Source organism: Jatropha curcas, chromosome 3 (assembly GCF_041381405.1).
Source record: "Jatropha curcas cultivar XTBG-Jc1 chromosome 3, XTBG_Jcur_1.0, whole genome shotgun sequence".
NCBI lineage: Eukaryota > Viridiplantae > Streptophyta > Magnoliopsida > Malpighiales > Euphorbiaceae > Jatropha > Jatropha curcas.
The window spans coordinates 17,002,180-17,074,268 of NC_143153.1; the positions used below are offsets into that span (position 1 = coordinate 17,002,180).

Here is a 72,089-nt window from a genome sequence, read left to right on the forward strand (position 1 = left end):
CGTCACGTAGCTGACGACTGCGTGACAGACCCGATAGCTGCGTGTCGCAGCTCACTTTCTGGACCGTTGCCACGTACTCAAACAGAATGAAAAATCGTTATGTCGGCATTCACGGTGACGTCATCTAGATTAGAGTTGCGTGACGCAACTCTTATATAATCTAGACACATTTAAATTGGTCTAATTTAAATCCTTGGATCAAAAGACTTCTGGATAGCAATAACCCTTCATTCCGCATCCTCATATCCTCATTGGGTTAGGTGAGGGCATAAAGACACGCGTCAACAGGGACAAACTGTTGATTGTGATTTCAGCATTAGGCTCTAGGAAATTTCATTCCGAATCCAACAGTGTGAGAATCAACTTGATCGTACATGGTTCGAGCCTCGAACGGACTTCTTAAAGTCCAAAAACCCAGAAAATGAGCCAAAAGGGCAAGGCAATAATCGGTACCGAGCTGCACACTGCCTATACCGATCACCCCCTGCTCAATACTGGCAAGACCTTGCCAAGCAGCCCCCATTGATACCAGCACTAACATGGCTGGTACCAGCGCTGAGGACCTCGGTCCGACCAACTCGTGCAATGCCTATAAATAAGGCACTCCCCCATCATTTCAAGAACCTCTTGTTGCTTGATTGAGCACTTCTCAAGCATCAACAAATCTATTTCTACCTTGGTGTACGATTCTAAGCCTATAAAGTCTGACTTTGCTCTTCTTCCTTAATTAAGCCAAAGCCCGACTTGGTTCTCAAAAGCCTATCATTTCGACTTTCACTTAAACTTTGATCTTCCTTACATCAAAGCTACTAGTTAATTACTTCATTATTAATCAATCTAAAGATTAATTAATAATTTGTTAATTAACAATATTACAAAGACTATATTAGGGTCCTCATGCCCATCCTTAGCGTTTTTGGAGCAAGACTCGAACTCTTTAATCATTTTCCACTGTGGAACTTTGAAGCTGTATGCTCACGCCACTCAACCTTCAAACCCCTCGACTTAAGGTATAAATTGCTAAACTCGACCTTTGTCAATTAAGCGCGGTCCATCCAACACCTTATAAAACTTTTAAGTCCCGTCCATCCGACAAATAGCATGCTTTAAGCCCTGTCCATCCAGCATACAAAGCCTGATCCATTCAGTAAAACAGTCAAAACCAATTTTCAACTCAAAGCCCAGTCCGTCTGGCACCCTAAGCCCATCCGTCCAGCACCCTATAAGCCCACTCCACGAGTGGCACCCTTAAAACCTTACCATCATAACCGATTGTAGAATTTCATACATCTTGATCCTCATACAAATGAGGTACGAATGCATACCCATGGATTTCAGCCTAGGTAGAGAGGCCCCAACCAAACTGACCAATCAGGATCTAGGGAAATGTATTGCACGACCTAGAATCCTTAATAAATGATGCTAGAGTCAGGCTCCCCTTCGAATTACACCCTTTTTCAATTATTTATACTTTTAATGTTTGTCTATAATTGTCATGCATTATAAGTATGATCATGCATCCTATAACGATCATCCACTCAAATATTTTGATTTCTCAATTAAATACCCAAATTGTTGTCTTATACAAAAAGAAGCTAAAAACCTAGTCCCCAAACCCAATGATTCGAGGCTAGTGCATTTTATCCTAAAAGGCAAACTAAAATTAGAGTCAATTACAAGGTTTTTTCCTTAATCTTTTCCTTGAAAACAAAAACAAATTAAGGTGGTGACTCTAACACATCACACACTATCAAAGCACTCCAATGAGCCAACTCGACACACTTAAGCGATAAACCAAGCCATAATAATCATAATTAATATAATCCAACCAAAAAGGAAATGTAAGGAGTTCCTACCAGTTTCCGTGATGAACCAACCAATGGGCCTAACTAGATTAAGACTTCATCCTTCGGGTATCTTTCCCTCAGCGCTCAGTTGAGGGCGCACACCTTCCAACCAAAAAGTCTCAACCGAAGGAACCTTTGTTGCAACCATGCCTACTGTGACAAATAAGCCCGAATGCCTAAAGAGCAAAAAGGGACCAAACAGGAAGCTTGAGACTACTTCTAATCCAAATCCCGAATAGGAATGCTCGGACCTCCAGGCATATATAACTGCCAAGTGTGGTGTGAAGGCTTAGAACATAGACCATCCAGGTCAAGAGTTACCAAGCCTTTGTCTCTTGGACTCAGACCAAACATATCTCAAAAATTAAGAGGACGACACTCTTTCTCAAATTACAATCTGCTCGGCTATGTTAGTAAAGTAATCATTCTCCTCCTAAAGTCTTATATATTTTAAAACTGGGGAGGTTAACTTTTAATGTTTTTATTTTTCAGATTCTCAACATCAATCAAGTCTACCAACAACGAATGAAAACTTTTTAGTGGTAGAAGAAGAAAGAAAGAAAAATGAAGTTGAGGTAAAGGTCGATATTGCTCAAAAAGTTGTTATTAAACAATCCGCCTAGTATAAGAGAAGTGTAGAGGACCTAGAATATCATTTTTCTAGAGCTACTAAGTAATTGGACATCAAAGCAACTAAAATGGATAACTTGCACACTAAGCTTACTGCATCTCAAGAGGTTAAAGAGGTTACCAATAATGGTATGGCAGGTACTCTTATTACTTACTAAGATTACATCATAGACCAGTTGAAGGTGAAGTATCCTAAGCTGGATTGTGACTTTATTCATGATATTTATCCTTCTTCATCAAAGACTATTCTTGATCTTTTACCTATCGATGATGACATGTACTTAGGTGAGAATCCTCAATCTGAAGAGAGGTTTGAGGCTTGTCCTTTTGAATAAGAGAATCCCATCAAAAATCAAAATCAAAGTGCAAACTCAGACCTCTTCGAAGGTATTGAAGAGAATGTTGAAGAAGTAGAATAGGGCATGTACACAGTTTAATAGTTTATTAATTTATGTTTTCCGACTATAATGAAGTCTTTATAAATTTAATGAAATTTCAAACCTTTCGAGTTCACACTTTTATCATATGTTCTTATTTTTATCATATGTTCTTACTTTTAACATATGTTTTGATTTAGACCATGGGGAGGTAGGCCTTTAGTTCGAAGAAGATGGTTAACTTTGTAGAGGCACTAAGCCTTTTTAGCTCATTTAAAGCATGGTGAGGCGAGCCCTTAGCTCGAATAAGGTGTTTAAACTTTTGAAGGCACTTAGCCTTTTTTAACTCACTTAGAGCATGATAAGTCTTGCAAAATATATTTAAGGTATTCAATGGAATTATGCAAATATTTTTATTATTTTTCTTCCTGGAAAAACTTAATGAATTAGGTTTGATTCTATGTCTTGATCAATAGGTCAATCCCGATACACCCTTTTTCTAAGACCTAACTTGTTAAGTGAAAAAACCTGGTATTTTATTATAACAAAGCACACTTTTAAGAGAAAGAAAGAACAAAGCATTTTTTTATATACTATATGGATTCCAAGTTTGAGGCAATTTAGTTCCCCAACGTCCCAAGTTTAAAGGCTCCAGGTCCTAGTTGCTTTGTGATATCGTAAGGTCCTTCCCAATTGGGTCATAGCTTCTCGATTCCAGCTGAACCTTTGGTTTATTTCTGTTTTCCTCCCCTGTCTCCAACTTTAAACTTTCTAGATTTTTACTTTTCTATTATGATACCTAGTTATCTGTTGTCGATATGTTGTTGCTCTAATATTAGCTTGTTCTCATTTTTCTTCTACAAGATCTAAGTTAATCCTGAGACATTCGTGGTTGTGTTCTTCTTTAAATTGTCTGGTTCGCATGCTCAGCATTCCTATTTCTACTGGTATCACTGCTTCTGTCCCATACACCAATGAAAATGGAGTTTCTCCAGTCGACTGCCTAGGAGATGTTCTACATGCCCATGTAGAAATGTACAAGATATGGACAAAAAATGGAGAGAAAAGAGAGGTCTTAGGCCCGAAACCACTCCAATGTTTAAGTCAGTAAGAAACAATAAATATTTGTAATTGAATGAGATATTTTATGTTGCTTATTGTATAGATATTATGTACCTGGGTAGGATGTTTGATCCCTTTATATATGAGTAGAAAGACCTTGATTAGAGTTATAGCTGGAATCCTTATTGGGTACTTATTTGTGAAGGAATAGGAATAAGATCTCATAATCCTATTCTGATTCTATCCAAATAATATTATTTGTCCTAAAATATAATTACATCTAATATACAACATATTGTCCCTGATAAATATTTATATTCTATCAGATGTCCCCTTGCAAGTCTAAAACATATGTCCTAGGAGTCTAAATATATATTTGTGATATATTTCATCTTTATTTTATTTAATAATTTGTCTCGTTTACATTTATCATTTATTATTTGTTAGTTTAGACACTTAGCGTTGCTCACTTTGAGCAGTCAGCTCACTTGAAGCGGTAAGGAGAGCATGTAGTTCTAAGGCACTTAGCCTTGATGCTCACTTAGAGCGATAGTATTGGGAAGACACTTAGCAACTTTATAACAAATAATAAATAAAGTAACATAAATTTAATAAATAATGATATAATTTTTTTCCTAACAAGTGAGGTGATGTGAATTAAAATATTAATAAGAGAAAAATTATTTCTTTTTTCCTTCCCTTTTGAGTACAGTCTCCTTTATCTCGAATGGTTGAATTATTTAATTTCTTAATACATCCACTTGACTGTTAAATAATCTAGTTATATAGCTCAAATAAATAAATCAATTATATTAAAAAAATATAATTATCTCAATAAAATAGAATTTATGCAATAATCAAAAGTAAATTATTAATTTATCTTGATAATACCTCATCAATTTTTTACCATGCAAAATTAATTATAAACAACCCATATGCAAGTATAAACAAATTTTGCATAACATATTTTATCAAGTCTGTACACATAATAAATAGCATCTATTCGTTTCAATTGTGGTCAATACATATAATATTAAACTTTTACAGATGACCCAATCTAAAAAGCAAAATAAACTTCTTAACTATTATCATACACTATTTGCGTGTATTAATATTGATATGCACTATGATAGATTATTTAACAAATCTTTGGAAAAATCCAAATTGATTTTAAAAGAGTTCTTTTTTTCATAGCAGATATCATTAGTTTGATATACCGTCATACATAATCAGGTTCTTGTGTCCGCCTAAATTCGAACAAGTAGAAGCCATAGTTGTGGACTTTACATGTGAATCTAATTCTGCATAAAAGACTGAAAGACGGTTCATTATTTTTCATAAAGCGTGATATATCAAATGCTAAACTAATATGGTTCAATACATAGTGTCTATGCAAATTGACACTATCATAACAATAATTTTTTAAAGTAAATTAAAATATATTAAACCATGGTGTGCATGATATGTTAATATAAAATTTTATGCATCTAATTCAAGTATATAAAGTAAGATCAATAAACTTATCTTTTATTATTGTTGTCATGGAAGATGTGTTTATTGTTCTTGTCATGGAATGTGTGTTACACGCTCGCCGCACCAGTTGGTAGACTTCAAGATATCCAAGACTATTTTTTTAGTCAATGATTGAATACCCTATGATAATTAATGATCTCTCTCTCTCTCTCTCTCTCTCTCTCTCTCTCTCTCTCTCTCTCTCTCTATATATATATATATATATATATATATATATATATATATATTTCCTTGAACTCTAAGTCAGTGTCTAAATAAAAAAACTTATGCACTCCTATTTGGAATTTTTATGTCAAATATCTTTTTAGTTACTATAATTATAAGAGTTTTATAAGTAAATTCTATATTAATCCGTAGCGAATATAAATATTCTGTAAACATAGTAAATGCACTTTAAAAATAATATAAATGCGGAGAAAAAAACCTAAGATTTAATTATTAGTATTAATATTAAAAGTAAGTTAGAGTGCATAAGATAGATAATGAATTTTAAAAACTACAAAAATTACTAATAGATAAATTGAAAGGTCACATAATATATTTAAGTATATTAAGAAAATATAAAATTAATAGGGATGTGCATGGTTTTGGGGGGATCCGAATCGAATCGCAGAATCGATCAGAACTAAACCAAAACCAAAAAAGACCATTTTTAAGATCCAAAAATCGGAATAAGAACCAAAAAAATTTATGTCTCGAATCTGGTTCTGGTTCTTACTAAAAACCTAACCAGAACCACAAAGAACCCGAATCGAACCAAAAAATCAATTAATAAATATATAATTTTAATTTTTGGATATATTATTTAATTGAAAAACCTTTAGAAAAATTGTTATTTAATATTAAATTAAAAATTGTATTACTATTTACTAATAAATATTAAGATGGTGTGAGGCTCTAAATGTAATTGATTGAAGTACTCTTTATTAATTATTAATTAGCAATGAATTTGATATTTAGGAAGGAAACTTAAATTTAACTCAATTTTCAATTTAGACATGCATTTTTTCCTATATAACTTTATATATATGTATGTATAATTGTGTAGATTTATTATATATATAAAAAATTATAAGCAATTAATCATATAAATGTTTGAGTAATCTAACAGTATTTTAATTATATTTTTTAGTCATAGTTTTAGTTTATATTATTATCATAATTCTATAATTACAACTATTTCTAAAACTAATAATATTTTAATAGCATTATAATTATAATTTGTAATTACAATATTTCTAAAACATGTGTACTTTGTGTCATATCGAATGTCGTTATAATAATTAATTTAAATAGAATAATAATTATTATCTTATAATAACTAATAATTGATGATAGTATAGTTAATTATATATAATTGTAACTTTATGATATTATTATAATTATTATAGAGAATTTCTTCGATTATCATATACTGCTATTTTAGTTTGATATTATAATCCTTTTAATTTAAAGAAATATGGTATCAATATAATTTTTAATGGGGAATTGAAACTAGAACTGGAACCAGAATCAAGAAACCAGAATTGAAGAACCGAACTAGAACCGGACCGAATTATGTTTTAATTTTGGTTTTGATTCTTAAGTTATTTGGTTTTGTTTCTGGTTCTAAATTTAATAAGAACTGAACTATGGTTCTGGTTCCAATTCTTATCGAGAATCGGAACCACACAACCTTAAAAATTAATTATATTATAAATGCTCTATTTATTTCCATAAAATTATTTGCAGAAAAATATTTTCTACAATTTTCCATTGTTTTTGGTGTTCAGAAAAATATGTCAACGTAAAATATTTTCCTAGTCATAGTGCATATCATTTTCGAAGGAGTAAAACATTTTCAGGATATTGACAAATCTTATAAATTCATGTTTTTTTTTAATTTATTAATTATCATAGTTATTACCACCAGTCACCATTTACTACTAATCACTACCACCGACTTCCGACGGCTTTCATAATTTATATTTTTTTGCATTCTTCTCATATTTAACAATAAAATTTTTATTATTATTAATATTTTTATGGTCTTATGAGATAAAAACTTTAATATTTTTAATTAACTTTCAATATTACAACCAAACAACAGAAAATAAGTCATTTGAAAAATATTTTTCAACAAGTTATTTTACCGAAATAAACTGAGCATAAGTAAAATTAAATTTAAATGAATATAAAATTTATTACACAATAATAATTAAAATTAAAATTAAAAAAATAAAAATAATTAAAAAACAAAATTTGTGCAACGTGCCTCCCCAATAAATTAATAAAAAAAAACCCGGAGAATAGATAACGGAAATAATGAAAAGATAGATCTCAACATGAGATTGGAACCCTCTCCCTTGCACATATATAAATAATGAAACCACACGCGCAATAAACGTTTATCGGTTTCAATTCGCTCCAAAATGAGAGATGGAGGACATTGGAATCTAATATGACGATAAAATTATTCAAATTCAAAATTTTAAACCACCACAAGTATAAAAGATAAATAAATGTTTGATTCCATTTTTCTGTCTGAGCCAGCCAGAGGAACAAAAGGAAGAGAGAGGTGAACTGAGGACTGAACTCTCTCTCCTGCTCTCCCCAAACCCTAAATTTATTTCGACCAAGAATTAAAGCATGAGCAACCAAATGGGTCCTCCTCAAGGTGTGAAGAGGAACAGTTTGAATCAGAAACGAGGTCCATCCAGGAAGTCCTCGTCGTCTGAGAATGGAACAATCTCCAATTCATCCTCTCTTCCTGCCCAATCGTATGCTTCCCAGTTCCACTCTTATTTCACATTTCACTTTCAACTGTTAATAATTGATTAAAATATTGAATACTTTTTGTCGATTGCGCTTATTTTTTCTCTCCTTTTCTTTTTATTGTTTCTGGGAATTCTGTAGGTCTGTTGGCGGAGAGCGGACGGTGAAGAAGTTGAGGTTGTCAAAAGCTCTCACTATTCCCGAGGGCACTACTGTATCTGATGCTTGTCGAAGGATGGCAGCAAGGCGTGTGGATGCCGTTTTGTTGACTGATTCCAATGCTTTACTTTCCGGGATTGTTACTGACAAGGTTCATATTCCTCCGTTTTGTTTTGTTTTGTTTTTTTTTTTTTTTTAATTAAGTTCGATTTCAATCATTCTGTTTTTTTTGTTTTTCCTTTTGGGTTCTTGGCGTTCAGGACATTGCTGCTAGAGTAATAGCGGAGGGATTGAGACCAGAGCAGACTATAGTATCAAAGATTATGACAAGGAATCCTACTTTTGTCACCTCGGATTCACTAGCCATTGAAGCTCTTCAGAAGATGGTCCAAGGTTAGCTGTTCTTCTAATTTATCTTTATTTGTGGGGCATGAATGAGCACTGTCTTACGTTTTAGTTTGAGTTTGGAGATTTTTGTGAATTTTGCACTTGATATCAAATGAAGAAGTACATCAGATATAAATACAGAGGAATAGGAGAGTTCCAAGTTTATGTGCACTCTATCCCAACTCATACATACAACTATTCAAAACATGATATGGTATCTAAACTAATTATAGGTACAACAAACTGCTGAAGAATAGGAAACTACTACGACTGACACTCTCCCTCAAGCTCAGAATCTATAACAGAGTTTGAGCTTGTCCCTTAAAAGCATTGAAACACCGCCTAGGTAGAGCTTTTGTGAAGACATTGTGATATGGAACCCCAAGATCAGCATAGAACTTAGAACTCTCCATCAATTTGAACCAGCAAAATTAACCACCAAGCAATCATGATTTTGATTTGTTTTTATACCTAAGAACTCAACTCAAAAGAACTTAAATAGAAAATCCCAGAATATCCCCTTTAAACGCAATTTGAATTAGATGTTCAAAGACATAAGAAATAGGAATTGAATCTGAATAGCAATTGCACAAATCAATTACAATTCAAACAACGCCTTATGCATAAAGATAAACGAAGGCAAAACCTCACTTTCATTAATCTGAAATTATCCAAAATTCTATCTCTCAAAATAAAGAAAGCTAATCCCTTTATATAGAGAAAGGGTGTACAAAGTAAGTAAATAAAAATTAAAACAATAATTAAAGCCATAAAGTGGATGGCTCTTCAACTTCCATAACTCTCTTGAATCTTCATCTTCTGCCTTCTTGTCTCTTTAAGTTCTAGTGATCCAAAATAAGCCTAAATGAGCTGTCCATCCCAAATATATGGGCCTCAAAATGTGTTTTGAGCTAAAAGCCCAAAAACTTCAAAATTGCGAAAATGGGTCTAATGATGTCATTACTCCATAAAATTTCCCATGTATAAATATAGGTCCAAAATGAACTCTAAACCAGCTCAAATGTATTTTAAATAATTTAGAAAGTATTTTAGCCCATACTTTAATTAAAAGCCAAAACAATCTATAAATTTCCATTGACTCGTTTTGCCTCCATAACCTGTATTGTATCACATTGCCTGTTTGATCTTTATTGGACAGATAATGAACTTCGAGAAATCCTTTCACCACTTGCTCTCGAACAAAATGGAAATCAATTTCAACATGTTTAGTCTGTGCTTTGAACACTAGATTGCTGGTAAGATATGTGGCTCCAATATTGTCACGTCATAGAGTTGTTGGTGATGGTGAAAGGAAAAGATAATCTGGTTGATGGTGAAAGAGCCGGAAAAATGGACTTTCATTATTTAATCCTTTGGCTGGTAACCTATTGAAAGATAAGGGGATGTAGAAAACGCGTAGTTCCAACATTTCTTGGGAACTGAAGAGTGAGCTAATAAGGTGAGACCCATATCCACTATATGGTGAATTTTTCTTTCTGTTACCCCGTTTTGCTTATGTGTGTGTGGACAGGCCAACCTATGTGTGATTCCATGTTGTTTAAGATAGTTATGAACAGACTTACATTCCCCCCACGCGGCCCCCCCCCCCCCCAAAATAAAAAAAAAAAAAAAATCAGATTGCAATTGTTTCACTGGCAATTGGAATTGTCTCTTAGCCATTTTCTGAAAATGAGTGAAAATAGGTAACACATCATTTTTGTTTTTGATAGGATAAAGTCAAGTGAATTTACTATATTCATCAAAAACAGAATAAAAAACTTATCACCATTAATTGACTGCAAAGGAGCAGGACCCCATACATTGGAGTACACCAATTCCAAAGGTTTAGAACAAAAAGAATTAGTGCTTGGTAAAGCGAATTTGCTAAGTTTCCCCATGTAATACGCTTCACACTTATTCAATGGTGTTTCTATTGAAAATGAGCAAGGTAAACTATGATCCTGAACAAGCTTTGAAAAGAGTCATAAGCTGGATGACCCTAATGATTATGCCAATCTTGGAGAGAAAGCAGTCTTGGATTCTGAGTCTGAAATTTCTGAATTCCGGTCCCAGAAATCCTGTACATGCCTCCCTTAGTTGGTCCTCAAAGTAAATTCTGATGTGTTATCTCATCCTTCACAAAAAAATAATCACCATGAAATTCAAAAAAGCAAGAGTTATCTTGAGCAAATTTCTGAACAAAGAGTAATCAATTTTGTAAGTGAGGCACAAGAAGGATTTGAGATGGTAAAAACTATTTAGTCCCAAAAGAAATAAGTGATTTACCAATATGAGTAATGGAATACCATACCATTACCAATATAAGTCTCTTCAGTGAATGAGGATAAAATCCAACTCAATAGAAGCTGATCATGCTGAAACCAAAGAAGCCATTCAGAATTGCATTGTTTGCTTTTGGTGTCTGGATTCAAAACAGGTTTTATTGGTGATTGTTTTGTTCCATCGATGTGATCTTGCAGTTGATAAACAATGGATAATTGGTGTAAACTTTAAACTGTGTTTTCCAAACCAAATTTAATTAGTGGAGGTAAGTTTGATGGAAAATGAGTGTTGAGCTTGGGGCATGACACGTGTGGGTTTAATTATAGAAGAAATTTCTGAAGACTTACATGAACTAGGGGTGCGTGGAGAGCTCATTGTAGGCTCTGATACCAAGTTTGAGTTCGGAGATTTTTGTGAATTTTGCACTTGATATCAAATGAAGAAGTGCAGCAGTATAAATACAGTTAGAACAGTTCAAAAGTTTGTGTGAACTCTGTCCTAACTAATACATAAAACTATCACAAAACATGATATAGTATCTAAACTAATTAGAGCTAAACAAACTGCTGAAGAATAGGAAACTACTATGGCTGACAGTTCTTAATTCTTGCTTGCTGTCGGTAGGTTTTCTGTGTGCTTGAGAGATTTTTACACGATGTTCATAGTTACTGGTGGTTGGATAGGTAGTTGTTTTACTGTTCCTTTTGATAATAGACAATAGAAAAATTGAAAATCTAATTGGATGTTGGGATGTTTGAGGGGTAGGTATGAATAATTCTTGGAATTTCTTGAAATGGATTTATTGTTTAAGATTAGGAAGCATTTTTCAGATATTTCTCCCTTATATCCTAGAATAAGATTTCGATCAAAGTATAAGTTCTAAGGATCAAACCTATGTGACAATTAATTTTGAAACTTTTTAGCAAATGAGTTCTTTTTTTTATTTTTATTTTATGGGATAGTTTAAAGGATTCTATGCTATCACTTATAATCTGCAGCTTTGGCCTTCTTTCCACTTGCAAATGTGCCCATCGCCATAACTGGTCAACTGACGGTTAATCTGGTTGTGGCACTGAAGGAGTTCAGGAGTAGGTATTAATAGTTTGGTAAAAAAGACCAGTGTAATGTGCTAGTTAAGTTATCTTCTCAAAATAACATGCTTAAATATCTAAATGTATATTATACATTTTTATTTTGTGGTGAGTGTTGTTGCAGATATGCGTCTAATTTTCCTTTGCAATCAATTTTAAGCATATTTTTTATGCAGCATCTTAATGGTTTTTTTTTTTTTTTTTTTTTTTTTTTTTTTTTTTTGTCAACAGGAAAATTCAGGCACCTCCCTGTTGTGGAAAATGGCGAAGTTATTGCACTACTGGATATTACAAAATGTCTTTATGATGCTATATCTAAGATGGAGAAGGCTGCTGAGCAGGGGAGTGCAATTGCTGCTGCTGTTGAAGGGGTGGAACGTCAATGGGGAAGCAACTTTTCTGGTTGGTTGAAATTCTCTTTCCTTCTGAAATGACTTACAGAAATGCTAATATTCAGTATTTCCATGCTTGTGAAGTTCAAATTATTTCTATATTGTACATATTGGTTTAATCTTTGTGGCATACAACAAAGAAAAAAAAAAAAAAAAAGGAAAAATCAAAACCAGAATTAGGGTTAAGTATAAAAGAATAGAACAAAAAGAAGAGTATATAAGAATAAAAGGGATGTCCTCTTGTTTGCCTTTGTAGAGAGCTTATCTAGGATGACAATGCTTATTGGACACCATTTTGGATGGATGGGACTTCTTCAGGCTTACATATGATTCCACGTACAAGCAAATTTATTCTATTTTGTACATATTGGTTTAATCTTTGTGGCATGCAACCAAAAGAAAATCAAAACCAGAATTAGGGTTAAATATAAAAGAATAGAACAAAAAGAAGCGTTTATGTGAATAAAAGGGCGTCCTCTTGTTTGCCTTTGGAGAGAGCTTATCTAGGGTGACAATGCTTATTGGACCCATTTTGGATGGATGGGACTTCTTCAGGCTTGATATGATTCGCCTTGGAAAGTTGTCTTTTATCAGGTGGCCTTTGAGCCATGAAGGACCATAAAGGCACGCCTCAGACGTTCCTTACTTAAGGCTAAAGGGCTTGTGCCTCAACAGTACTGAGGCAGGTGACTTCACTCAGGCTATCGCCTTTGGGTAGAGGCATGCGCCTTTTTGCGCCTTTTTAGCTCCTAAGGCTCAAGAAAAGCGCACCTTTCTATTTTTTGTTTTCCAGAACAAGTCACCTAGGGTTTCCCTTTTTTTTTTTTTTTTTTTTTTTTTTTTTTTTTTTTCTTGTCAATATAAAGCTATCTAGCCAACATCGGCTTACACAAAATAAATAAATAAATAAATATAGAAGAAATAAAATGCAACACAAAAACAGGTGATGTGCTTTGTGATCCAACCTCCACTCCGTCTAGCACTCACCTCTTGCAATCTAGTCTTTAGCCCCATTCCATCCAGATATAACTCTTTCAATTTTTCTTCCTATATTTGCTTTCTATTTCTTTTCTTTTTTTTTCATTTTTTCATTTCTTTGATTATAATCTTTTCTGTCTTAACTTTATAACTTGCCATGTTGCCATTTTTTTCTGATTTATATGTGTTTCTTTCCATGTTTTCTACTTTTTTCTTTTTTTTTGATTGATATCTTAAAATATATTTTTCAGATTTATGTATTTCATTCTTATTTTTTTAGCGCCTCACTTCACTCAGGCGCTCGCCTTTGCCTGGAGGCTAGTGCCTAGGCTCCAGCAGCCCTTTGTGGTGCCTTGGGCCTTTAATTACTATGTGAAGGATGAGTTGAGAAATAGATGAAGTGACAAAGTCAAAGACTTAGGCTAGGATATCTATATCAAAGGGATGCTTGGAGGTGCTTTGCTTGAGGCACCTAAGGTGGCTTCTTTACCATTGAAGTCTACTCTTGGGGACTTGAATTAGTTAATTCTCAAGCTATGACTTTGTGCCATTATAGTGCTTGAATCTAAGATAGAGAGGATATCTATTTGACTGAACTCTCCTACTTAGTAATAGCTCCACATGTTACATTCATTGACAAAACAATCTTGAGGGCATTATCTTTACCTTTATAGCCATGTATATAAGGATCCCCTTGAAATGCATGACAAGGTATGCTTGTCTTGCTCAACATACTCTGTGTTGTGTATGTGTCACGGTCTTGGTTGACAACTGCCCACTTTGACTTGCTCAATGACCTCGTTTTAGTGGAATACCAAATCGTAATTGTGCATGAATAGTGGATTTCTTATATTGTTTTTTTATAGCAGTAATTCTCACATCTTTCGACTAGAGACGTGTCATGACATTGTCACATCTTATTCTTGGGTGATTTCTATAAAATAAATAGGACATCTCCTGGAGTTTGTAAAATTAAACATTTAATTGAGGACCAGGACTAAATGCTTTGTAAATGGAAAATGAGGGGGTGGGCTGTTTTTTATTTTTTTCCGCTAGCTTGGAATAGCTTGGAATCATGAACAAGTCAACCTCAGTTGGTATGATTGTTAAGCCAATTCCAAACAATACAATCTGCTGCAGTCAAGGTTTTAAAAAAATTGGCAGTAATGTATTATATCGGTCAATATGTAATGGATTTGGGGCTTACCAATACAATGTTATTCTTGTCATATATTTTCAGATCACTAGTGATGTAGGAGATTTGTTAAAACTTGAAGTTCTAGGAGATTTGGGCTAGGGCTAAATCAATAATAGGGCTTGAATATTAGTATGGAATATCTGAATTTCTAAGAAATTAAAGGACAAGTTAAGTGAAGAAAATTAACAGGGTCTAGGACTCGCTCCTGTCAAAAAAGAATCACACGTTCCAGGATTAGAATTGCATCATAGGACTCAAAGATAAAAGCATAATCTACCATAATTTTATTGATTGAAAACTTAATTAAATAGAATATTATACTAGTAAGAATCTCTATTTTCATGACGCAGGGGGGAAGATGTAGGGCTGTCAGTTTTTAACAAGTAAGCTAGAATAGGGTTGATTGTAGGTGGAACAGTAAATAATTAGGTTTATAACCTTTGAATTAAAATTATGAGGAAAATAAGATGATTTACAATGCTATTGGTGCTGTCTATTTATAGTGATAAATCCTAACTAGACTAGGAATCCTAATTAAAGAAAGAATTAAAACTCTATTCCTATTCAATGATAAAATAGTAAATCCTAATCAAATAAGGAAACGGAAAACTAATGCAAATCTGAAATAAAACAGTAAATTAAATAAAATCCTAGTTGTGCTAGGAATCCAATTAGGACTAGGATTGCTCCTGCATCATTCTCCCCGGGTTTGAAAAAGACTAGGCTCCGACGAGTAAGCCTTGATATATTCCGCATATATGGCTGGATCAACTTGCTTTAGCTCTTCTTCAGAAATCCATGTACTTTCACTTGCTGGTTTTCCAAACCACTTAACTAAAAATCGTCTATATTGGTTGCCACGCCTAGAACGAGCTTCCTTGACATCCAACACGTCCTCAATAACATCAGCCTTTGCAATTGGCAGCTCTTGTACTTGTGCTTCAATGGAGGACGGCACTCCATCAAATCCATGAAAAGGATACAAGTCTGAAACATTAAAAATTGGGCTGATTTCTAAATCAGATGGAAGATCAATTACATAGGCATTGGAACTGATCTTCTTCAACACCTTACAAGGTCCAAACCTTCTAGATTTCAGCTTATGATAAGTTCCTTTAGGGAAACGTTCTTGTCTTAAGTGGACGAGAACCTGATCGCCTTCTTCAAATTCTTGTACACGCCGATGCTGGTTGGCTGTATAGGCATATGATGCATTGCTGTCTTTTAAGGCAGCTTTCACCTCTGTATGAATTTTCCTGATGTGATCAGCAAACAATTCCCCTTCAGCACTTACTCTAGCCTCTTGGGGCAAGGGCACCAAATCGAGTACATTCTGAGGTTTAAGTCCATAAGCAGCCTCTTAATACTTCGATTGACTGACATCTTAATAGATTTCCCAAACTACGATTGACAACTTCCGTCTGACCGTCTGTTTGCAGATGGCAAGTACTGGAATATTTCAATTCAGTTCCAAATTTTCTCCATAAAGTGCTCCAAAAATGCCCCATAAACTTTACATCTCTATCGGAAACAATAGAAGTTGGAACACCATGTAGTCTCACGATCTCTTGAAAAAATAACTCAGCAATATGAACTGCATTAGAAGTCTTGAAACATGGGATAAAATGAGCCATTTTAGAGAAACGATCCACTACAACAAATATAGAATCAAATCCCTTTGCTGTCTTTGGAAGTCCCAAAACAAAATCCATACTCGAGTGAACCCAAGGTGCATCTGGCTCGGGTAAAGGAGTATATAATCCTATATTTTGCGTGCTTCCCTTTCCGAGTAAACAGGCTGGACATCGTTCCACCAATTTTCTCACATCTTTTTCCATCTTTGGCCAATAATAACGGTCGGAAACAATCGCAAAATTCTTGTCCCTACCAAAGTGTCCTCCCAAACCATTTCCATGAAGTTCTCTAATGATTTGTTCCCTTAAAGATCCTTCAGGAATGCATAGCTTATTTCCTTTGAATAAATAACCATCTTGCAATCGGTATGGCAGACTTTCAGCTTCTGAAGAATGCAGTAAATCAACCTTTATCTTGCCAAAATATGAATCTGAATCATACTGGTTTTTCAGTTCTTCAAAACCAGTAATTTGAGTGCTTAAAATTGACAAAATTAGGGATCTTCTACTCAATGCATCAGCCACAATATTAGATTGACCGGATTTATACTTTAGTGAGAAATTAAATTCATCAAGGAAAGAACTCCACTTAGCATGTCGATTGTTGAGTTTATTCTGAGATTTTAGATACCTCAAGGCCTGATGATCAGAAAAAACCACAAACTCACGATAAGCTAAGTAATGTTGCCAATGTCGAATAGCTCTTACCAAGGCATAGAACTCTAGATCATAAGTTGAGTAACGCTTCTTAGCTTCAGACAACTTTTCACTAAAAAACTCAAGAGGTCTGCCCTCTTGGCTAAGAACAGCTCCAATCCCTTCATGTGAAACATCACATTCGACAATAAATAATTTCTCAAAATCTGGAAGTGCAAGAACAGGTGCTCTAGTCATCAAAAACTTGATTCTTTCAAATGCCTTTTGTGCAGAATTTGTCCACTCAAACTTTTCTTCTTTCATAGATTCAATTATAGGACTCATAATTGAGCTGAAATTTTGGATAAATCTCCTATAGAAAGAGGCCAAACCATGAAAGCTTCTAACTTCTTTGATGGATTGTGGTGCTGGCCATTCGGTAATTGCACGAACCTTTTCTGGATCTGGTTTTAATCCTTCAGCGGACACAATGTATCCCAGGAATACCACTTCTGGTTGCAGGAAACTGCATTTTTTTAGGTTTATGTGCAGCTGCTCTTGACGAAGTACTTCTAACACTTGTCGCAAGTGTTTTAAATGATCTTCCTTGGTGTGGCTATAAATCAAAATGTCATCGAAATATACCACAACGAAAGAATTCAAGAAAGGTTTGAGTACATCTGTCATGACTCTCATGAATGTGCTTGGTGCATTAGAAAGGCCAAATGGCATTACTAACCATTCAAATAACCCATCCTGTGTCTTAAAAGCTGTTTTCCATTCATCACCATGCCTCATTCTAATTTGGTGATATCCACTTTTCAAGTCAATTTTGGAGAACACTTTAGAACCCGCTAGTTGATTAAGCATATCCTCCAATCTTGGTATTGGAAAGCGATATTTGATTGTAATCTTGTTTATAGCACGACTATCTACACACATTCTCCAAGAACCGTCTTTCTTTGGTGTTAATAAGGCTGGGCAGGCACATGGACTTTTACTTTCACGCACTAGACCTTTTTCCAATAATTCCTTAACCTGTCTTTCTATTTCAGCCCGCTGTAAAGGAGGCATTCGGTATGCAGGCAGATTTGGTAAAGCTGCTCCTGGTACCAAATCAATAGCATGTTGGATGCTTCTTAATGGTGGCAAGCTTTTCGGTACATCTTCATTAATCAGCTCCTTGAATTCCTGCAATAATCGTTGAATTTCAAAGGAATATTCAACTGATTTTTCAACCTGGTCAGCTCCTATTAGTTTGCTCACTAAGGCATACATGACTCCCACCTCACTATGCGCAGCTGCAAATTCTTTAACACTTACAAGCCCATTTAATTTACTAGTTGCAGCTCCTTTATTTGCTATTTGCCTTGTTTCTTCCTTGAGAGGATGCAAAGTGTACTTCTTGTTGTCCTTGTAGAACGAATAAGTATTAGGCCTTGTCTTGTGGTCCATATCATGATCATACAACCGAGGTCGTCCCACTAGAATATGCCCAACATCCATTGGTACTACATCACATAGTGCTTCATCTGCCAAGTCATCTCCCATTGTGAATTGCACTAAGCATTGAGATGTTATTGGTATCTCGTGTCCTTTCTTCAACCAACCTACTTTGTATGGATGAGGATGTTTTGTTGTAGGAAGCTTTAATTTTTCTACAGCCTCCTTTGATATTATATTTTCCATACTTCCTCCATCAATGACTAAATTACACACTTTGCCTTCACAAATAACACGTGTACGGAAAATGCTACGCCTCCTCCAATCTTCTTTTCCTTCTTTGTTCATGGCTGTCATGACTGTTCGAACAACTAAAGACTCACCTTGAGCTGGGTGAACATCAATTTCTTCTACTTCCTCATCATATTCATCAAAAATAGGGCCTTGGTCTTCATCACACTCGGCTAAATTCACCCTCCTTTGTGGACAGATGAATGAAGTATGTCCCTTTTCCCCACAAGTAAAACAACGAACTTGAGAATTGTTGCCTCTTCTTGTAGACGAACCAGAATTGTTTTGTCCACCATAAGGTACTATACCTTTCCCTTTACCGTTCCCATCAACACGGGCTGTCTCTTCATTGTATTTATTAGTAGCAGCAGCCTCTTTCCCGCTTCGTTGAGTTGTTTGAATCCCTCTTGCAGGTCCGAAATTGTTTTGCAAATTGCTTCTGTTTATGGGCCTTCTAGCACCGTAACGAGAAACTCGCTTTTCAGCTGCTAAGGCATATTGGCGAGCATCTTCAAGATTGTGTAATCGGACTATGCCCATTTCATCTCTAAGGCACTGATTCAAACTAGCAAGGTAGTGAGAGGTAATTTGTTCATTACTTTCAGATATTCCAACTCGAATGGACAAATTATTAAATTCTGCAGTGTACTCTTCAACAGACATGCTATTTTGTTTCAAGCAGTGGAACCTTTCATATAGTTCCATTGCGTAATCAACTGCTAAAAATTGCTTCCTTAGCTTAGTTTTCATGTGCTCCCACGTGCTGATTTTAAGCTTTCCTTGTCGTGCACGCTGCTCCTCAACTCTCTTCCACCATTGAAGTGCAGTACTCTTTAATTTAAGCTTTACAAAAAGCACTTTTTGGGTTTCAACCATTGGTTTCCATTCAAAATAATTTTCTAAACTAGTTTCCCAATCTAAATAGTCTTCGGCATGCTATTTCCCATGAAAATCAGCGACTTCAATTTTAAATCCTCCACTATTTAAATCAAGAGCATGAAGTAAACGCTCTTCCAATCTGCCTCGTGCTGCTGGGTTTGCAGGTCTTGCTTCATGAAAGGGGTTTACGTCCTCGACTTCCTCTTCACTCTCAAGAGCTTCTTGAAAATCAAGGTTTTGGTGGTTGCCTTTCGGAGTCTCCATTCGGGCTTCCACGGGTTCCTGACGTTGCAAGGCTTGTACAGCCCAGGTCAAATCCTCAATCATTCGCCGCATCTCAGCTATTTCATCTTGTTGGGGCTGATTGCCTCTGCCTCTGCCTCTTCCAACCATGGTTTAATTCAGACAAAAAAAAGAATCCTAGGATCTGTTTTTTGTGCTCTGATACCAGTTGACGCAGGGGGGAAGATGTAGGGCTGTCAGTTTTTAACAAGTAAGCTAGAATAGGGTTGATTGTAGGTGGAACAGTAAATAATTAGGTTTATAACCTTTGAATTAAAATTATGAGGAAAATAAGATGATTTACAATGCTACTAGTGCTGTCTATTTATAGTGATAAATCCTAACTAGACTAGGAATCCTAATTAAAGAAAGAATTAAAACTCTATTCCTATTCAATGATAAAATAGTAAATCCTAATTGTAAATTTAATGGTGAAAAATATTTTCTTATATTTGATTCTTCAATAGGGACACATATATATACACATACAAGATACTATAAACCTATTAGAAATCTAACTCCTAATAGAGTTTTATTTACAACTCCTAATAGAGTTCTATTTACAACTAATCCTTAACACTCCCCCTCAAGTTGGAGCATAGATATTAATCATGCCCAACTTGTTACAAAGATGGTTAACCCGAGGTCCATTTAGAGCTTTTGTAAAAATATCTCCTAACTGTTCACTTGTTTTAACGTGTCCTGTAGAGATAACACCCTGTTGTATCTTTTCACGAATAAAATGACAATCAATCTCGATATGTTTTGTTCGTTCATGGAATACTGGATTTGATGCAATGTGAAGAGCAGCTTGATTGTCACACCATAACTTTGCAGGCAAGGATGACTTGAAGCCAATTTCCTCTAACAACTGACGAATCCAAATTAACTCACAAGCAAATTGTGCCATAGCTCGATATTCTAATTCAGTACTTGATCGTGAGACTACATTTTGTTTCTTGCTCCTCCACGATATCAGGTTTCCACCTACAAAGACACAATATCCTGAAGTTGATCTTCTATCAACCTTCGAACTTGCCAAATCCGCATCTGAAAAACATTCAATGTTCAAATGCCTATGATTACTGTAAAGCATGCCACGACCTGGATTACCTTTCAAGTAGCACAAAATCTGTCCTAAAGCTTCCCAATGGATAACAGTAGGAGAAGACATAAACTGGCTTAAGACGCTCACAGAGTAAGCAATATCTGGACGTGTTACGGTAAGATAATTCAATTTGCCCACTAACCTTCTATACATCTCAGGATCATCAATTAACTCACCATCAATTGAAAGTTGCAAATTAGGAGTCATTGGAGCACTGCATGGCTTGGCACCCAACTTTCTAGTTTCCTTTAGTAAGTTAAGGACATACTTCCTTTGAGATAAGAAGATGCCTCTCTTACACCTAGACACTTCAATACCCAAAAAATACTTCAACAATCCTAAGTCTTTTGTCTGGAATTGGGTCTGGAGAAATGACTTGAGTGATGTAATGCCGGCTGAATCACTCGCTGTAATAACAATGTCATCAACATAAACCACAAGTAGAATCAAACCATTCTTAGTTCTTCTGAAAAATACAGAATGATCAGAAGTACTCTTCTGCATGCCAAATTGATGTACCACATTGGAAAATCTACCAAACCAAGCTCGAGGACTCTGTTTTAAGCCATAAAGAGATTTTCGAAGTTTACACACTTTACCCGACTCCCCCTGAGCAACAAAGCCTGGTGGTTGCTCCATGTAAACTTCCTCCTGAAGATCCCCATGAAGAAAGGCATTCTTAATGTCCAGCTGATGTAAAGGCCAATCAAAAGTGGCTGCTAAAGAAATAAATAAACGAACAGAAGACAATTTGGCTACAGGAGAAAAAGTATCAGAATAATCAAGGCCATAAATCTGAGAATAGCTCTTTGCAACTAATTGAGCCTTGAGACGAGCAACAGTCCCATCAGGATTTACTTTAACGGTGAAAACACACTTACAACCAATAGCCTTCTTACCTGCCGGGAGAGGCACAAGATCCCAAGTACCATTCGTATCTAAGGCAGCCATCTCCTCTTTCATTGCTACACACCAACCAGGATGGGACAAAGCTTGGACAACAGTTTTAGGAATAGAGACAGAGTCGAGGTTACTTACAAAACAACGAGATGAAGAAGAAAGATGATTATAACTGACAAAAGAGGAAATAGGGTAATTGCACTTGCGTTTACCTTTTCGAAGAGCAATGGGAAGGTCAAGGTCTGCCTGGGGAGTAGATGGCACAGGCTCAGGTTGAGTGGAGAGAACCGGATCTTCTGTTGAAGCGGCAGGTGGAGGAAGCGAGTCAAGAGTTCCTGGTCTCCTGGAATAAACCTGTTCAAAACGAGGGAGTGAAGATGTTGGTGCAGGAGCGGGAATAGGAGCAGCAGATAGGAGCAGGAGCAGGAGAGTTAGGAACTTGCTGGATAGCATAGACTAAAAGATCATCATCCTCCCCCTCACTCTTATATATAGAAGAAGGAAAAAATGGAGTATTCTCAAAAAATGTGACATCTGCAGAAATAAGATAACGGTCAAGATTGGGAGAGAAACAACGATACCCTTTTTGGTGCCGAGAATAGCTAAGGAAAACACAACGAAGGGACTTTGGATCTAATTTGGAAACCTGTGGATGAACATCACGAACAAAACAAGTACAACCAAAAATACGAGGTTCAATGGGGAATAGAATTTTAGAAGGAAACAAGACATTATAAGGAATTGCACCATTAAGCACAAAAGAAGGCATGCGATTAATCAAAAAACATGCAGTAGAGACAGCATCAGCCCAAAAATATTTAGGGACCTTCATTTGGAATAGAAGTGCCCTAGCAACCTCAAGAAGATGTCGATTTTTTCTTTCTGCAACCCCATTTTGAGGAGTATCAACACAAGATGTTTGATGGAGAATACCATTCTGTGACATATAAGATTGGAAGGAACTAGATAGGTATTCTTTAGCATTATGATTGTGCAATATGCGAACAGAGGTATTAAATTGAGTTTTAATTTCAGCACAAAAGGAACAGAAAATAGAGAATATCTCAGAACGAGTTTTCATTAAAAATAACCAAGTAACACGAGAATAATCATCCACAAAAGTTACAAAATACCGAAAGCCAGTTTTAGAAATAACAGGACATGGACCCCAAACATCAGAATGAACTAACTCAAAAGGGGATGAAACCCGTTTATTGACTCGAGGAACTAAAGGTAAACGATGATGTTTGGCAAATTGACAAGATTCACATTCTAAAATTGATAAAGATTGAAACTGCGGACACAACTTCTTTAAAGTAGACAATGAAGGATGACCCAAACGATAATGAACCTCAAGAGGAGATAGAGCACCAGCACAAGCCAGAGATAATGAAACGTGTTCATCCAGAAGATAAAGGCCACCAGACTCACGTCCTCTACCAATAATCCGCTTCGTCAAAAGATCCTGAAACACACAATAAGTAGGATAAAATTTGACACAACAATTCAGCATACGAGTAATTTTGCTAACAGATAATAGATTAAATGAAAAACGAGGCACACAAAAAACAGAAGACAATGGAAGAGATGGAATGGGATTGGCGGTGCCAATACACTTGACAGGAGATGTGGATCCATCAGCTAGAGTAACATGACGATTAAATTGTTCAGGTTCTTTTAATGAGGATAAGAGACTAGGGTTACCTGTCATGTGATTGGTGCAACCAGAATCAATGACCCACTCTGATGAGGTAGACATAAGACATGAAAGGGGAGTACCTGAGTTGGCAGCAGCAGCAATTGAGGAATCAGTAGACTTAGAAGAACGGTATCTAGAGAGCTCAGCATACTTCGCAGCAGAAATTGTTACATTGTCGTCGGAAGAAGTAACTGCGGAATCGTGAGTTGCCATATTTACCCTTGGTGGCTTATTGATACCCTTCAATACGTAGCAATCTAGCGAAAGTCTCCTGAAGAGAGGTAATATCATTGCCTGAAAGAACTTGTGATTTGGCAGTTTCAAAAACTGGAGCAAGACCTGCAAGAAAACTCATCACAGCCATTTGTTCTCGCTGCGTCTGTTGAACCTTAACATCAGGAATAAAAGGCATTAAAACATTAAGTTCCTCGTAAATCTTCTTAAATTCCATGAAAGAAGTTGTAAGGGGCTTATCTTGCTGGTCAGCCCGATAAAATCCTTTGCAGACTTCATACATACGAGACAGATTACCTTTTCCCGAGTACAAAAATTCAAGATAATCCATTAATTTTTTAACAAACTCACAATGATTAATTAACCCAACCACTTCACTGTCAATAGAGTTGCGAATCAGGAGAAATAACTTTGCATCTTCTCTTAGCCAACTTTTGTCTATTGTCACCAATTGGTGGATCATCAATTAGATGATCTTCTTTTTCAACACTCCTCAAATAAATTCTAATTGTCTTACTCCAATCTAAATAATTAGTTCCTTTCAATTTATGTTCTGTGATTTTATTCATTGCTGGGATCAATTCAGTAATAATAGCTTTAGAATCTGTGGGTGTAGTTTCTATTAATAAAAAAAAACAAAATACCCCAACAACAACCAAATAATAGCACGAATCCAATAGACCAGTAGCAACACCAAAAGGAACCGAAAGCCGCAAACAGCAGTAGCAAAAAACAAAGAAAGCGCCTACCAGATGCTGCCGGAACCGAAAACTAACCACTAGAAAAGAATCTGGATGTCGAGTCGATCCTGGGAGACCAAATCCGGTCACCGGAAACTGCCGGACGCGCCTCCACTCGCCGGCGCGTGAGATGACGTCAGATTCTTCTGACGGCGCGTGAGGCAGACTCGCCGGTCTTCAGGTCACCGGATTTGGTGGAGACGTCGATCGGAGGTCACTCTTCCTCCCTTGGGTGGCGGTGAGACAAAAGCAAAGGCCTAGTTGGGAGACCTAGACTAACAGGCGCGAAATAGAATTGTCGCCGGTCGCCGGAAACATCAACGCAGAAACTGGAAGGAAAAAAAATGCTAACGAGCCAAAGGCTCTGATACCATGTAAATTTAATAGGGAAAAATATTTTCTTATATTTGATTCATCAATAGGGACACATATATATACACATACAAGATACTATAAACCTATTAGAAATCTAACTCCTAATAGAGTTCTATTTACAACTCCTAAGAGAGTTCTATTTACAACTAATCCTTAACACTAATCAAATAAGGAAATGGAAAACTAATGCAAATCTGAAATAAAACAGTAAATTAAATAAAATCCTAGTTGTGCTAGGAATCCAATTAGGACTAGGATTGCTCCTGCATCATTTCAAAAATTAGTTTTAATAATTCTTGTATTTTATGACTTTCCAATTGTATAGTTTTTTTTGCTTATTTGCTAGGAATAGGAGGAAAAACCAACCAAATAATAAAATTTTCAACATAAATTACGTTTATTATATTTTTCTGACTTATTTGTAGTTGATTAATGGAAAATGTAACGCGAATGTAGTATAATTGGACAGTTATAAAATTGAGGAACCATTAAATTAATTTTTAAAAGTAGGGATCCTGACTAATGTACTATGTTTTAAGCTAAGGACTAAATAGTAATTCATACTAAAAGGTACATATTTGCCATGTGTAAGAGATTGCAAATAGGAGATCATGCAAGACTATGTTAGCTACTAACCTTGACTAATTTATTTTAATTGTTGACATGATATTTTCAATATATTTTATTTTTCAAGCAATACTTTTTAGGGTGAATACTATTTAGTCCCTCTAGATTAGTGAAATTCACAAGTCAGGAATATTTGTTTTCCAAAGATCAATTAAATGGTCACTTTATTTTGTTGTCGTTCAACTAAATAGTCCTGTTAATTTTTCCAATAAATTAAGATGAAATATCAACTTTACCTTAACAAAACTTCGAATTTTCTTTTGCATGCTAATACCAAATCAAACATTTAGTTTTTTCTTTAATCCTAAACATCACCAATCCTAATTCGTAAATAAAAGCTCATAAAAAATAGCATGGAATTTATGTGTTTAGATTAAAGTATTAGGTAAAATTTGACAATAAAACTTGGTTTCTTTTCCTCAAGGGTGAAATTTGACAATAAAATTTGGTTTCCATTAAATTAAGATGAAATATCAATTTTACCTTAGCAAAACTTCGAATTTCCTTTTGCATGCTTATACCAAATCAAACATTTAGTTTTTTCTTTAATCCTAAACATCACCAGTCCTTATTCGTAAATAAAAGCTCATTAAAAATAGCATGAAATTTATATGTTTAGATTAAAGTATTAGTTAAAATTTGACAATAAAATTTGATTTCTTTTCCTCAAGCGTGAAATTGGAACGAAAAGGCCAATGAAGCCTTAGTCTAGTGGCTAAGATGGACGCACCCATGACCAAAGATCATGGGTTCAATTCTCCTCCCAGCCATCATTTACCATGTAATTGTTGTTATTTGTAATTTCTGCTGTTAATTCCTTGGAGATTCTTGATTGGTTCTGAACTAACTATTGTACAAAGTTGGGCCCTGTAATTTGATTCATAATCTGCCTCCTTACTAGACTTAACACTTGTCCAGTCTTTGCTTAAAGAATGTATATGGTAACTTTTGTTAAAAAAGAAAAATTGGAACAAAAAATGTTCTATTTTGACTTCTTCAGTTAACTAACAAAAAATGGGCAAAATCTTAGCGGAAGGACTATTTAGTTGAATGGTAACAAAATAAAGGGCCTATTTAATTAATTTGAAAACACAGGTATTGATTTTTAAATTTTACCTATTTATAGGGATTGAATAGTAATTCACCCTATTGATTTTTTATTCAACACCTATTAAGCAATTTTAGTGAGCTGTTTTGCCTTGGTCGTTTTGTTGATGAGCTTGGGCATTTTTAGTGTAGCTTGAAAGTTGATTGTTAAGGCTGTAAAGAATTTTTTTTTTTTGAAAACTAAAATGTGTGGAAACTTTAGTTCGTAGTTACACACCATTTGAAATAAATGTCTATAAAATTGTGGATTTCATCTTGAGCTTCATGATGGAACATTGAAAAATATTTATTTCAATTCCATGAATTCAATGTTATGCAATTAAACATAACTGAATAAAATTTTATCAAAATGCGTGGAATTTCCAAATGTGATAAAACAAAAATGTCCATATTATTTCATTCTTGTTTCTCTCTCTCTCTCTCCTCCTCTTCTTTGTCTTTCCTCTCTCCTTTCTCAACTAAATTTTCTTTTGTATTTTGAAACTCAATATTGATTGAATATGGAGTATTATTTACTATTTTTTTTATTTATGTTACTTTGTTACAACAATTTATTATATTTAGGATATTTTAGTAAGGACAAGAATAATTCAATTTTAATTTTATTTCTAATATAAAAATATTTGAATCCAATTGAATTATATGTTTAAACTTACGCTGTTACAAAGATAAATCTACTTGGTATTCATTTACAAATGAATTCTACGATTTTAGTTTGTTCCAATTGGCCTATTAGGATTTCTAAAAATGTGGAATTGAAAAGTAGAATAAATCGAAAAGAAGCATGGTGGCTGTTTCTCAGTAATGGAAACATGGATTTAAAAGTTTTTAGCAAAATGGTGAAATGGGTGTTTCATATCCTGGTGTCGATTCATTATTTATGGTTACCACCAGTGATTTGGCATTTCCTTAAAAAACAACGATAAGATGACCAAATTGTGAGAAATGATTGTTCTTACAATTTTTTGGAGGAGGAAAACGACAATGTAGACAATTGTTAGTGCCTATTTTTCTTATTTTATACCCGTGTTTTTGTTTCCCTTTTCTAATGACAATTACACCTTAGATTTAGGTTTGCTTAATTTTGTTTTCATTTTCCTCAGTTTAAGGAACCAATAAGTTCAATATTTCACCACAAAATAATTAAAAAAAAAAATCTTAAAGATCTACACTTGTTTCAAAAAAAAAAAAAAAAAATCTAAAGACCTACTTGAAGTAAAAATAAAATTTTAAAATTTAGAAAAGGAGAAAGAGAGGGTGGCTTCGGTCTAATGGTTAAGTTACTCCAATAGTGACTTGGAGGTCATGAGTTTGAGCCACGAAAATTGTTTATTTGCAAAAACGGGGGAAAGGCTGCTAAGTCAACTCTTCAAATATGGAATGCTTAGTGACCTAGGTCGCCTTTTGTCTAAAAGGAAAAAAGGCAGAAAAACAATTGTGCATTCATTTTTTTTTTTTTTTTTAATTTTCATTCCAAACATTTATTACATGATTGTTAGATGAGGAAAATGCTGGAAAAAAAATAATATTAATATCGTGTATTGTTGATAAAAAAAAAAGTTTTGTTTATAATAGTACTTATTTCATGGTATCAACAGTTGATTTAGACTGATTCAGTCTGAATTTTTGAATCGCTTTTTCTGGTTTTCGTTATTTAAATCCTTGCTTGGAGAAGCACTGTTAGTACAAGGATTGCTTTTTCATTGAATAAAAAAACTGAATGAGAGTAATGCAATCTTAGTTATTTATAGACCTAACTAATCCTAAAACCTCTAAGAAAAGGATTTCAAAAACTAGTCCACAACCTACGACTACCAAAATAAACTAAAAGGAAAAATATTATTCCAAGTCAAGGACTCTAAACTAAACTTCAAACTAAAAATAAAGGTTGCTGAAGACATCCAAGCAATTCTTCCAGCTGATCTGGAAATTACCAAAATACCGCTCTTTTATAAAAGATAAATTCCTGTTAATTTCCCAAACACTTAATTGAGTTCCCAATGAAGCTTCTTATCATCCAATATGTGCTGATTAAAAACTTAGGCATTAGTACCTACTTTGGCACATCTTCTGTAAACTAGTTGCCATTGTGCTACATCATCTCTCCCGTCTTGGAAAATCTCGACTCAATTGAATGAAAAGCATCAAAATTCACATATTAAGTGATAGTTTTATATTGAAGTGCTTTATACTTATTAATGTATATACACATAAAAATGAACATATGTAGTGCAGGAGGCTCTTTGTATTGCAGGGATAGGGAAGGGTCATCTACCTATGCAAACATCCACCAGCTTTTGTAAAGAGGCCTTTTTCTTTTTTTTTTTTTTTTTTCTTTTGACTTACCAGTCATATAAGAGCAACCTTATTGTTGCACCAATAGTCACCTTCATATACTGAGATTTTATAATTGGGAGGAGTGTAAAAAATTAGAAAATGCAATTTGGAGATGTTATGGTTGATTGCAACTTAAAGACACGTTGCAATATAATAGTATATAAGCCATTTTATGTCCATATTACAATATTTGGTCTTTTTTCGTCTTCACTAAATTTCTCTCAGCTCAACATTTTGTAATTTTATGCTTAGATTATTATATAAATAGTTTAGCTTGCTTGTCGAATTAAACTGTTAGATTGGCATCTTTTTAAAAGAGATGCAATTCATGCTTTTCAATCAAATTGATTCTTATTGTTTTATTATTTTGTTTGCTTTTTTACATTGATGATATTGTTTTATTGCTTTCTTTATGATTCTTCATTTCAGCTCCATATGCATTCATAGAAACATTGAGAGAGCGGATGTTCAAACCCTCTTTGTCTACTATCGTTGGTGAACAGACCAAGTAACTAATCTACCTTACCTTTTGGTGTATTGTTAGTGGAATTTTTTATCTGCACATGGTGATTAGTTGCATTTGCATTACCAATTTTTTGTAGCCTTGAATGTTTGTAGGGTTGCAATTGCTTCACCATTAGATCCTGTCTATGTTGCCGCGAAAAAGATGCGTGAGTTGCAGGTTAATTCAATTATCATTGCCACAGGGAACAAAATTCAAGGGATACTCACGTATTGTTCTTTCATTGACAGACTTATATTAAGTTTCTTTTAATTCTCTGGCACTATCTTGAAATGAGTTAAATACTGCTTTTGGTTGATGCTCACTTATCAGTCATTGATGCTGTTGCTGCTTTGCAGTTCGAAGGATATCCTCATGCGTGTTGTGGCACAAAATCATTCTCCTGATTTGACCCTGGTGGAAAAGGTTCAGTATGATATTGTCTCGCCTTAATCCTTCAGTTGTTTTGGCTTATTCCATTATCTTTTCATAAAATTTGTAGGTTTGTTTACACTATATGAATATGACATTTCCCTTGCTATGATATGCAATAGCATTATGTGTAAACACTTGATCATTCTCATTTCTTATGCATAATCTATGAAACATAGAGTGACACTGCTGCATTAGAAAATAAATTTAGCGGCATGGAATTAACATTTTGACCCCTTAATGGTGATTCAAGAGCATAGAAGAGACTTAGTGACTTGAAATGAGCTGCTATGACCTGGGAACTCTTTAAGTTTAATAAATGAGCTGAACAAGCATGGGCACAAGTCAAACATGAAGGCCGGAGCCCTGAGTTAATTTATCATATTTGGAGTACTACTGTGAAACCTGGAAAGTTCTCACAATCTTGGGCAACTAGACACTCTTTGGTGGAGCTTAGGGTGGATGGGGGCATTATCTCGAGTTGAACATAAGTTTAGGAAAGAGATAGTGTCTTCTCTTGTAAATCAAGCATTTGCCTTGTTCGTGAGTGGCATTCACAAAATTGCAATTGAGTGCTTTTGTTGCCCCTAGTTGGGTGTTATCCTAGGCTATTTCCTTGATTATACTTCTATTTTGTTATGTTAATTATGACAGTTGGAACAATGGGATGCTTGTGCACTTCTGCGAACTGTATCAAATTATACTTGGCCTTTTTTTGTGCTTTATCCAGAATATACAGAATATGCAACATTAGAGCTGCTATGAACTCAACAACCTTTTTTTGATCTTCGGGATGTTCTAGGTAATGACAGCAAACCCTGAATGTGCAACATTAGAGACAACAATCCTTGATGCGTTGCATATAATGCATGATGGGAAGTTTTTACATCTTCCAGTTGTGGATAAAGGTGACTACTACACTCTTTAAGTCTTAGGAAGCAATCTTTATGTCAATTTACTTAACATTTGTTGTGCAGAGGGTTCTCTTGCTGCCTGTATAGATGTTCTGCACATAACTCATGCGGCAATTTCGATGGTAAACTTCATTTCTTATGCTACAGCTTATGCTAATAGCTAATTGTGTCAATCAATTCACACAATCTATCACCTAAATAAATGTTAAGCCAATGTTTGCTTGAGGAAGGATGCAGATGAAGTGCTGATAAATATTTATAATTATTGTTCACTTTTGTTGTGTTTACACCTATTATATCTTATTTTTTTATCGTAACATATTTAACTGAGGTAATTTACCATGAAAGGTTGAGAGTAGTTCTGGAGCTGTTAATGATGTGGCAAACACAATGATGCAAAAGTTTTGGGATTCTGCCTTAGCTTTAGATCCACCGGATGATTATGACACTCAGAGGTCATTGCTGTTGCACAATGATTTTATATTGTGACTTGGTTAGTTTTGCTACTAATCCTAGGATTTTGATTTCAGTGAAATGTCTGCAATAATGACATCAGATGGGACTGACGTTGGGAAGTATGCTTACCCATCTCTTGGTCTTGGAAATTCTTTTGCTTTCAAATTTGTGGATCTCAAGGGTCGAGTACATCGTTTCAATTTTGGTATGTGTGATTCAAGGCAATAGTTTTAAGAGTTCCAATTCATGTTAATTTAACTTCTATTCTGCTGAAGGTTGGGTACAATGGTGTTTGGGTTGACATCACAAATCACAAACTAGGGATTAATTATTTTTGAAAAAAAAAAAAAAAAGAAACAAAAATACACAATCCATTTCTTAAACAGGTAACATGGCATTACCTATACATAATAGTAAGTTTAAAGGCTAACAAGTTTTGATTTTTTAATATTTTATAGTCCCCTTCGATTGGACTAAATCTCAAGTCTTAATAGTTTTAAAATTATTCAGCATTGGTTTTAAAAGGAATCTCCAATAATTCTTTATGACCGACACTATCTATCTGTCAATCTGTGTGTGTGTGTGATTTTTTCTTATCTCTTTTCTTCTAGGTCCTGGAAAACAATAATTTCTTTCAATTCTCTTTCTTCTTTGTAATCTCACCATAACCTAACATCTTCACCAATTCAAATTGAAGTTAGTCATGAAACCCATGAAACTATGAGAAAACATCATTTTAAATCAACAAAGAACAAAATAGTTTTTCCATAAGAATTGTTTATGTTAAGGATTAGTTGTAAATAGAGTTCTATTAGTAGTTAGATTCCTAATTAGTTTATGATTTGTATTCCTAAATAGCTAGGTAGCATATGAATTCCTTATATATAGACCTATGTAATCGATTGATGAGATACAAGAAATACAATTACAAGATAATCTCTCAACATGGTATCAGAGCCTTCCAAAAAAAAAAAAAAAAGAAATTTCCCGAAACTTCCCTTATGAGAGGCCACTGCCACCCTAGGAAGCCTTTCTAGGGTTAGTATTTTGCCTCACCGCCCACCCCAGGATATTCCCCAGAATCCGGTCGCCGGATTCCAAGCGAATGGCCACCACTCGCCACCTCTTTCTTCCTGCTTTGGTTCACACGCTGGCGCATGTCCAATGGTCTTTTTCACTCCGGTTCCTCTCTCCGACGTTGGCTTGAAGAGAGACGTGCAACCCAGTGAGTTGCATCGTCATTCTTGGGCTTATTCAATAGGTTTGTTTGCTGCGATTCTGTTGTAGCTGTGTCGGGCAGTCTTCTGCTACTGTTGTTGCTTTAATTTGCTAAGGAAACATATTTTTCCTTTGCTGTGACAATTGGTTTAGGTAATTTTCTGTGATTTTCTAGTGATTCCCTTTTGCATTAGGGTTTAGTACTGCACCTTTGCTACAGTTACGGGTATTCTGCTTTTGAACCTTCTCCTTTGTCGAAAGCAGTGCAACCCCAGTGAGTTGCATTGTGTTCTTGGCCTTCAGTGGTGTGCTCCGTTTGCCAGATTTTCTTTTGCTGCGTTTCTGATTATCTGCGCTACTGGGCTTCCTCTTTGAGGCATTGATTATGGAAGCTTGAAACAGCCCTGTGAGTTGTTTTCTGGTTCAGTGAGATTTGTTTCGACAACCTAAGTGTGTTGTCTTAATTCTGCTGCTACTATTTGGCTTGAGATTCTATATTGCTATAATGAAGTGGGTATGGTTGCTGAGTATGGTATTGCGCTTTGCTGAAAGTAGTAGTTTTGTTAAAGGAAGTGATTGATGATCTAATAATGGATTTTGAAATGGAAAAGAAAAGAAAAAAGAGAAAACAATGTTCTAGTTCTTCAAGGTAATAGGTCTGAAATAAAAAAAAAAAAAAAAAAGAATTGAACTTGAGTAATGGAACTACCTTTGATGGATACTTCAATTTAGAATTAATAGTTAGTAGTTTAAAATTGCCAGGGTTTTGGTTAAAAAAAAAGGGGTACAGGAATTTGATTGTAAAAAAAAAGAAAAGGAAAGAAAACAAAAGAAAAACGAAAAAAGGATTCCAAAAGTGTTCATTCCTAAGTTTAAATATGTTTAATAACTAAACATGTTAGACTGACAAACTTTTACCTATTTAATTACTTACTATTGAAATGATACAATCCATTGAATATGACGTAGTAGCATGGTTGTCTGTTTGTTTATCCTGTTTTCATTTCCTTAAAATTTTTCTTGAATGTGAAATTATTTGGACATACTAAATACACTAATTTCACGTGTGTAAAAGGGGCATAATGGTGTTCTAGTAAATACTACCTCTGTTTCTAAATACTTGTCACATTTGAGAAAATGCTATGTTCTAAAATATTTGTCACATTTGTAATTTCAAGTTGTAATAAATTCTTTTTTCCATGTTTATCCTTTGTATATGATCAACAATTATTGCTTCAAGTTCTCAAAAATTTGGTGTTTGGATATATTAAATTAGGAGTAATGTAGTCAATTTGCACAACAAATTATTGTAACTTAGACAAATTTAATAATTTTTTTCAGAAATGTGAAATTCTAAATGTGCCAAGTATTTAGGAACAGAGTTAGTAGTATTCAGGTTAAAACCCTGCACTCCTTATGGGTTGGCATGTTAACCTGTGACAACTGACAAGGGAATTTTCTTATGGGAGAATTGTGGTGACATGATTTTGATTTTAATATGGTGAAGGCTAACGTGCATTTGCATTTTGTGCACAATATTGCTACGAGGGGTCGATACTACCCCATTTTGGATTTTTGTGCAGCATACTTTTGTAGATAGACTATGAGCATGTTGTAGCTTATTAATTGACAATAAAGATTAAGGAAAAGGCTCGTTAAAGAAAAGATCAACCAGACTTTGGATCTTGCTATTTTGTTATGATATTAGGTGAAAAAGGCATGTTTGCTTCAAGCTTCATAGGGTGCATTCCAGTAAGGTTATCCAATAAAAAGGCAATACAATTTTACTTGCCTTTCCTATTTTCAGGCACTGAAAATTTAGGTGAGCTTACTTCTGCTGTATTGCAGAGGATTGGTATTCTTAATGGTCAAGATCATCCTCAACTTATGGTGAGATAGGCTAATATCTGTGTTTTTGGTTTCTGCATTGTCGATTTCATTTTCTGGTCATATTAGCCTTTTAACTTTTTGCAGTACGAGGATGATGAAGGCGACAAAGTTTTACTTGCAACTGAGGGTGATCTTATTGGCGCTGTCAACCATGCTAGAACAGCAGGATTGAAGGTAATATGTTGCTTCTGTGATTATGATTTTATTTAGTATGGTGCTGTAAAGTTCACTTGATGCCTTTGGAAATCTATGGCTGGTTCAGCTTAATTTAGCTTGGTAAGTTCAAGGAACCAAGCTTGAGGTTACGAGCTTGAGTTTGGGGATAAGTTGACTTGATTTTAGTGCACTGGAGTCAGATTGTAAAAGAGAGGATATTTGACTGTTAAAAAAATGATTCTGATAGGTATGAAGTGGCGATAAGGGAATTGGATGTTTAGTGTTAGGCTTACAAGTTAGGTGAAAGAAGATAATTTGGGGAAAGAGAGAAGATTGAGCAGAACAGTTGTAGGAGAAAGAGCTCATTGTTGAGTGGGAAAGAGACATGAGGAGTCTCAATGGGAGGAAGAGATTATGCGTTAGAGTTAAGAATGTTGATATATACAGTTCAAAAAAATAGAGATATTAGAGATGAAGCTGGAAAAAAACAGATTTGTATTAATAATCAACTGAAGCTGTCCTCTGTGGTTACAAGGAAGAAGAAGCAGAAAATTAACAAGAAGGAGAAGATAATGACTGAATCAGCCCCCAGGCCTTTGCCCGTGCAGATTGCTCTTGCCAAAATAACTGAATTGTACCAAGATGCCTTTTTCTCTCATCTTCATTCTTTAAGTAGGCTGTTCATGAGGAATCTGCTTACGTGTCTATTTCTTGGTCCCCAATTCTGTATTTTGAATTCCCTTTGCTGCCCTCAGCAGGTTTCCCTCTTCTAGAATATACTGGGAATGGTTTAGGATCAGGAGCCTTTCTATCATTACCTGCTGCTGGAAAAACAGCCTTGTCCTCAAGGCAGAAGTGAGGGAACTGAACTGAGAAATCAGACTCATCCACCCAAGTTGCCTCTTCTTCACTCTGCCCTTTCCATTGTATCAGCACTTGAGTTTTCTGTAAATCACCATCTTGCACAGATCTTCTTTGACAGAATTTAGCAGGTTCCAGTATAGGTCCTTCTTGCACCTCCAACCCTTCGGGTAAACTCTCAACCACAGAATGGTCACAAACAACTCTCTTCAGCTGATAAACATGGAACACCTTACCACCAACAGAAAATTGGAGATCCCTGCAACGCTTATTGGCATATTCAATAATAAGCTGCTGGGCTCGATGCAAGTTGTAACGCAGCTGTCTTAGTATTTCATCCCGGCTTTGTAGGTGCTGGGAAAGGGTTTCAACTTTTGTTTCGCCTGGTAGGTAGTGTTGGATACTCGGGGAAGGTCTTCCATAAACAGCCTCCAAAGGTGTTTTCTTTGTAGCACCTTGGAAATTTGTGTTATACGAGAGTTCAGCCCAGCAGAGCCACTTCAACCAGGTTTTAGGCTGCTCAGAGGAGAAACATTGCAGGTACGATTCTAGACTACGGTTGAGTACCTCGGTTTGGCCATCACTTTGTGGATGATAAGAACTAAAGTATAGCTGGGTACCTTGTAAACGGAACAGCTCTGTCGAAAAGTGGCTTAAGAAGATTGGGTCCCTATCGCTGACTATATAGTCTGAGGCACTCCATGTAGTCTGACTATTATTTTGGCAAATAGCTTTGCAACGATGGCAGTAAATGGGTGCTTTAACAGAATGAAGTGGGCATATTTTGACAGTCGGTCCACTACTACCAATATACAACCAATGCCATGTGATCGAGGTAATCCAGTAACACAATCAATTGAGATATCTTCCCATATCCTTGCTGGTATAGGAAGGGGCTGCAAAAGGCCAGCTGGATTTTTGGCTTCATATTTGTGTTTCTGAAATGTTAAGCAGGTTGCAACAAACTTTTGAATTGAGGACATTATACGATACCAGTAGAAATTGGAGGCAGTTCTCTTATAAGTTCGGAAAGCACCAGAATGACTGCCAATGGCAGTGGAGTGGAACTCAGTAATGATTGTTGGTACCCATTTAGAGGATGCAGGTAAAACCAGCCTTCCTTTATAGAAGAGTCCGTCATGAATTAGAGAAAAATGTCAATGATGTCGCTTGTTACTATTCAAGTCAGAGATGATCTGAGACAATTGAGTCCTGCTGGATTTCCTTGTTAATAAGGTCCCAATCAACCCATTGAGGAGCAGATATCACTTGAATCTGAAATTCCTCCTCATGCCTGGATAAAGCATCAGCTGTCCGATTAGATCTGCCAGGCTTATATTCTATAGTAAAGTCATACCCCATTAGTTTTGCAACCCAGTATTGTTGAGCAGGGGTGGAAACCTCTTGCTGCAGTAAGTGTTTGAGACTTTTTGATCAGTACAAACAATAAACTTTCGCCCAATTAGATAGGGACGCCAATGCTGGATGGCTAATACCGAGGCCATGAGTTCATTTTCATAAGTTGATCTTGCTAAAGTTGGATCTCCGGTGGATTTTGCTATAGAAATCTATTGGTCGATTTTGTTGCATTAGAACAGCCCCGATTCCCAGATTTAGAGCCATTAGTCGCCACTATAAATTGACAAGAGAAATCAGGCATTGCTAGCACAGGGGATATAGCTGCCTTCAAGGTATCAATGATCACTGAGCTAAAGAGTTCCATTGGAAATTGGCTTAAGCTTCCTTCTTTAGTAGGGTTGTTAAAGGACTAGCTATTGAACTGTAGTGCTGAATAAATTGGTGGTAATAACTAGTAAGGCCGAGGAAACCATGGACAGCCTTAACAGATGTTGGTACAGGCCGTTGAAGTATGCTAGTGATCTTGGAAGGGTCCATTGAAACACCTTGAGCTGATATGGTGTGGCCCAAATACTCAACTGACGACCCAATGAACATTTCTTTCCATTAAGGTGGAAGGAATTGTCCCGCATGAGCTGTAAGACAATCTTCAAGTGGCTTAAGTGAGTTTCCCAATCTGCGGTATAAACCAGAATGTCGAGAACAAATTTAAGTAAATAAGGACGGAAAATATCATTCATAACTGCTTCGCAAGTTGCCGGAGCATTGGTGAGTCCGAAGGCATCACAAGGAACTCATAGTGGCCCGAATGAGTATGGAATGTTGTTGAGTGTGTGTCTGGTTCTGCAGCTCTAATTTGAAAGAATCCAGACCTAAGATCCAATTTAGAGAAGAATCGAGCCCCGGTCTAGAAAAAGGGCTTGAGCTGGGGCGGATTACTCCAGCAGTAAGCATGTCTTTCACCAAGCGCTTGATTTCATCTTTCTGATAGTGCCTATAGCTGTAAGGTTTAATTGATACTGGTCCTTGGCTTGGTTGGAGAGATATCTGACGATCAGCTTGCCTATGAAGCTTGGTAATCTCGCTAAAAATGTCAAAAAATTAGGTTTTTACTTGCTGAAGCTAGTAATGCAGATTAGTAGTAGAGGTATCTGGTGGGGTGGGATCAGGTGACATAGTCCATAGCAACACACAGAAAGTCAGTATTAGATACCTTGTTGATAGACTTACAAGAGAGGCCTCTTTGTAAGAGAAAGATCCCCAGTCAGGAGTATATTATGGCCCTGATGTTGGAAAATCATTGTGAGCTTCTGCCAGTTAACCCGGACATCTCTGAGCGTCTCTAACCACGCCATGCCAAGAATTATATCTACGCCACTTCAGGGAAATACATAAAAATCACCAGTAATAACCAGCGAATCCAAATCGAGCTTCAATTGGCGGCACACCCCATTGGACCTGATATGATGACTAAAAGATGGAGTGGAGCTCACTGATAATTTTAGTGCAGAGGCCAGATCATTGGAGATGAATTGTGGCTAGCACCACTATCAATCATAATTACAACAGAGGAAGAGAGCAATGGCCCCGTAAGTTTCATCGTTCTTGGTCGCGATATCCCTCCAACCGAATACAAGGGAATATCCAGATAAGAGAAATGAACTTCATCAATATCAACTGGTGGGAAGGGAATGTCACCTTCAAGCTCAGTAATCTGGCTATCTTCTGTTTCTGAGATTTGCTCATCCTGATGGCTCGAAGAGACTTATTAGGACACTCATGGGGGAGTGAGTATGGCTGTTTGCAGCGGAAACAGAGACCCTTAGCCCAAGTTCCTGATACTCCTTATGAGAATAATGGCGGACGCCACGATTTTGGGTGGATGAGGTGGTAACAAAGGGTGTCGAGTGCCTGGGTTTGTGTTTGTGATTCTGTTTAGTGTTGTGGAGCGTGTTTCGAGTCGGGTGTGTTTGGTTTAGGGCTTGGATCCGAAGGGGGACTGGTGTAATGGATTTTGGGCCGATACTATAGCGGGCCGTGGAGTGGGTCTCACCAAAGTTTTGGCGAGAGGGCTTTGGTCGGAGTGGCTTGGGCAAGTTCTCTTTCAATCTCGCGGGCCACTTTGTGGATTTATAGAGGTCGACGGCATCATATGATCGAAGTCGGACTCTGATTTCACCTCGCAACCCATTTAGGAAATAACCAAGAAGGTGAGAATCTGACAGATCTGGAATTTGCGCCGCGCGATAGATAAAGTCGTCGATGTTTTCCGACACTGTTCTTGTTTGTTTGATTGCTATGAGGTATTCAAATGGGTTATCCGCCATATCACCACCATAGCGTTGTAGCAACTCTTCTTTTAATTTATCCCAAGTCAGAGTGTTGGTTCTTTTTCGGAGCCACCGTAACCAGTGAAGATGATGTTCCTCCATGGAGATAAGAGCCAAGGATACTTGGAGGTTTGGGGAAATGTTGTGGAGCTCAAAGTATTGTTCTGTTCTAGCAATCCAACCCACTGGGTCTGTTCCAGAAAACGAAGGCATCTCAAGTTTTTTGGCTGTGAAAGGTGTGGGTTCAATAATATTAGTGGTAAAATGGGCACCTAGGGATTGGTAACAGGTTGGTGGGCGTAAGAATCATCGCCGGAATCTGGTATGGTTTTGCCCTTGAGGATAAGATTTTTTAACTCCGAAAAATTTTGATTTTGGTCCAGAATCTGGCATTGTTGGTCTAGTTTGATGGTGGCGATGGATAATTCTAGAGATGCAACGTTCTTCTCTAAAGCTTCAATTCTTTCCTCCATTCTCATTTTTGTCATGTTGGGATCCGGCAGGTCGGACCAATTGTTAGAGTTAAGAATGTTGATACAGTTCAAAAAAATAGAGATATTAGAGATGAAGCTGGAAAAAACACATTTGTATTAATAATCAATTGAAGCTGTCCTTTCTGGTTACAAGGAAGAAGAAGCAGAAAATTAACAAGGAGAAAATAATGGCTGAATCAGCCTCCAGGCCTTTGCCCATGCAGATTGCTCTGCTCAAATAACTGAATTGTACCAAGATGCCTTTCTCTCTCATCTTCATTTTAAATAGGCTGTTCATGAGGAATCTGCTTACGTGTCTCTATTTCTTGGTCCCCAATTCTGTATTTGAAATTCCCTTTGCTGCCCTCAGCAGGTTTCCCTCTTCTACAATACACTAGGAATGGTTTAGGATCAGGAGCCTTTCTATCATTATGGATCACACTTGGAAATTGAAACTCTCTCACATAAGGTCCATTTGCAAATTCAGGTCAATTACAGTGGATTTAGTAAGTCCATGAGCATATGTGTGAATTCAATAATTTTGCAAGAGGCAGCGATGCAGGGTTAGAATATTTGTGGACTAAAGGTGAACATGGGGATCAAATGGAGGTCTCATTTAATTGTTGACGATAATTAGGATGGTTGAGAGGAGAAAAGAAATATATAAATGCTTTGGCTAGTGCTCAAACTCGAGTCCAGTTAACTAGTAGACCAGCCTTACAGGGAATGTATGTGAGTAATTTTAATGGATTATTGTTGATATCATTTACATTATTGTTAATATCATGAAAGTCTCATGTATAGCTTGAAGATGAATGTTTGAGATTAATGTCTTTGTAATGTATGGCTCTGATTTGATTTTTGGGGTATGTAGACTGGAGGGAATGAGAATGTAAAAAATTTTATTTTTATTGCATAATCAGTGATAATCAGTTCTAAATAGGACTGTTACTATTCAAAATATTGTTAGACTGGACTTAGTTTTGAAATTTACTTGGTAATGTGTTGAAATTTCACTTTTCAAGGAGTTGCCCTGAAATTAATGATAGTGAGTGTTATTATATATATATATATATATATATATATATATATATATAAACATGCTGCATGGTCTGCTATGTTCTTTAATTTAGTACTGTTTCTCATTGAAAATGTTGAGATATGCAGTTGTCGGTGGATTTTATTTTCGGATGTCGAAGTAATTATTTTATGTTTCTCTAACACAGGCTTTAAGGTTGCATCTTGATTTTTCTGATTCCAGTCAGCAAACAGTAACTCAGGCGGGTAAGATGACTGCTGAGAGGACTGGATGGGGTTCTTTCCACTCTGCTATCTTGGCGGGTGCAGTTGTTTTAACTGGCATTGGTGTTCTGGCCTATGTGAAGCGCTCGACGTTGTGAAATTATACCAGGAAAGTTGACCGATCGATCAAGAATTATTCCTAGCATCTGATAATGTTTGTTGGCAGAGCTTCGGAAAGAAACTGTTCACTGATTTCGGGCATAGGGGAAATCTCTCTCCTTGTATTATAGCCTCAGATTGAATGCTGAGGTACAGGGAGCGCACGATATAAAGCTATCCTTGAAATTGTAAGAAATAGCTTTTTCTTTTTGACATTTCTGTCAAGGAAAGCCTGAGACAAGGATAACTTGCTCGTGACTTGATAACTCAGGTTTACTCGCATGAAGTTTTTATGGCCCTAGTAGATGTGTAACTTGTATAAAATGCAATTACTTTTATGAATTTTTAAATTGAGGATTTTCAAATCTATATATTTTGGTCAAATATCATGAAATTAATAAGTTTTCTATTACATGGATTTTTATAACCTCTCGTTTGATGCAAATACTAAAATCATAGATTTAATAATGCTCTTATAAATAAAAACAAATAAAGGTTAATTTTGCTAATTTATTAATTATATTCAGTGATCCCATAAAAAAATTTTAAAACAAGCAAAACGACTTAAGGAAAACGAGATTTTGAAAAATCTATGATAGATTTGTTTTAAATTCGGTTCAATTCTTTTTTTCTTCATCGTTCTTCTTCATTTACTCTTTGTACGGTATCTCTCCAGCACAAACCATAACCTTTGGGTTTGCCATCGCAAAGTAGGGCGTATATTCGTTAAGTTTGAATTATTCATTTAAAATTTTAATATTTATATTTTCATGTATCATAATACTCAGAATTTTAAGAGTTGTTGCCATCTAATCCTATTTTCATATTTATGGCAATAATACTGTCAGTTGCAATTGAAAATAAGAAAATATTTCTCTTTTTTTAAATATTATCTTAAAAGGTCGAAACATAGTCCATTTTGTGATACGTTTAGTTTTTCACTTAATTTTATTATCTTGTAACCACAATTTTTAAAATCGATTAATTAATTTGATTTAATGATATTAAAATATTATAAGTTTCAATCTTAACATAGGGCATTTAGTTTTTATATTTTAATTGTACCGATAGTATTTTATTATTAAATAATAACAATCAATTTTATTTTAATATCAAATTATATTTACATATAATGGAACACCTTTATAGATTTAAAAATATGATATTTATGATATATGCAATTAAATAATTAAAAATTTATTTATTTATTATTAAATAAATAACAATTTGACTATATTATCGATAATAGAAAAAATTTATAGCAATTAGGATAATTTCATTCTCAAATATAGATAATATAGAAATAAAATACATAGTTGAAAGAATTTTATTTTATTATTTTAATATTTATGTAATGCTCTAGGATTTCTTTGGTAAGTAACAAAAATTTATGTTATTAAATTATTTATTAGCACATTAATAGGGTAAAATAATGGAATTTTTTTCATAATTTGTATTTTACATTTTTATCAGTGTTACTGTTAGGCCCCAGTCCCAGCACGTAGTCTAACCCACTAAGAATGGAAGGGAAAATATTTTTTTCATCTTGAAGTATTATAAAATTATTCAATTCATCGCATTTTTTACTATTAAATATTTATTGGTTTCGTATTAAGTGTTCTTCTATATAAATTTTTTGAGATTTTTTCTGTTAAATGTCTTGTAAAAGACTAAAATACCCTTTCAGATAAGATAAAAATTAAATCCAACGTCCTTTTTTTCTTCATCTCTGCAAATCTCCATTTTTTGCAACTATAAATGTCACGACCCGATTCCATGGGTCGGACCGGCACTAGGGCCCAGGTAAGCTTAAGACCCCCGAGGCCCATAGTAAGCCTGAAACACTAAAATCTATTATCTCGGTATAAATTTCAACATTCAGCCCATATGATTATGAAAAATAAACCTCAATATTTTATTATTTCTCGGCCCAAGTTTATCTTCTCCAGCATTCTATAATTCGGGTCCAATTTACAATACATGACTAAATATATGTAAATCTTACAACTGCGGAGTCACTAACTCTTTGGTATACAAAGCTTTTTATACACATGATTACATATTAAAATAATTATGAAACTAGGAAAATTTCTCTATTGCCCGATGCCGAAGACACATAGCCTAAATCGTATTAAAGAAAAACATACTTCCTGAAAAATCAAGCAAAACTTGTGAGTTTTCTAAGGAGAAATAATTATCGCACAACACACGCAGTCACACAAATGTGTAAACATATCGATCTAGTCATCCGACTAGTTATATGCTCACGCAGCCAGTCACACAAATGGCAAATCACCAGCACTCACAATCATTAACATCTTCATATAATCACATCACGTGGAAATTGGTCAGTGGAGTCACCGAACCCCCGATGAGCCGTCCTCCCACATGGCTCATCCTCTCACATGTGCACCAGGGAGCCGATCCCCCATACTGGCCGACCGGTCTAATCCTCACTTGACCAGCCCTCTCATTGTTTTTCTATCCTCTCTTTTCTTTTTCATACCAACAGGAGGCAACCCGGTCGTCTCCATCAAATCTAGATCCTCAGGCGCTCACAACAGGAGGCCACCCTGCAGGCTGCGATCAAATCTAGATTATCCGGTGCACCCAATAAAGAAGCCAACCTGTGGTTAACAGTAACGGTAACGGTAGGTGCACACGGGAGGCGCCGATCTCCCATTTACCCGGCTAACAGAAACAGAATCAGGATCCATATAACAGAAACAGTCTCACAAACCCATGGTGACCCACTTCATCCCAACTCCACACAAACAAAGCATAGCATTATCACAACACAATTAATCAAACATTGCAATTAAATGCAGACATATTGATCAGTTACATATTGGAATGCAATGTACAATTAAACATCCATTCTCAAATGAAATTAAATAATTAAATAAATAATATTAACAATAACAACAATGATAAAATAAATAATAATAATAATAATAATAATAATAATAAATAATGATAAAATAAATGATAATAATAAACAATAATGATGAAAATAATAAATAAAATAATAAATAAATAACGGAATAATTAAATGAATAATAATGATAATAAATAAATAATTAGAGCACTTTATTTGTTATGTATCAAATTATAGAATTTATCTAAATAAACTTATTAATTATATTATTAATTAAAACTAGTCCAAGTTCTATCGAAATTTCGGCAACACCTCCCCTAAAAATTGGACTATCCACCTGCTAAAATATCAACAATTAATCAAATATTCCCAAAACACACAGCCCATCTGTGGGGCAATCAATCCAGTAAATTAGTCCCGTCCTCCACATTTTCCATATCAACATTAATTCATAAATTTTTCTTTAATTCCATAAACCATAATTTCCTAACAATTTATTTATTACTAGAATTAAATTCTTTAATTAACCAAGTAATTTTAATTAATCAACGCTTACATTATAACTCAATTAACTACTCACAATTACTAAATTAAATTAACTAAATTAATTAACTACAAATAATAAAATTAATTTAATTAACTAATATTACTAAAATTAAATTATACCCAATATATATTGTTACCGGAATTTTGATTAACCGGAAATGGAGGCTGGTGGCCGGAGGTTGACTGGCAGTGGCGGAGGGAGGCGGAGGCAGCGCGAAGGAGCTGGACAGGCTCGTTTCTGGTGGTCGGAGGCACGTTGGAGCGATGGCTGGGCAGTGGCGATGGCGCGACGAGCTGGATGCGGCGCGATGCTTGCGCGATCGAAGGCAGAGGGAGGCCGGGTCTGTTCGTGCCGCGCGATCTGATCCAGGGAGCTGGCGGAGTCGCTGCGACGTGGAGCGGCTGGATGTGGCGCGCGGAGGAGTCCGATTGAGCTGGAGGTCTCGCGCGGCGCTGCTACAGCTCTGTCTCGCCAAGGACGCAGATGCAGTGAAGGGAAAAGGAAAGAAAGAAAGAAAGGAAGAAGAAGAAGAAGAAGAAGAAAGGAGAAGAAGAAGAAGAAGAAGAAGAAGAAGAGAGGAGAGGATGGCGGAGCCGCTGGTGGTGCTACGCGGTGGTCGAAGGCGTACGAAAAATATGGGTAAGGAAAGTGAGGCATGCGCTGGAAATAGAGGAAGAAGAGAATTCTAGATGGTCTGGGTCAAACCTGTTTGATTCGATTCGGTTCGGCCCAAATCTTTGATTTTCAACTGATTTACGGCTTTTCAATCGGTTTTCGGTTTGGTTTCTCATAATGTTCGCACTAAAATACTAATATGAATTTCCAGGCTGTCGGTTCATTAAATTTAATTGAAAAATATTTTGAAAATAAAAATTTGAGTTGTTTCAATAAAACTCAATAAATAAATAAATTTAAAAATCATTGAAGTTATTGTATCTCACTTTGCCAAAGCATGTTCCAGTCATCTCTAACATTATATTCCAAAGATGTTTCCATGACATTAAACTACACTTATATAACAGCCCTGCCCGAATAGCTGATTAAACCTTTTTTTGCATCATTATTGCTTCAATAGAATGGAGAAGTCTCTAAACCCATGGGTCATTCACATCATTATCTGCATATTTCGCCTCAAATAGCTCATAGCCGATTGCAAAGAAACATAAAACCGGTGAAGAGAAACAACAATACCCAATAACTTAAAAATCAACTAAATTGAAAAATAATTGAAGATCCAGTAAACAAGACTGTTGTAAACTCAATCTGACTTCCGGTTGTCCTCTGGAATGTCAAGGTTCGCAAATATCGGGCCAAATCCAATAAAGAACTCATCTTTTATTGATAAATCAATACCACCACAATGAAATCTTTTACAGAAAGTTGCTTCCATGGTGTTAGATAAAGTGGAAAAGTTTTGGTTTTACACGAATGTAAATACCGTCTTCCTAAAACAACGAACCCAACTGTTCAAATTTCTGGTAACTTCGCTATCGGAACAACCACTGTACACGATTTACTGGTCACTGGTAAAATCCCAGATAGCATTCGAAGTGTTTATCTACGAAACGGCACAAACACTGTTAATGAAAGTTAAAACAAGGAGATGAGGTTGTGAGGTTGGTTTGCAGGTTAGGAAATGAGCTTAAGCCTTTCTGCCGCCGGCAATGGAAGAGAACAGGAACGGTGGTATGGAGGCGCTCTGGAATAGCGTGGAAGAGAGGAAAGAAACGTGATTCCTGTTCCTAGGCTTTTCATCTCATTAAGGGTAGTATTTGGCATTTTAAAATATTCATCTCTACTCTATCTTACATTTTAGAGATATTTAACAGACATTTAACGAAAAAAATCTCAAAATTTAGATGGAAGGACCATTTAATGAGACGAAACCAAATCTGAAGGACTAAACGTAATACTCAAAAATGCGAGAACGAGTCAAATAATTTTATAAAATCTTAGAGACGAAAAAAATATTTTCCCAAAATGGAATTTGAATGCTCATTTTTTGAGTTGGATTTACAGTGTCAAAGCCTATTTAATTTGATTACTTTCTTTGCAACGGAGTCTGTGTCACTTACTTTTTTTATTTTATTTTGAGAGATCTAAGAAAAAATTCTAATTTTAACTCCAAACATTGGTCTAAATAAATAAAATGCATTATCGAAATCAAAGAAGGATTCGAGAGCGAAGTTTTCAGTTTAAAACAATCGATTAATTGCCCAAAAGTTTAACGAAAATGATTTTAAGATGAACAAATGTATGACAATTATACAAAAAAAAAAAAAAAAGTAAAGAAAGCATTTAAAAAAAGCAGTGAAGAAAACATTAAAAGAATAAATCAATAAAAGAGAATGTTACCTTTAGCCTCTATTAAGGATTCCAGGATAATCACACATCTCCATCAAGAGAAACAAAGCAGCAAATAAATAAATTAATGAGGGAAACCTTACCTTTAGCACCTTAAAGGAATTCAAGGATGGCTATACATTTCCTAATCAAAATAAAAATGGCAAATAAAGAGAGCAAGTATAAAGAAATGGAGAAAGTATAAACAAACATCAAAGTAGAGAGTATTGCCTTTAGCCCCTTATAGGGGTTCTAGGACAATCACATGCATCCCATCCAAGCCCATGAAACATGAAATTCAACTCAGGTTCAGTAATCGAGTCTACCTGCTTATCCCATTAAATAGAAATCAGAATCAAGTAGTTCTTCCCATTGTGAAATCGTGGGTCAATTGTGAAAAGTGTTTTTTTTCAAATGTTGTTCAGTCTCCAAATTTGAGAAAATGTGGCTTTAATAGTCATTTGATTAAAAATGGTTCATTTGGTTTTTACTGCTAAAGGTTTGAGAAAAGAAGCTTTAGTCAACTATTTTGTGTAAAAATGGTTCTTTTTGCTGTAGTTGCCAAAGGTTTTAAAAAATAGGCTTTAGTTGCCTAATTTGTGTAAAAAAGGATCATTTGATTTTAGTTGCTAAAGGTTTTGAAAAAGAGGCTTTAGTCGCTTAATTTGTATAAAACTAGTTCATTTGGCTATTGTTACCAAAAGTTTTGAAAGAAACAAAGAAGAAGAAGTAGAGAGATGAAATGGTATACAAATAAAACAAAGTAGCATGTAATTTCTTTACAACACATAAAACAACAAATAATCCTCAATATTGATCTGTTCCAAGCATTCAAGTCATGTACATGTCATTCAAAAGCATAAAGTCTCATATTAAAGGCAATTGCAATAAAGATGGAAAACATGCAAAGTTATGAAGTTGCAGGATCATATGCAAAAAATGCTAATACATAAGTGTTGTACCTAAAGCATTTTCTAAAGAGACATCTAAATCTTAGTAATTCAAAGTCTCTAACCTAAACTGGATTGTTCAAAGACTAAGTATTCATTCTAAGTATTTAAGCATTTATTTAGAACTAAGTTAGATATGCATATAATATAGTTCAATTGAATTCAAGTCTAACTAATCATGTTATTGTTTATTTACTAAGTTAAATAGACATTTAATTAATTGTAATATAATTGAACATGCAACTTAATTAAACTTAAGTTAATCATGTAATTAATTAATTCTTAAATTAGTTATGCTTTAATTTAATTCTAATCATGCATCTAATTCTAAGCTAATTAAGCATTTAATTGAGTCTAAGGGATCATACATTTAATTAATTAATTCTAAGTAAATTGGCTAATTAATTCTAATTGATCATAAATTGTTTAATTAATTCTAAACTAACTAGACCTAAATAATTATGCATTTAATTAATTCTAAACTAATCTAATTAAGCATCTAATCTAATTAAGCATTTAATTAATTTCATACTATGCATTTAATTAATTCTAACTAACATAATTAAGCATTGAATCTAAGTAGCATCCAATTAAGGAAAAAGTGGGACCTGTCTCTTGCAGAGTGCTTTTACGAGGTCTTGGATGAGGCGACTTCACGATTTTCTTTTTTCGCCTTAAAGTTTCAATAAGGGTCCAAATTCTTTCACTTATGGTGTTTGAAAGAACTCAAATTAAGGATTTGATTACACTCACGTCCTTACCAATCAGCTTCCAACAATTAATAACTGAAGACTTTCACCCATATTAATTGGCTTACAATAATCAACAGCGAAAGGCTCGCATGCTCTTGTCAATCAGCTTACTAACCTCAATAGCTGAGGCTTTCATGCCCTTGTCAATCAGCTCGTCGACATTGATCAGCCACTAAGGCTATCACCCACATCCTTGCAACATTCAATAAGTTATGTGCCTTCATTTCGTTACGCTACCACATTCTAAGTAATAGTCTTAGAATCTGCGCTTTCACCATGTTAATAAAAAACACTCAGTTCACTACCATCACTCATGCCAAATCATCTTTGGCACTCTTGATGCGGGGGAGCTATGAACACATGTTTTTCACACCCAAAGATCCATAAAAATCAATGACAAAAGGCACAGTTCAAACCGATAGCAAATCGGTCCAAACCCAGAGATCAGCCCAGCTAACAAAGGTGATTTTTACTCACTCTTTTAGCATTTTTTCCACATAAAATGATATAAATATGGCCAAAATCAAAGTTGAAATGGACCCCGAACAGTGAGCACAAAGTCACTACACATCAAAAGAACTCAAAAAGTGACCTCTCTCAACTCTTCTGATCATATCTGGAGCTACATATCTAATTTTTAGGTGATTCAAGTTAGTTTAGGAACTAAACATCTAGAGCTTGCCAATGGTATATCACAGACTAAAATCAGAGTTGATTTGGGCCTTAAACCATTCAAATCAAAATAATAAACCAAACTAGACCTAGACGATCGGACTTGAACTCGTACTGGTTGGCCGCCTCTGGCCGATGGTTGGGTGAAATATTAACCTGAAAACACTCTTTTTCATCCTCTTTTTGCACACTTTTTCTCCCAATCCTATATTGTTTGCACACTCTCTCACCACCACTCTCTAGCCTATAAATACCCCCCAACATCTTCACTCTACACACACTTTTGGTTCACAATTTGATTGAGCAATATTAGTAACATTTGAATTAGGATTGTTTCAAGGCTTACATGTTCAGCAAGTCCACGATTTTACTTAGAAAATAATTTGGAGAATTCTACAAAAACCAGCAAGAGTTTCCCTGAAAATTAGACTTAACTAAAACTTGTAAAAATAAGAAACACTTCTAATCATCAACCCAAAGATCCACTATTATAAGTCTCATTTCTCAATCATATAAACTCCACATTCAAGTCATAATTAATGTCAACTCTTAATATAATCCATAATGTATTCTTTTAATATAACTATTCATAATGCATACTAAACACCAACCAGTGGTCAACCTAAACACCATTCAATGGTCAACCTAAACACCATTCAGTGTTCAACCTAAAAACCATTTAGTGGTCAACCTAAACACCATTCAGTGGTCAAATGATAGCCTCGCAAAACGGGCAAATCTTGTTATGTTATTTTGGTATAAATTGCATAAATGCATGATTGTTTTTGTACATTTTACGTTTGTTTGTGTTGTTTTTGTTTCAAAGTAATTTTCAGGAACACAGTCGAAGCAAAGATTTGTTTTATACAAAAATAAGGCCAAAAAAAGTTGAAAAATGGAAAGAATCCTTAAATCAGCCCTCGCGCCGCGAAGCAAGTCGCAACAAAGGAAAAAGGCCAAAGTCGCGAGCGCTACCAGAGGACGCGCGCGCAACCCACACCCAGAAAAAGCAAGTCGCGAGCGCGACATTCATATACGCGGGCGCGACAAGCAAGTTTGAGAGTCAGAAACAATGGGAGCAAAAGTCGCGAGCGCGCCTTCCAACTGCACGGGCGCGAGAATGACTTTTGAGAGGCAGAAGGTTTGCCGGCAAAAGTCGCGAGCGCGACTTCAAGATGCGCGAGCGCGAAAAGAACTTCTGAAAGGCAGAAGCATTTGGAGAAGAAGTCGCGAGCGAGACCTTTACAAGCACGAGCGCGAGTCGAGATTTTCAGGAGACGTAATTGCTGCTTTTTCATCAGAAAATCATATCTTTTCATGCAAGGGTCGGGACTCTTCCCAAGAGAAGTCACCTCAAGCACCTCTTGGCCAACCAATCACTACTAAAACCACCATCACTCTCCTCCTCTATAAATAACAATCAAAGTGAAGCAAGAAGGGAGAGATATATAGATTTAATTCTTATTCAGAGTTAGATTCACAAAACACTTAGATTGTATTAGGAGAAGTGTGTTAGTAATACTTAGAGCAAGATTGACGAAAGTCACTTGTTATTGATTGTGCCAAGAACACCAAGAAGTTCCTCGAGGTGTGACGCCAAGAAGTTCCTCGAGGTGTGATGCCCTCCCGAGGCTTGAGTTAGATTACCTCTTTCTCTTGTTTTATAAACTTATTGTATGTTGTTCTTCATAACTCTTCTATGCAAAGCAACAATTTTTAATTGGTAATATTCAATAAAAATTCTTTAAGTTATCTTTTGGTCTTTGTTTAATCAAAGTTACTAAATTATATTCTCAGAAGGAAATAGTTTAGTAAAGATCAAAGAGATTTAATTCATTGAATTGAGTTTACATATGCACATTTCACTTATTTCTGCTGAAGTTAAATCTGTCTTATTGAAATAATCAAAGAATAAGAATTAGGTTTAATATTTAACAAGATAAGGTTTTTATTATATGTAGAAATACATATAATAGATAATATAATTCTATACTGAGAAGTTGAATTACAACTTACCATATGTGATTAAAGAATTCTCTATTGCATGTTACAAGCTTTTGCATAGAAAAGGGAAATCCTGTGTATGATAAATTATTCTAAGTATTTTACCACACACTTGTCTTTACAATTAATTATTCTAAGTATTTGACTATACACTTATCTTTTAATTTAATTAAATATTAGCCTTAGCATAAAAAGAAATCAATCACTTCTGTATTTATTTCTGTAAACACATCATTAAGAATAAAGTAGCAAGTGGACTCAACTCGTTCCTCGTGGGATCGATCTTTTATTACTACGTGGCGATCCGTATACTTGCGGGAACTCAAACGAGACGCAACAAGTTTTTGGCGCCGTTGCCGGGGAACGGTGTTCTGTCATTTAACGAAATATTCTTATATGTGATTTGCAGTTTATTTTAATTAAGATACATACTTATAGTTGATTCAAAATTTTGCAGGAACACATAGTTTACATAACTCATATGCCAAGTACCAGATCCTCAAATAGTGAATTGGAGGATTATCAACCTGAGATTGAACAATTTCTTTCACAACGAAAAAAGAAGAAGAAAAGAAGAAATTCAAGAATCATGGGTGATGGAAATCCGCCACAGAGGTTGATGGACTTTGTGACTCCAAGTTTAAATGGTTCACAAAAGGGAGTAGTACGTCCACCGGTAAATGCTAACCAGTTTGAGATTAAACCGGCTTTATTACAAATGCTCCAAAATAGTGTTCAGTTCTACGGATTACCAAATGAGGATCCTAACTCACATATAGCCAGTTTTCTTAAAATCTGTGATACATTCAAGATGAATTCGGTACCAGTAGATGCCATCGAGTTACGTCTATTTCCTTTCACATTGAAAGACAAGGCAAAAGCTTGGTTGAATTCATTACCACCAAACTCTATCACTACCTGGGAAGAACTAGCCCAAGCCTTCCTGTCAAAGTATTTCCCACTAGCAAAAACCGCTAGGCTTATCAAAGAAATAACCTCATTTACCCAGCATGAAAATGAGTCCCTATATGAGGCATGGGATCGCTATAAAGAGCTCCAACGAGTTTGCCCACACCATGGCCTTCCCCAAAATATATTGATTCAAACCTTCTACAATGGGGTGACACCTTCTACAAGAGGAACTATAGATGCCATGGCAGGAGGATCATTAATGAAGAAGACTACTAATGATGCAATTGAGCTACTAGAAGAGATGGCCAACAATAATAGCATATGGCCAACTGAAAGGGCTCAGGTAAGTCATTCTACTACTAGCAATGAGTCTTCATCTTCTTCAAAGAATTCAGTAAAGAAAGTGCATGAATTAGATCCTTTAACCATGATGCAAGCACAAATTTCTGCTTTGTCTTATAAAATTGATAACTTAAACATAAGTAAATCAACACCTCTTATTTGTGACAATTGCGGTCAAAATGGGCATGTGTCAAATGAATGTAATTATAAACATCCGGGTATGGAGGAGCAAGTGAATTATGTCCAAGGACAAGTTCGTGGTCCGTACTCACATACTTATAATACTGAAAATCGTAATTATCATAATTCCTTTTGGAGAAATCATGATAATCAGGAAAGGGGCAATCAGGTTAGTCAATCTCAAGATAGGCTGGGACAATTGACTAATAAGCTTGATAAATTTCTCGAGGGATTCAACCAAAAGATGAGTAGTCAAGATGATAGTTTTAAATGGTTAGAATCAAAGTTTGACAAGTTATTCAAAAATCATTCATCATCCATACATAATTTGGAGGTACAAGTAGGGCAGCTTGCAAGTGCCATTTCATCACGTGAAGTGGGAAATCTTCCTAGTAATACAGAAAAGAATCCTAGGGAGAATGTAAGTGCCATTGCCTTACGAAATGGAAAAATAGTAGATAAAATAGTTCCTTTGGGTACTGATGTTAATGTTTTGAGTAATGCAACTGTGGAGCCGGTTTGTGAACCGAGCATTGAAGTAAATAGTGTAGGATCAAGAGGACAAGAAACAGGAAAGAATAAGGGGAAGGCCAATGATAAAACATATCAATCTAGGCCCCCTTTTCCGCAAAGGCTCAAGAAGCAGGAGCAAGATAAGCAGTTCTTAAATTTTATTGATAAACTGAAAAATTTGCATATCAACATGTCGCTCATGGAAGCTATCACACAAATTCCAAACTACGGTAAGTTCCTTAAAGATTTGATCTCAAAGAAACGTAGTTGGGAAGATGTGTCGACAGTCACTCTAACTGAGGATTGTAGCTCCATAATCTCAAGTAAGTTACCTACTAAACTCAAAGATCCAGGGAGTTTCACTATACCATGCAAATTAGGTAAAGTAGATTTTCCTAGATGTCTATGTGATTTAGGAGCAAGTATTAATTTGATGCCATTATCTCTCTTTAAGAAATTGGGACTAGAGGATGAAGTTAAGAGAACTAATATGGTTTTACAACTTGCTGACCAAACTATTAAAAGACCCTATGGTATCATTGAAGATGTACTTGTTAAGGTTGACAAATTTATTTTTCCAACTGATTTCGTCATACTTGACTTTGTTTATGATAAAAATTGCCCTCTTATTTTAGGAAGATCATTTATGAACACAGGGAGAGCATTAATTGATGTTTCAGAAGGAAAATTAGTCCTTAGGATAGGTGATGATGTCATTGAGTTTCATATAGATAAAGCTATGAAATATCCTATGGATGAGGGAAATTGCATGAGAATTGACATAGTTGATGCATGCATACAAGAAATATTTACCCTGGAAGGTAATGAAAAATTTGAAGAAGAAAATGTCAATATTGAAGAAGAGGAGTTTATAAATTTAAGACCTGAAATGTTACTTAGGGAGCATGAACCTTTACCACCATCAATTGAAGTTCCACCAATAGTAGACCTTAAAGAGTTACCAAGTCATTTACGATATGCTTTCTTAGGTAAAGATCACACACTTCCTATAATTATTTCTAACAAATTAACTGTAGATCAAGAGAATGATTTATTAAAAATTGTTAGAAATAGGATTAAGAGTATAGGATGGCAAATTTCTGACCTTAAGGGGATAAGTCCAAATCGAGTCATGCATTACATCAATCTTGAGGATGGACATATACCTAAGGCAGAAAGACAAAGGAGACTTAATCCTAATATGAAAGAAGTAGTGAAGAAAGAAATTATCAAGTTACTAGATGCAGGAATAATATACCCAATTTCGGATAGCCAATGGGTTAGTCCAATTCAATGTGTGCCTGAAAAGGGAGGAATGACTGTAGTAAAAAATGAAAATGGTGAACTAATTCCTACTAGGACCACTACAGGTTGGAGGGTATGTATTGATTATAGAAAACTTAATTCAGCCACCAGAAAAGATCATTTTCCATTACCATTCATAGATCAAATGTTAGAAAGAATTGCTGGTCATGCTTTCTATTGTTTTCTCGATGGATATTCGGGATATTTTCAGATTTATATCTTTCCGAATGACCAAGAGAAAACCACATTTACTTGTCCATTTGGTACATTTGCATATAGACGCATGCCTTTTGGATTATGCAATGCACCTGCAACATTTCAACGTTGCATGACCGCGATTTTTAATGACTACATAGAAGAAATTATGGATGTCTTTATGGATGACTTTTCTGTGTATGGTGATTCATTTGAAGGTTGTTTGAAAAATCTAGATCTTGTATTATCAAGATGTGAAAGTGCTAACTTGGTTTTGAATTGGGAGAAATGCCACTTTATGGTTGATGAGGGCATTGTTTTAGGGCACAAAATAAGTAAGGAAGGAATCCAGACAGATAGGGCAAAGATAGAAGTTATAGAAAAATTACCTCCTCCTACTACGGTTAAAGGTATAAGATCTTTTCTAGGCCATGTAGGATTTTACAGAAGATTTATAAAAAAATTTTCTATCATTGCTAAACCTCTAACTAACTTACTTGTTAAAGATGCATCTTTTGATTTTTCTCCAGAATGTTTAGAAGCTTTTAAAACTTTAAAGAAGGCATTAGTAAGTGCGCCTGTTATAGCAAAACCCAATTGGGGATTACCATTTGAAATAATGTGTGATGCTAGTGATGTTGCTGTTGGTTGTGTATTAGGCCAAAGACATGAGAAAAAGTTGCATGTGATATACTATGCTAGCCATGTTCTAACTAGTACTCAAATGAATTATACAATTACTGAGAAGGAAATGTTGGCTGTGGTGTATGCATGTGATAAATTCAGATCATACTTGTTAGGAGCAAAAGTCATAATCTATACTGATCATTCTGCATTGAAATACCTGTTTGCTAAAAAAGATGCAAAACCACGTCTTATTCGATGGGTATTATTATTGCAAGAATTTGACATTGAAATTAGAGACAAAAAGGGTTCTGAAAATTTAGTTGCAGATCATTTATCACGTCTAGAAAATGAAGAAGGACCAATAGGAGAAACTACAATTATAAATGAAAATTTTCCAGATGAGAATTTAATGTTAGTACAACATGTTCACACACCTTGGTATGCTGACATTGCAAATTTTCTAGCTTCTAACATCATACCTCCAGATATGACTTATGCACGAAAGAAGAAGTTCTATGCAGATGCTAAAAATTTCTTATGGGATGAACCATTCTTGTTTAAGATATGTATGGACGGTATGATTAGAAGATGTGTAGGGGAAACAGAAATACAAGATATACTTATGCATTGTCATTCTAGTCCATATGGAGGGCATCATGGAGCAAATAGAACTACTTCAAAGGTTTTGGAAAGTGGCTTTTATTGGCCCACTCTATTCCACGATGCTCGTATATTTGTCTCTCATTGTGACAGGTGTCAACGGGTTGGCAACATAAGTCGAAAAGATGAAATGCCTTTATCCAACATACTCGAGGTAGAGATATTCGATGTATGGGGAATCGACTTCATGGGACCATTCCCTATTTCACAAGGTAAGAGTTATATCTTAGTAGTTGTTGACTATGTTTCCAAGTGGGTGGAAGCACAAGCTTGTGTCACAAACAACGCCAATACAGTGGTCAAATTCTTAAAAGCATTATTTACAAGATTTGGGGTTCCAAGAGCAATCATAAGTGACGGAGGTACGCACTTTTTAAATAGATCGTTGAAAGCCTTTTAAGGAAATATGGAGTACATCACAAGGTATCTACCCCATATCATCCACAAACTAGTGGTCAAGTGGAAATTTCAAACCGCGAGCTTAAGTGGATTTTGGAACAAACTGTCAATTCATCACGAAAGGATTGGTCGCTTAAACTCGATGATGCACTCTGGGCCTATAGAAAGGCATTTAAGACACCAATTGGGATGTCTCCATACCGTCTAATTTATGGTAAGGCATGTCACCTACCCCTAGAATTGGAATATAAAGCATATGGGGCAATAAAGTCTTTAAATTTTGATTTAAGCAAGGCTGGCTACAAAAGGAAACTTCAGTTAAATGAACTAGATGAGATCAGATTATTAGCATATGAAAATGCCAAGTTATACAAGGAAAGAACTAAGAAATGGCATGATAATCAAATTCGAATCAAATCATTTAAGGAAGGAGACCAAGTGTTATTATTCAATTCAAGACTACGCCTATTTCCTGGAAAACTGAAGTCCAGATGGAGTGGACCATTTGAGGTAATCAAAGTTGCAAAACATGGAGCATTAGAATTGAAGAATCTATCTAATGGTTCTACATTCGTGGTAAATGGACAACGGTGTAAGCTTTATTTGGGTAATAGGATAGAGGATCCACCACAGGTAACATTTTAAACCGATTTTATAAGTATGTATAATTTCAATAACTACTTAATATACTTTGTTTATTATAATGTATTATTTGATTATTTGTTTTTATCAATTTTTTTAAGTTAAAAAAAAAAAAAAAAGAGAAACCCATCAAAAATCAAGTGTGCAGGGAAGTCTATTTTTGCAGGAAGCCAAACTCGCGAGCGTGAATGAAAGAAAGCACGAGCGCGAACATTGCAAAAAAGAGACAACAACTCTTTTTTTACAAAACTCGCGATCGCGACATCTATCTGCGCAAGCGCGAATTTTCCACAAAGGAAGTCAGAAGCTTTAAGATCCCAATTCGCGAGCGCGACATCTATCTGCGCGAGCGCAAGTTCTCTGCAAAACAAGTCAGAAGCAAAGAGATTCACTCTCGCGATCGCAATAATACCAAGCGCGAGCGCGATTAGGGCACAACAGAGGACAGAGGCCAGGCAAGAACCATTCGCGAGCGCGAATTTTCAGACGCGATCGCGACTCCAGAAAAATTCCTGGCGCGATTCCACAAATCTTTGGCGCAACTTCCTAACGGTCAGAAATTTTCAACTGCCCTCTCACACTCCAATCAATTCTTCTCCTTCCCAATGCATTCAAACCTGCAAAAACTGTAAGTAACCTTTCAAATCCAATCAAAACTCTTCCTTTTCAACTTCCCCATTAACTACTCAACCCTATCCTTCCCTAAATTCATCTATATAAGAAAATCAATTCCTTTCTTTACAAACCCCCAAACTCTGTCACTACAAAACCAATTCCCAGCAACCCTCTTTTCTGCATATCTTGAACAACAATATCCCCATCCACACTCACACCATGCCATTCAAGCAAAAAGCCAGGAAGAACAAGGAAGGATCTTCATCCTCTGCACCAACACGAAAGGATTTGGCCACCAGATATAAGGCTCCTTTTCCCATATATACTATGGAGGAAGGGGAACGCTACACACGCCTTGCCAAGTGCACTTTCACAGGTATGTATCTTCTTGACCAACCCTTTTTACAGACTAATGGCATTTTAGAGAAAGTACAGGAATATTTGAAAATTTTAAATTTTGAAATATTTAGTCAATTACAAATTCCTGAAAATGCTAAATTAAGTTTAGAGTTATTGACTACTATTGATTGGGCGGATGATAATGAAATGGCCATCAAATTTAGAGTGGATGGAGAGGAATTAACTGTGGATTATGCTAAAATGAACGAATGGTTAGGATTCCCCAAAAGTGGATGTGCTTCTAAACCGAAAGGATGGAATGCATCTTCCGTTTGGGAAATACTAACGGGGCAATCAACTTTTACTCCACGAAATGCTGGAAATAAATGGATCAAAGATGAGAGTATTTTATACCTACAGAAATATTTATGTTATGCCTTGTTTGGACGGGTGGAAGCATCCAAAGTCCAAACAAGAGACTTGTTTGTGTTGGACTGTATTTTGCAGGGAAAACGAGTAGACATTGCCGGAATCGTGCTCGATACAATATACAACGCCTCTCGTCATCAAGGCAAAGTTACTTTAGGAGTGGGTAGTTTGGCGCCTATCTTGGCATATATTGCTCGAATGCCCATTCCACCTTATCAGCCCCAACCAACAGACACTTTTAGGTATATGGATGGCACATTCTTGAAAAAGATAGGTTTGGTTGAAGAAGTAAAAACTGGCAGCACAGTTCTTTATCGTTGGAAGCCTTGGGAAACTAGAGTCGGGCATAGCGATCGTAATGAAGGAACCTCTGATGCACAAACACCAAGACAGCGAAAAGGCAAAGCGCCAGTCACATCATCTTCTCATGTGGAAGAAGAAGAAGATGAAGTTGCCGGATGGAAGCAAGTGTTGGGTAAAGTGGAAGCTTTACAGCAATCGCAGGAAACCTTACAAGTTACTGTTCTTGACATGGGACAAAAACTGCATACAATCCAGAAAAACCACGAACGGATGGAACGGAAGTGGATGAAATATTTCCACCATCAAAACATCGAGTTCACTCCATCACCTCTGGGTTCTCCGGAGGCCTAAGGTTTTTCTATCCTTTTTTTTTATTTTTTTTTTATTTTTTATTTTTCAGTATTGTTGTGTGTTTATGCATGTGATGTGTTCTCTTTGCATTTCTTCCCCCACAATGAGGGCATTATGTCTTTTAAAGTGTGGGGGAGACCTTACAAGATCTCTGGTCATTGTCATTGTCATTTTTATTATTATCTCCGTTCATTTTTATTTCATTTCATATATATATAAAAAAAAAAAGTGTGACAATTAAAAAAGTCAACTTCTTTGCCTTAGTTCAATGTTTTCAGTCTCTACATGTTGATTTGTTTGTATTTTGCTTGTTGAAATAGAAGTCCTGAATAATATACCATGATTAGAGAGATTGAATGCTTATATGAACTTAAGTTTTAATATATTACATATGACATTTTAAACTTTTCAAATAGCACATTTTAATCTTTGGTTAATTATCTAGACATTATCTTTTGTTTTAGAAAAGCTTGAATCCTAACTTGAATGAAGAATAGAAAGAAATTAAAAACTTGTATGTTTCAAGTCAATAAGGGACGAAGGTATGTAAAAAAAAAAAAAAAAAAAAAAAAAAAAAAAAAAAAAAAAAAAAAAAAAAAAAAGAAGGTAACCTTAAGGGAATAATGGAAAAACCGTTCCAAAGTAAAGTGGTATGGAGCATAAAATGCAACCACTTATCATTTACATTCCCACATACCTCGAACAAAAATAAGAGCAAAAGAAAAAAATTGTGGTATGGAGCATAAAATGCAACCACAAAAAGAAAAGAAAAGAAATGAAGTGGTATGGAGCATAAAATGCAACCACTTAGTGAGATAGAAATAAGACTACCTAAAAATGCCTTGAGATGAGAAACAATACATGTATACTATCTAAAGTACTTCCTATTCTTTGCATTTTAAGGATGGAGGATTGCCTATCTCATATCTTAAAATGGCTAGATTTCTTATACTTTAGATTTTTGTTTGCTATTTTGAAATTTTTACCTGTCACATTCATTTATACTACTTGGTTCATAAAATACAAAAAATCTCTTATCTTTGGTAGATTACTTAAGAAGTCTAAATCAACGAATAAACACAAACATGATCAACATGAAGTTCAAAAAGAAGGGTAAATATCTTGCTTAGGGACAAGCAAAGAGCTAAGTGTGGGGGAATTGATAGCCTCGCAAAGCGGGCAAATCTTGTTATGTTATTTTGGTATAAATTGCATAAATGCATGATTGTTTTTGTACATTTTACGTTTGTTTGTGTTGTTTTTGTTTCAAAGTAATTTTCAGGAACACAGTCGAAGCAAAGATTTATTCTATACAAAAATAAGGCCAAAACAAGTTGAAAAATGGAAAGAATCCTTAAATCAGCCCTCGCGCCGCGAAGCAAGTCGCAACAAAGGAAAACACCCAAAGTCGCGAGCGCTACCAGAGGACGCGCGCGCAACCCACACCCAGAAAAAGCAAGTCGCGAGCGCGACAAGCAAATTTGAGAGTCAGAAACAATGGGAGCAAAAGTCGCGAGCGCGCCTTCCAACTGCACGGGCGCGAGAATGACTTTTGAGAGGCAGAAGGTTTGCCGGCAAAAGTCGCGAGCGCGACTTCAAGATGCGCGAGCGCGAAAAGAACTTTTGAAAGGCAGAAGCATTTGGAGAAGAAGCGCGAGCGCGACCTTTACAAGCACGAGCGCGAGTCGAGATTTCCAGGAGACGTAATTGCTGCTTTTTCATCAGAAAATCATATCTTTTCATGCAAGGGTCAGGACTCTTCCCAAGAGAAGTCACCTCAAGCACCTCTTGGCCAACCAATCACTACTAAAACCACCATCACTCTCCTCCTCTATAAATAACAATCAAAGTGAAGCAAGAAGGGAGAGATATATAGATTTAATTCTTATTCAGAGTTAGATTCACAAAACACTTAGATTGTATTAGGAGAAGTGTGTTAGTAATACTTAGAGCAAGATTGACGAAAGTCACTTGTTATTGATTATGCCAAGAACACCAAGAAGTTCCTCGAGGTGTGACGCCCTCCCGAGGCTTGAGTTAAATTACCTCTTTCTCTTGTTTTATAAACTTATTGCATGTTGTTCTTCATAACTCTTCTATGCAAAGCAACAATTTTTAATTGGTAATATTCAATAAAAATTCTTTAAGTTATCTTTTGGTCTTTGTTTAATCAAAGTTACTAAATTATATTCTCAGAAGGAAATAGTTTAGTAAAGATCAAAGAGATTTAATTCATTGAATTGAGTTTACATATGCACATTTCACTTATTTCTATTGAAGTTAAATCTGTCTTATTGAAATAATCAAAGAATAAGAATTAGGTTTAATATTTAACAAGATAAGGTTTTTATTATATGTAGAAATACATATAATAGATAATATAATTCTATACTGAGAAGTTAAATTACAACTTACCATATGTGATTAAAGAATTCTCTATTGCATGTTATAAGCTTTTGCATAGAAAAGGGAAATCCTGTGTATGATCAATTATTCTAAGTATTTTACCACACACTTGTCTTTACAATTAATTATTCTAAGTATTTGACTATACACTTATCTTTTAATTTAATTAAATATTAGCCTTAGCATAAAAAGAAATCAATCACTTCTGTATTTATTTCTGTAAACACATCATTAAGAATAAAGTAGCAAGTGGACTCAACCCGTTCCTCGTGGGGTCGATCTTTTATTACTACGTTGCGATCCGTATACTTGCGGGAACTCAAACGAGACGCAACATCAAACCTAAAAACCATTCAGTGGTCAACCTAAACACGAATAGTTGTCAATCTAAACACCATCCCTACTCGAGGAGATATACCCAACTTAAAAGCCTCAAACACCAACCTAAGCACCTTAAAATTACCAAAAGCCTTAAACCAGACCTAAGCACTCAAACCGAGGGCAATGCCCAATTAAGCCCTTAAATCTTGATTCAAGCATTGCTTTCCACTGTCCTTAAGCCTCAAACACTAACTTGAGCACCTTAAAATTACCAAAAGCCTTAAACCAAACCTAAGCACTCAAACTGAGGGCAATGCCCAATCAAGCTCTCATATCTTGATTCGAGCATTGCTTTCCACTATCTTTAAGCCTGAAACATTGACCTAAGATACTAAATATCTAAAGCCTCAAACAAGAACCCTAGTACCTCAAAATTACCAAAACGCTCAAACCAGACCTAAGCACTCAAACCGGGGGTAATGCCCGATCGTCTTGATTTGAGCATTGCTTTCCACTATCTTTATGCCTCAAACACTATCCTAAGCTACTAAATATCGAAAGCCTCAAAAAATTGACTTGATTACCTCAAAATTACCGAAAGCCTTAAACCTAAACTAAGTACCAAAATTGGGGGCAATGCCCCGATCAAAGCCTTAACTACTAATCTAAGCATTACCTACCACACAGTTTAAGCCTCAAACACCGAGCTGAGCAAACACTGTCAAAACTCCTAGACACCTACCAAAAAACCTCAAACACTGATCTGAGCGTCCTTGCCTACTAAAAGTCTCAAGTTAGACCTAAGCACTCAAACCGAGGGTGATACCCGATCAAGTCCTCAAATCTTAATCCGAGCGTTGCTTTCCACACTTCCTATAGCCTTAAACACTAACTTGATCACCACTACCTCTACCAGTCACTCATAGTCCTAAACATTGACCTAAGCTACCCAAACTCCAAAACCTGAAACACTAACCTGAGTTATAAACCCTGATGATGCATGCTTTGAAACCTGACCAAAAGCTATGTACTGATACCTCCTTTTGTTTGCTTCTTCTAGAGAACAATAATAAGGACTGCTACTCCACCTGCTGATTTCAGAGCCATGCTTGGTGAGATGCTTCGGGCCCAAGAGGTTTACTTATAGAACTTACTTACTAAATAGAGTGACTCTCTGAGGAATGATATTGCCAATCAGAGAGAGACCATCTTGGGGAAAGTTAGAGCCCTTATTAATAAGAGCCAGAATGGCAACACCGCTTCGAACCAGACTGGAGGGTCTAATGATCAACACAACACTTCGCCCAATGGTGATTAGATAGCCAGAGGGTCAGTTCCAAAAATTGGGGCCACTTCTAATGCAACTGCTGCCCAAGCCAAAATGGGGATGGGTTGCCCTCCCCAAAGATGAGGAAAATTATGGGAGAAATGGAGGGCTTTGAGAAGTTCTTGACGAACATCAAGAAGTATGAGGATCTTATTGATGTCAACTCTCTTCCTCTATTCCCAGAAGCTAGGTTGCCACCCAAATTCAAGATGCCTAGCATGGATAAGTTTGATGGCACCACATGCCCCAAGACTCATCTAAAGATGTATGTGGGTGCCCTCATGGCGCGGAACCCTATGGAAATTAATTCCAAGAACTCTATGACAAGATTTGGAATAGATCAAAGATCAAACTAAACTCCCCTCTATGGCATCCAAAACTTAAAGAAGTAAGAACACCAATAATAGAGTAAAAGAATAAGATAAACGCCACAAATAAATTGATAAGTTTACCTTGATTCTTGATGCAATTAGAGGAATGCAAACTTACAATCTCTCTAATCAATGGAACACGCCTAAGCATGAATAAAATCTGTAGCTTTAATATTTTGTTGAATGATTTATGTAACAACATAACAAGGCTATTTATACTAATTCTAAAAGGTCCTAATCCTTAAAGGATTTAGAATAATTAATCTAAATCAGCTAAGGATAGGGATTTAACTAATCTAAACCAACTAAGGATAAGGACTAATTAATCCAAACCAACTAAGGATAAGGAATAACTAATCCAAACAAACTATGGATAAGGAATAATTAATCCAAACCAACTGAGGATAAGGAATAAAAGGGTGGCCCAATCTATTGGTGGCCCAACCCATTAACAACATTACAACTCAAAACTAACACAAATGGGCTAACTTATTATGCCAAAGTTAGGCTCTAGTACGGCTAGGGCGTGCTACACCATCAACATATGCCTCCAACAATGTAAGAAGCCTAGGTGTGCCTTCAAGTTCCACACAACACTTGTTGAAAGCAAGATCATGAAGCTCTTGTGTAACTTGGTCTTGAACATATAAGGACATGGCTGCCCTATATCTCTTTGTATGACTTCTTGTAATTGATCCATTAGGAAGCACTAATGGATTTTCCATGTTGTTCTCCTTGTTCCCTTGAGCTCCATGGATGAGTGATGGCGGATCCATATCACCTCACTCCTCTTGGTGTAAACAATGAGCTCCTTGTTCAATTGTTCCAATGACAGCGGTTTTCGCAAGTGTACGAAATCGCAACAAGTAATATAGAGTAAGAAAGTATCGTATCCACAGGGATTGTTTATCAATTACCAAAATTATGTTAACCTATTATTATTTAGATGATGATAAAAGGAATTCGCTGTAAAGTAAATAAAATTCAAAGTAAAAGAGATCAAACACAAAATTTAGGTGAAAAGAAATCAGGGGATTAAGCTACTAGGGAATTTGATTTCATTTAATTCTATCCAGCTTATTCTATTAGTTCATTAATCAAGTTTAATTGTTCAAGTAGGAGAAAACAACCCTAAGGTTACTAACAAGCTCTCCCGATTTATTGTTAGCTATTCTAATCCAATTTAATCACCTATCTTAATAGTGAAATTAAACATGAATCAGATCATTAGGTTTTATGGTTGTTTTATGAATTCACAACTTAATACTTTATTAACTTATGAAAGCCCCCCTTGAGTCAAACCATATAGTTTCCACATCAAGTTATTATTCTCAAGTAAATCATTACCTTGTTCATATCAATAACCCTTCTCCCGAATGTGGTTATTGAAATAATTCAATCCAGGGGAATTTTTCTGCCTGGAAGCCTTAAGCACAATAATAAGTTATAACAAGAACAAAGAAAAATAAATCTAATATTATAAGCTGGAATCGAATTAAATTACATCAAATCCCTAGTATAAAAGTTTAGCTAGACATAGTAATTAAATTAAGCTCAATCATACTTGAATCATTCATTATATTTAAAGACAATAATAAAGAAAGAAACAAGATGAAGAGTTTAGAATAAAAACTGTATCACAACTATGTTGATGGCTTCCTTGAATCTTAGCACAATTATTTGAAGCTTGAAATCTTTGAGAAGAAGAGAATTATGTAAAGTGTTGCACAAAAAAAATGAGATCCCCTACTATGAGAAGTTCCTCCCTTTATATAGAGATCCTGAAGGCAAGTCTGACTCCTTTTAGGAAAATAGAATCCTTATTTAGCACAAAATCCTTTATAGGAGATCATAACTGTTTAGGCTCTTGATTTCTTCTTGATTAGGACTCCTTTTTCTTCAAGAATAGGTCCAGGTCTTGTTTAGTGTGTTTAGGAAACTCCCTGAAGTCGGCCCATGTGAGAAAGGCTTGATTTGCGTGTTAAATTCACGCTGGTTCCGCCTGGGCAGCACGGGCGTGCTTCATGGCACGGGCTAGGCGTGCTGTAGTCTGGAGGTCTGGCTAGTGAAGCATGGGGCGTGCTAGGTAGCACGGGCTAGTGAAGTACTGAGGCACGGGCGTGCTACAGAGCACAGGCAGGGCGTGCTCCTCTCTGGAAGTCTGTCTAGAGTTGCCATGGGCGTGCTATGCTTGACACGCCCTGGTCCCATTGTAGCACGGCCGTGCCTTTTGACACACCCTGGCCGTGCTCTCTTCTGTCTCTCCTTTGGTTTACTTGGCTTCTAGCACGGGCGTGCCTTCCAGCACGGGCTGGGCGTGCTAGAAGCTGAGTGCCTTGCATTCTAAAGTTCTTTTCTGCGCCAAATTTCTGCATTTTTCTCTTAGATCAAGCGGATTAAAGACCAAGGAAGCTTTTAAACACAATTACACTAAAAGTGATTTAAAATTAAATTAAAGAAGTAAAAACTTACTAAAATTCTAATAAAAACTATATTAAAAACACTATAAAATTTACACTTATCAAAATTCCCCAAACTTAAACCATTGCTTGTCCTCAAGCAACAAAACTAAAGGAAAAATAATTTGACGACACTAGTTTAACATGGTTGGAGATGATTTCCATAATCTTTCATGATATCATGATTAGTAAACAAGTGAATAAACTCAATCGTTCTCCATGCTAATCATACTTAAGTTTGACTTTTATTTTTGAATAAAACACATTCATTGAGTAAAATACAAGTTTAAAGAGATTGTCAACACTAATATTTATTCAATTTATGATAAATAGGACATGAATTATCTAAAGAATTTTCAACCTTTCAAAAATAAGACAATTGATAGTGCAACAGTGGCATTCCCATATGCAGAATTAGTCATTCTTTCTCCACGATTTAAATGCATACAATTAAAAGATCAAAAGGTCTTTATTTTGGGTTGTAATGGGGCTTTCTTGGTGCAAATTTTGCTTAATCAAAAGAAAGGATAAAAGGGTAGTCAAAGAGTACAAAAGAATGTATAATATTCAAGATTCTATTTTAATTAAACTTTTACTAGTTCTAGGGAGTGTTGGTTTTGAAGCTTTCTTACTAGCTAGAGGCATCTTGTGCAAGGTCTTTTCTTAAAATTTTGGCACTATTCTTACTTGCTTTACCATTCTTCTTGCATTCTTTTGATTGCTTTGCATGTGCCTCTTTCTTGATTCTTTCCTCTTTTCTTTATTTGCTAGTATTGATTGATGAATTCTCCCTCTTTGTTGCTATATTCTAATTAAAAGTCGAATCTTTTAATCATACAATCCTTTGTACTTAGGGTAAGAGATTTGAATTTGGCTTTAATGGCCTGGTTTATTTATGGTGAAGAAGAAAATTGTACGGTTTAAAGCTTCAAAGTGGGTTTCAAAGGTCATATATTTTTGTTTAGGTAGTTTAGGCTATATAGGTGTCAACAAAAATTGCCTAAATCATCTCTTTCAAGATGTAAACATTTAAATTTCTCGCCTCGAAGGAAGTTCTAATTTTTGTTCTAGGAATGCCAAGGTTTAAAATACTTTAGAGTAAAACACACCTTTATATCATAACTTTCATAAAAATCAGTGTTTTAAAAGTCTAGAAACAAATAGTTTAGATCAATGAACATGATTGAGTCAAAAATTCAAATTCAAAACTTAAATATGCTAGAATTTAGAATCGACTATATTTAACACTCATTACTAGACATGAGAACTTTCAAGCTTACTTGTAATCATTCCAAAAATGTTAAACAAAAACAAAAATTTTTGCCAAAATTCCCTTCCCCCAATTCAATCAATCACATTGTCCCCAATGTGCATAAATTCCCCAAACTTATTGCATTACTAGAAGGAAAGCAGGAAGAGAGAAGAAGAAATCTTACCAATATTGTATTGAACAATACAATAGAACGGGTGTGGGAAGAGTCTTAGCTAAAAGAGCAACTAAACATTAAGAACAAAACAAACTACTAAAAAGTTATAAAAATTCAAATAACAAATAAACTAAAGTGAAAGCAACCAAGACAATGTATTAGAACAAATAAACAAAAATAAAACAAAGAAAAGTGAGAAATCCGTCAATTCTCTGGTGGTGGAGGTGGCTGCAGAAGCTGGAGGATGGTCTGGAGTTGGCCTTGCATGGTGTCCATCCGAGAATCAAGACTGCCGTTCATAATCTCGATGGACTGGAAACGGTCTGCGATCATCGTTTCCATACATTTAAGGCGCGTGTCAAAGAGGTCCATCCGAGACATCATTCTTGCAAGGACTTCATCGTTCGACATGTTGGCTGTGCCTTGGAACGATGGACCGACACCGGAAGTAACTGCACCAAAAGAAGAAGGAAAAGGAGGAGGATTATCCTCTTCCATGTTAGCTCCACCGGCTGCCTCTGCTCCTGCATCATCAGGATTAGCCTCTGGGGCGCCCACTACTTGATATGTATCCCCGATTTTTTCAATCAGTTTCATATGTATCATAACATCTAGGTCCAGTCTAGTACTACGCCCTCCTCCTATACTATCATAAATTGGCCTAGCCGAGTTACAAAACATCCCACCATTATGGCCCCCTTGTCGGCTCCAGCCACCTTTCCAAATTTTTGGCAGAGCCAATAACCAACATTCAATAAAACCCCATTCTCAATAGCCCACAGAAAATATAATTCGTTCAAACTTAGCACCCCATCGCTTTCACTCCTTCCAAAAATGGAATTAGATAAAAATTTGTGAATGTAGCGCAAGGAAGGTTTTTTTAATTTGGATGCTTTAGAATATCTAGGATTGTAATTCACTTCACCTGTCAAATTTTGCCAAGTATTACGCGAACTAAAATCACTAGATATTTGTATCTGGCTATTGTCTGTAGGAAACCCAAAAATGTGGCTAATTTCATTCATAGTTAGTTCAAAGTCTTGACTAAGAAGCCTAAAGTTAACCCTGCTTGGTGGTGAATTAGGCAATAACGGAATAAAAGCGCGATAGGAACTCAGAAATTCTAGAGTTAGAGGGGCATAGACTAAGTCCTTCATATCAATAAATTCCCCCCATCCTATTCTCTTAAGAGGGTCTAACACAATATCCCTAAGACCCACTTGCGCTAAGGCAGCCTCATCGATAAATCTATTCGGTAAAATAGGCCGAAGAGATAATTTTGTGTACCTTTCTTGTTGATCGGATGAGGCAAATTCGAATGGAATTTCAGGAGGTGAAGGAGGTTGAGGAGCCGTGGAGGATCGCGTAGTCGAACGCTTCCGAGCAGCAACGGATGATGCGGGTCTGCTACGTTTGTATCTAGGAGGCATTGTTGGAGTTGATTATGTGAAAATTTTGGGTGGAGAGTGTTTGATTTGAGAGAAAAGGGAGAAGAAAAGAAAAAGTTTGAGAGAAAGGAGTTGACGGCTAGGGCGTGTGAGATGGAAAAGAGAAAGTTTGGAGGCGTGCTCTTTAAATAGGGGCGCCAATAAATGAGTTGGTCTGATCGTGGCACGACCGTGCTGATGAGCACGGCCTGGGCGTGCTCCCCTCTGACCTGCAAAACAACAAAAGTGGCGTACCTGGCACGGGCGTGCTATATAGCACGGCTTGGGCGTGCTCTTCTCTGCCTCTCGTTTTGAAAAGTGCCTGGTGATAGCACGGGAGTGCTATCTGGCACGCCTTGGGCGTGCTTGTCCCTGCCTCTCAAGTTCTTTTCGCGCTCGCGCATATGAAAATCGCGCTCGCATATTTTGCTGGCAAACTTTCTGCCTCTCAAAGGTGCTTTCTCGCGCCCGCGCATATGAATGTCGCGCTCGCGACTTCAGCTCGCGCCCGCGTATATGAATGTCGCGCTCGCGACTTCAGCTCGCGCCCGTGCATATGGAAGGTGCGCTCGCGAGTTTTTCTTGCAAATCTTCTGACTCTCTTTTCTAATTGTCGCGCTCGCGCTTGTGAATGTCGCGCTCGCGACTTGGGCATTTTTCTTTGTTGAGAATTGCTTCGTAGCGCGACTTGGGCGTGCCACCCAGCACGGCTAGGGCGTGCTTGGTTCTGGATTTCCACTTTTTCGTACAAAAACTCTTAACTAAACAAAAGAACACTTATGGAGAAAATTTGGGATTTTGACAAATAAAATAGGGAATAAAAATAAATAAATGGACGAAAATTTAATAAAAATAGATGGGTTGTCTCCCATGAGCACTTTTGTTTAACGTCGTTAAGTTCGACGCACTTATCTTAATTTAGGCTAAGCAAGACCAATTGTAGTCTTGATGGGTTCAAAGGTTTCATTATAATAGCTTCTCAAACGTTGAGCATTTACCTTGAAACTTCGATTCGACTTACCATCCACTATTTCAATCGCGCCATGAGGAAAGATTTCCTTGATTGTGAATGGTCCAGACCACCTAGAGCGCAACTTACCAGGAAATAACCGAAGTCTAGAGTTATAGAGCAACACCTGCTGGCCTACCTTTAGATCCCTCATGATAATGCGCTTATCATGCCATTGTTTAGTGCGATCTTTGTATATTTTGGCATTTTCATAAGCGTGAAGGCGCATTTCATCCATCATGTTTAGCTGTAGCAATCGCTTTTGACCAACCTCCTTTGCATTAAAGTTAAAAAATTGAATGGCCCAAAACGCCTTATGTTCTAACTCTACAGGAAGATGACAAGCCTTACCATACACCATGCGATATGGAGACATACCTATAGGCGTTTTGAATGCCGTTCTGTAGGCCCATAGAGCATCGTCTAGCTTTTTGGACCAATCCTTTCTCGATTGTCCAACAGTGGTTTCGAGGATCTTTTTGATTTCTCTGTTAGTGACCTCTACTTGTCCACTGGTTTGAGGATGATATGGAGTACCTACACGATGAGTGACACCATATTTTGCAAGAAGGGAGTCTAAATATCTATTACAAAAATGCTTACCTCCGTCCGTGATTATCGCCCTGGGAGTTCCATGCCTTGTAAAAATGTTTTTCTTGATGAAGCTCATCACACTTTTGGCATCGTTATTTGGAAGAGCAACAGCTTCTGCCCACTTTGACACATAATCCACCGCCACTGGAATGTATTGATTTGAATATGATGGTGGAAAAGGTCCCATAAAGTCCAGACCCCATACATCGAAGATTTCGACTTCAAGGATGCTGTTCAGGGGCATTTCATGTCTCTTCGAAATGTTACCTAACCTTTGACAACGATCACAAAGACGAACATAGTTATAAGCATCTTTAAAAAGATTAGGCCAATACAAACCACTTTCTAGTATACGCGCAGCTGTCTTGTTTGCTCCAAAGTGGCCTCCACATTCCATTGAATGGCAGAATTTAAGGACACTTTCTATTTCAGTTTTCGGTATACATCTCCTGAAGAGCTGATCACTACAATACTTGAACAAAAATGGCTCCTCCCAATAGTAGAATTTGATATCATGAAAAATTTTTTTTTCTTTGTTGGTAAGAAAAATTGGGAGGAGGAATTTTGCAAACAAGATAATTAACAATGTCAGCGTACCAGGGGGTTTGAGCATTTGCCACTAGAAGAAGTTGCTCATGAGGAAAGCTTTCATTGATTTGTAGCTCGCTTGTGTCTTCTTCCCCCAATTCAAGCCTGGAAAGATGGTCAGCAATGAGGTTCTCGGTCCCCTTTTTGTCGCGAATTTCTAGGTCAAACTCTTGCAATAGAAGTACCCAATGAATGAGTCTTGGCTTTGCATCTTTCTTTTCCAGCAAGTATTTGATGGCGGAGTGATCTGTGTAGACTATTGTTTTAGCTCCAATTAGATATGCCCTGAATTTGTCAAAAGCAAAAACAATAGCTAGCAGTTCTTTTTCCGTAGTTGCATAATTTAATTGTGCATCATTCAATGTGCGACTTGCATAATAGATAACATGCAACTTCTTGTCTTTTCTTTGTCCAAGAACAGCTCCTACAGCATGATCACTAGCATCACACATGAGTTCAAAGGGCAAAGTCCAGTCTGGTGTAGTGATGATCGGGGCTGAGATTAACTCCTTCTTCAACCTGTTGAAAGCATCTAAACATTCTTTGTCAAAATCAAAAGGTACATCTTTAACTAATAAATTGCAAAGAGGTTTAGTAATTTTTGAGAAATCCTTTATGAATCTCCTGTAAAACCCTGCATGCCCAAGAAAACTTCTTATGCCCTTCACTGTGTTAGGGGGAGGTAGTTTTTCAATTACCTCAATATTTGCCTTGTCTACTTCAATCCCCTTTTGAGAGATTTTATGCCCTAGGACAATACCTTCACTAACCATGAAGTGACATTTTTCCCAATTTAACACAAGGTTAGTATCTTCACATCGTTGCATCACTAAAGATAAATTATGAAGGCATGCATCGAAGGAAGAACCAAATACAGAAAAATCATCCATGAATATTTCAATAAATTTTTCCACCATATCAGAAAAGATGGACATCATGCACCTTTGAAAGGTTGCAGGGGCATTGCATAGCCCAAAAGGCATTCTCCTATAGGCAAAAGTGCCATAAGGACAAGTGAATGTAGTTTTCTCTTGGTCTTCAGGGGCTATAGGTATTTGGAAGTACCCTGAATAGCCATCTAAGAAACAATAAAAAGGATATCCTGCAAGCCTTTCAAGCATTTGATCAATAAAGGGAAGGGGAAAGTGATCTTTGCGTGTTGCTTTATTTAATTTTCTATAATCTATACACACACGCCAACCTGTGACTGTTCTTGTGGGGATTAAT

At 36.0% G+C, this 72,089-nt stretch overlaps 2 protein-coding genes and 1 non-coding gene across 4 annotated transcripts; 2 read left to right on the forward strand and 1 right to left on the reverse strand.

The window, feature by feature from the left end:
• Window positions 1-7,842: 7,842 nt before the first annotated feature.
• Window positions 7,843-41,344, forward strand: LOC105647949 (CBS domain-containing protein CBSCBSPB3). Of its 2 annotated transcripts, none has more exons than XM_089719429.1 (14): window positions 7,843-8,208; window positions 8,345-8,513; window positions 8,623-8,755; window positions 12,355-12,525; window positions 29,413-29,491; window positions 29,602-29,715; window positions 29,845-29,911; window positions 30,720-30,825; window positions 30,895-30,953; window positions 31,180-31,286; window positions 31,362-31,492; window positions 34,313-34,395; window positions 34,480-34,569; window positions 40,836-41,344. In XM_089719429.1, the coding sequence occupies exons 1-14, from the start codon at window positions 8,078-8,080 to the stop codon at window positions 40,860-40,862; spliced, it is 1,467 nt and encodes a 488-aa protein (XP_089575555.1). In that variant the 5' UTR covers window positions 7,843-8,077; the 3' UTR covers window positions 40,863-41,344. The 2 variants fall into 2 exon arrangements, with proteins under 2 accessions (XP_089575555.1, XP_089575554.1); XM_089719428.1 differs by having other exon boundaries at window positions 7,844-8,208; window positions 40,801-41,344.
• A 3,213-nt stretch (window positions 41,345-44,557) lies between these two features.
• LOC149497639 (uncharacterized) lies at window positions 44,558-56,255 on the forward strand. The gene is made up of 4 exons (XM_089719239.1): window positions 44,558-44,740; window positions 51,579-53,052; window positions 53,116-55,414; window positions 55,949-56,255. Exons 1-4 carry the CDS (start codon window positions 44,558-44,560, stop codon window positions 56,253-56,255), a joined length of 4,263 nt encoding a protein of 1,420 aa, XP_089575365.1.
• LOC149497640 (small nucleolar RNA R71) lies at window positions 52,098-52,204 on the reverse strand. Its single transcript, XR_016320271.1, has one exon. It is a non-coding gene; the product is annotated as a small nucleolar RNA R71 (small nucleolar RNA).
• Window positions 56,256-72,089: the final 15,834 nt, after the last annotated feature.

What these genes read in the sequence shown, in the direction of transcription:
- LOC149497639 (XM_089719239.1), top strand. Translation starts at nt 44,558, where the DNA reads ATGGAGGCTGGTGGCCGGAGGTTGACTGGCAGTGGCGGAGGGAGGCGG. An exon ending in CGAAGGCAGAGGGAGGCCGG is followed by an intron (nt 44,741 to 51,578) that starts GTCTGTTCGTGC and finishes AAAATTTTGCAG; the next exon opens with GAACACATAGTTTACATAAC. An exon ending in CATTCTGCATTGAAATACCT is followed by an intron (nt 55,415 to 55,948) that starts GTTTGCTAAAAA and finishes TCATTGTGACAG; the next exon opens with GTGTCAACGGGTTGGCAACA.
- LOC105647949 (XM_089719428.1), top strand. Translation starts at nt 8,078, where the DNA reads ATGAGCAACCAAATGGGTCCTCCTCAAGGTGTGAAGAGGAACAGTTTG. An exon ending in ATTTGACCCTGGTGGAAAAG is followed by an intron (nt 29,912 to 30,719) that starts GTTCAGTATGAT and finishes GGGATGTTCTAG; the next exon opens with GTAATGACAGCAAACCCTGA. An exon ending in TCTTCCAGTTGTGGATAAAG is followed by an intron (nt 30,826 to 30,894) that starts GTGACTACTACA and finishes TTTGTTGTGCAG; the next exon opens with AGGGTTCTCTTGCTGCCTGT.